The following is a 72089-nucleotide window of genomic DNA, read 5'->3' on the forward strand; positions in this document are numbered from 1 at the left end:
ACATTGTGTAACTTAGATACTGAGATACATTGTGTCACTGCATCACATTATGCTTGGTATCCCAGATGTTATACATCACTATGATTTCTATATGCTTGCTTCTACTACTTCTTGCAAATCAGATCCAATTAAAATGAATTATTTCAAGTAGGCTGAGGTCTACCACATGCTAAGTAAAGGGTTTCCTAATTAAACCAGCCTACTAATACGTCATCATGACTGAGAGTCAAACATCCTACATACTTTTTAAAGAGAAGCCTTTCAGGCTGAGTGGTTCTAGATGGGTTGAACTACACAAGACTGAATTGCCTTCTTGGTGTGCTTGTTGAGAATTTCTCTACCCTATTTGCATAACAGAATCTGCTTATGGGATTTATACTTCTGATTCCACATCTCATAAATTCTGCAATATATACAACCTAAATGTGACTTAGATTTCACAATTGGAGTCCAAATGTGAACTAAGCACTTGTCTGTATTCATCACATGATGTCAAAAACAGTTTTATATTCTCCGAGAAAGAGACTTAAACCAAGTGGTTCAACTATTCTTTTTTTGATAAAAGTATTCTGGTAGTTTAATAGCAAACTGTAGCAGTTAATCTTTACTGATATTTCAATATGTAATATCTTCCAATAGATATTCAAATGCATACCCACTGGTGTATCATGCTTTGCTTTTTTTCTTCATAAAACATAAAATACATCTCCATATTATAATTTCAATTCTCTCTGATGTGATTGGGTACATTACTATAAAGCCATCATTAAAGTAGGGATAGCAAATTGCTGAACGTTTTTGAAACACAGTTTCATTCCTTTGATTCTTACATGCTTGCTTTGGACTTTTGCAAGGGGATTATGCTTTTTTCAGTTATTAAAATTGAAGTTGCTTTGACTTTTCTTAATTAGATTCCTCCATTGAGACCATTTCCCTGATCAATACTTAGTCTCCTCAAATGATTAAAAGCAGATGCCAGATAATCAAAGAGACTCTCTCTTTCTTACTAGATTATTTCCTTTTGGAATAATATTTAAAAGAGAGGCAAATTTGTGTTGTTCTATCTACTTAATTTTTATTGTTTTGCTTTTCACACAAAACATAACTGAATTATGAGAGACACAATAAGAAAGTTATTGCTGAAAAAAAACTAGTTACTAATTCATTACTTGAGTTTGATAATTTTTCCGAAGTCTTCTCCCCTTATTTTCTAAGCAGAGATCTTCTCACTGAATTATGAGTACTGAATATAACTTGAATATTTTCCTTTACATTAAATAACTTCACTGGAAGATAATCACTTACAAAATGTTTCCATAAAGCCTGCAAAATGCAATGACCATAAAATAATTACGTTACTCCTTCTTAACATGTTCCACCATTTGATACAGATTCACAGTTCATGGTTATGGAAAGGGGTAATTTGTTTAATAATATATTCACCCAGCTACACATAATGTAATTTAATCAGTACATTATATGCAGGCTTCAAATGTAAAATATCTAAAATGATAAAAATGAATTATTAATAGTTTACACTCACTGAGCAGTTATGGGGGAAGGGAGAGATGAGGAAAAACTACATCATCTTATAAATCTCTTGATCTCCCAATTTCATCTCAGAATAATACTCTGAAATCACCTGCCATATCAAACAAAAGAGTAAGAGCTCTACTTGCCATGGAAAAATCAAAGCTGTTCTTGTGGGTTGTCACTGGTTTGTTCATATTGTATATTCATGTCACTTGAAAATGATGTGCTAATTACTTTTTGTTCTTATTAAAATTCTCCTATCATAATCTGCACTAAATCTAACATGAATTTCTCAGTTTTACCTTCAGAATATCATCATAATTTGACCAATTTCATTGCTACCACCCTGATCCTGGATACTGCAATTTCTCATCCGGATTATTGATATAAATTCTTACTTTATATCTCTGCTTTTGTCCTTGTCTCAATTCAGAAGCTGTGGCTATGATAGTAAAATAAAATCCAATTTCTGATGTTCCATGGCTAAAAATTGTCTAAGAAACCCCCATTTTAAAAAGATTAAGTGCCAGAATCTTAATATGATCTCAAAAACCCCCTCATTTTGGGCCTATCATCTCATATTTCATAATCATCTTTCATTACTAATATTTTCTTAGTTCCTTCAGTACATCAGATAACTTGGTTCTAGGGTAACTATCTTGACCTCAAATATCCTAATAATGTTTACTTTATCTATTTCCTGAATTAAACACTGGTCCTTTTAAGAGACCCTCCTATCCAATGTTAAACACCTCGGATATTTCTATTGCATTTAGCTTTATCTTCTTTTTTTTTTTACAGCATTTACTGCATTACATAATAATCCGCCTTTATACTGAAAGTGTATATTTGCATCTGAGTATTTGGTGTTACATCTCTAGTATCTGGTATAGAATTCACAATTACTCAAATAGTGAAATACGCTGGACACAGTGACCACTTGCAATAATTTTCATCCTAACCTGTTGCTTAAATGGGCAAATATAGCCAATGTCTTTTGGCATGATGATAGTAGTGACAGAGTTGTTCTCACATTTGGATCATCAGTTAAGATTTCTGTCATTAATAATTAATACATAAGTTACTGATTAGTACATAAAAAATTATCACTAAAGCTCAGTAGTTCAAAACTTTTATTTGCAGGAATGTAGATTAGGTGGATGATTCTCTTAGTTTGGTGCTAGCTTAAGCTGATTTTCACTAATCTTCCTGAGTCTTTGACTTGCTGCCTGGTTGATGATGACTGAGCTAAGACAGCTTTAGCTTGTGTGAGTTGTTGTTGCCATCTTATGATTTCTCACCTGCCATCAGGTTAACCTAGACTTGGTAACATATTGGTTTCATGAGTTCAAATATGGGAGGGCTCAGTGCGATAGCCTACAGCTGAAGTCCTTGCCTTACATGCACCAGTATCCCGTATGAGTGCCAGATCGTTTCCTGGCCACTCCACTTCCCTTCCAGGCCCCGCTTTAGACGTGGGAAAGCAATTGAGGATGGCCCAAAGCCTAGAGACTCTGCACCTGCGTGGGAGACCCAGCAGAAGCTCCTGGCTCCTGGATTCACATCAGCTCAGCTCTGGTTGTTGTGGTCACTTGGGAATTGAACCAACAGATGCAAGATGTTTCAAACAACAATGAAACAAACAAAAAAACAAAAACAAATATGAGAGTGAAGCATGCAGTGTGACCTAGGTTCCTGATTGACACATCTTCTTTTCATTTATATTTTATTAGCTACTGCAGTTCACAAGGAAGCCCAGATGAATGGAGTGTTAAAGATATAGGTTCCATCATTAATGAAGACCTGCAAAGTCACATTGCAAGGAGCATCTGTATTATATATACATTAATACATTCATGATCACAACGAATAATCATATCAGCTTGAGAAGATTAAGATGTGATCCCTGAGGATGTTACATTATCAAGTTCCAGTCATTTCGTCAATTAACTGAATATGTCATTTGTAAGCAATGCTTAATTGTGACTAATATCTGATTATAATCCACTTTTTTGGTTCAAAAATTTTCTGCTCAATTGTCACACTCTTAATTGCATTAGTGTAGTTTAACCTTTTCTTAAAGAGGCAAATGCTTTCTCTCTTTTGATTATTAATATGGAGCTTATGTTAAAAGACATACTGTCTACGAGTGTCACAGAATCTTTGCCAAAAGACATTGGATCAAGCATTCACCAACATTATATTAGAGAAAATAATATTTTTCAGTACTGTTTATAAACTAAGCTATTTTAATGGAGCATAATTTTCCTGGAAAACAGATGTAATCTGTGTACCTTAGGCAAGCACTGGATATAAATACAAGCATGTCCATCCTGTTTTTTTTATTAACATTTAACATATGTATTCTGGCTTTTTTGTTTTTCCCCTACTGTTTTTCTCTTTCTTGATTACTGTTTTCATGTTTAGTCATTCTGCCTTTTCTGGTGAACAGGTACAACTCTTTTGTTTTTCCATTTGACTGAACGTGATGTTAGACTGTTCTGCTTTCTGTCACATTCCTTTGTTTAGTTGACACTAGAATCTAAACAGTAAGTAGAATCTTGTCTTATTATCTGTATAGTTAAGCTCCTCTGTAATGCTTCCTGTTTGTGCTCAAAACGCAACAGAAATATTGAAACCCTGTGGGGTAAACTGAATTTTGAATCCAATGCATAAATTTAAGCATGTTTTTTATAATGAGACTGATATTTTCAATATAGTTTCTGAAATGCTTTATCTCAGTTCTAAATCATTCATTTGAAGCAAGATAAATAGATCTTTTTTTTAAGATTTATTTATTTTCACTGTAAAGTCAGATATATAGAGAGAAGGAGAGACAGAGAGGAAGATCTTCCGTCCAATGATTCACTCCCCAAGTGAGCCCAACGGCTGGTGCTGTGCCGATCTGAAGCCAGGAGCCAGGAACTTCTTCCTGGTCTCCCACATGGGTGCAGGATCCCAAAGCATTGGGCTGTCCTCAACTGCTTTCCCAGGCCACAAGCAGGGAGCTGGATGGGAAGTGGAGGTGCTGTGATTAGAACCAGCTCCCATATGGGATCCTGGCGTGTTCAAGGCGAGGACTTTAACTGCTAGGCCACGCCACCAGGCCTGATAAATAGATCTTAATCCTAATGTCACATTTTTGAATGAAGTAAATTTTCAAAAGAACCACAAGTAATGCTTATACATAATTTTGATTATAACTAGTTTTAGAATAGTCTTAGAATTTTGTTTGAAAACACATAAAACCTCGTGACAATATAAATATAAATTCCTATAATGTAAGACCGTTATATTGAGCTGGCTTTTTCTGTATGTCAATAATCACTCTTACGCATTGTACAAAATATTTGCCATCGTGTTCACAAAGACTTGATTAAATTTGCTTTAGTGGTGCTGAAATCACCAAAATATGTATTATTATATTATATGTATTATATATTTGACTGCATCTTGAGTGAATCGCAGTCTATTGTTAATAAGTCCCCTAAGTTTTGTAGGACTCCTTTTCTGAAAATAAATGCATATTACTATAATGAATATAATAACTTGCACAGCTGTGGAAATGTCTTCTAATAAAAAATCTCCATTCTACATTTGTGAGAGGTTGCCATTTATTGTTTGTGCTAATAAACTACAGGGATTGGAAAGCTCCTCTCAAATTAGATAATAGGATTTGATAGGACGTAATGATTGCAGTGGTGGAGAGGTGAGAGAATGAGTCAGAACTCCTCCACCTGGAGCAGCTTCCCATGTGTGATTAAAATAATTTCAGTTTGTGGTTGAAAAACCTGAGAAAATAAAGAGCTGATAAAAGATTTTTAAAATGTTTTATATGAATACTGCAAAATCTGTTTTGAGTGATACACAGAGGAACTGGTCTCTATCTTTTAGGTTCCTTATACTTTGATCATTGTTTATAAGTTTTGTGTTGATGATACATAATTATCATTGTGACCTCCAGTTACAGAACATTATATAAATGTGACAATTACTTTAACAATTTTGAACCATTCCCTATTTGCTAAACTCCAGTTTAGGTGCCGATGGACTACCAAAATTTCAAAACAGCTCTCAATAAAATTGAGTATTTGGGAATTATAGTAACTGAAAATCAAGAAAAAAGTAATTCAAATTTTCATCCCAAATCCAGTTCACTTCAATTACACTTGCAGAGTCCAGAGCTGTATGGGAATCATACAATGTAAAATATTTCAGGAAGCCTTCACTTTATAGGATTGTAGAAAATGAGAACAGTTCACTCTGTATACTCTTGCTACACTAACTTCTGTTACATCATTCCTAGAGATTTAGAAGATTACCATGTTGACAGACATTGTGGGGGAAGTAATACGTAGGATGTGAAGTGTCTTTTAATTTGCTTTCCTTGAAATCCAGAATTATTCAGAGAGAAGGAGAGAGAAACTTCCATCTGCTGGTTTACTCCCAAATAGCCACTAAGGCTAGAGTTATCTTGGTCCAAAGCTGGAAACCAAGAGCATCTTCCTGATCTCTCACACGGATGCAGTCTCAAGACCTTGGACCATCCTCCACTGGTTTCAAAGGACATCACCAGGAAGCTGGGTCATAATGTAGAACAACCAGGACAGGAACCAATGCCCACATGGGATATCGGTGCCATTGCATAAGGATCAGCCTTCCACACTTGACCCTATCCTTTTAACCCTCTCCTTATGCTATTTCATGCATTGTATAAGTTTGCAGGATTTGTGTTCTCTATCAAGTGAGAATGCTCATCTTTCCTTCATGGTTCCTTGGTACTTTGGTAAAAGAACAGTCCCAGAAATCCCCCACCACAAAATTTTCCTTTGAAATCTGAATGAGCAAGACCTTCTTTTTAATCCTATGGATTCCAACCTTCAGAAGTTTCCTCTGACCTCTCAAAGGTGATTCTGATGATGCTAGTACTACCAGTGTCTGGCAATAGTCCTCTATCTGTCACCATTGTGTAAAGCGGAGGACTACAAACAATTTCCCTTCCTGGACAGATCACCTAGTGTCGCTGTCCCGCAGCGATGGACTTGGTGCACGAAGCCGATAATAACACACATGGACCCTGACTGATGGTCAAAGCCGAAGTTTATTAGGGGCCTCAGACTTTAATACACTGAGAGTTCATACTGTTTCCCTCTCTTGATTGGAATTCCTTTTGTTTTGTATATTATACCAGGCGTTCTCATTTACATGCTGTTTATACCAAAGGTAGCCATTTGGTTGTTGTCATGCAAATACTGTCCAATGAACTGCAAACCTGTGCTCCCTGACCTTCCAGGCTCACAATGTCCTCCTACAACCTAGTCTAGCACAGAGAACAAGAAAACATGACCCCTATTCACCAGCCTCAATTCTGCAGGTACATTTAAGTCAATATAAAATAAACCATACGCAATAGGAACAGACTGGCACTTTTTTGGATTGTTGTTTGAAAATTCATATATTTCTTTTCCTTTTTATGCATTGGTTCTCACGGTTAAAGAGAAAAGGCATTTCATCTGAATCCCAGGCTGACAATTCTAGGAAGGTTAGGAATTTTTCCATCTTAGGATTCTTAACCAAGACAACTCTGTGTGCTTTGCTACATTTCCCTACTCCCAACTTCCCTAGTTCCTTTGTTTTCTCTTTTCCTTTCCTTTCCTCTTTATCATTTTCTATTCATTACCTTCTTCTTCCTACCTCTTTCTCTTTATAATTTTCCTCCATATCTTAACTTTCTACATTCTCCCTGGTCTTCTTGGTCTCCCTTGTTCTGTTCCCTTTTAAAAATCTCTTTATTGTTACATGAATCTCTTCATCACTTTCCTTTCCTTTGCTCCATGCCTCCCCCTTATTAGCTTCCTATTTCTCCAGAAAAAAATCACATATTATGACCTTGCTAAACTCTCATGTTAACTCTGTAATTTGACATCTGTCTTAAAAAAGAAAAAAAGAAAATAACAATTTGTGCCTATAAAACAGATAATACCTTATGCTGGTTTCAATCAGTAAAATTTACCATAAGTTACTACTAATGCATTTAGGGTATCAATGTGTGTGGCATTATGTTTTCATATGATCAAATTCTGAGCATTTATTAGATGTGAAGCATGACTCAAAATTCCATCCAATTTAGTAAAGCAGTAGAAATGAATAAGAATTGCACTTTTAACTGACAGAATTAAGAAAACACTGAAGAATACTAAGTTTACGCTGGGCTGTATTTTCACAAATGTATGCCCTGTAATGCATTTTATTAAACTATAAACATGTTCACGTATGAATTTGTTATTGTTCTCAAAAACATTCACTGCTAATATTGACTAAGCATAATTGCAAAACATATTGTTTCAACTAGGCTTTTTCTCCCTAAGATACAGTATTTATGACCTTAGGAAAGAAAACTGGAAATAGAAGTTTTAAGAAAGTCAACAGTGAAATATTACATTTGCCAAGAATTTAGGCTCTCTTCTATTCTAATGCTAATTACTCAGATTTGTTTGGGACTGCAAACTTGTACAGCCTCTATGGAAATCAGTATGGAGAATACTCAAAAAACTGAAAATCAGCATACCATATGACCCAGCAACAGCACTCCTAGGAATATATCCAAAACACCTGTTTCACGAGAAACCAACATGCACCCCTGTTTATAGCAGCACAATCAATAATCACAAAAACTTGGAAGCAACCGAAATGCCCATCAACAGAAGACTGGATAAGAAAGCTATGCTTCATCTACTCCATGAAATACTATTCAGCCATTAAAAAAAACAAAACAAAACAAAACAAAAAAACAAAATGCAGCTCTTTGTAGCCAAATGGGCCCAACTGGAATCCATTATGCTAAGAAAAATGAGTCAATCCCAAAAAGTTAAATACCACATGTTTGCCTTAATTTGAGATGAAAAGATGTCAATCTGGAAAATAGTACCTGTATATTGTAATATTATTGCAATCTCTGACAGCCTGTCAGCAAAACCATGCTTCAACACTATAAACAGTTAAATACTAAAATGAAAATAGACACGAGACAGCTGAATAGTAATCTATAGCCATTACGAAGTGTGTAGAACCCGGTTGAATATAAACCAAAATTGAAATGTCTATGAAGAACTTGTATTTTCCTATTAGCATATTGGTTAATCAATACCATGTCAATTAATGCCATAATGCTGTAAATTGTTGTTGATGTTATGTTAGGGCTTTCCATTGATTGAGATGAAACTTTGCCGGCTTTACCTTCAGACCAGGGATGGTCTTCCCAAGAAACCATTGAGCTTATCTGGACAATAATATGCTGGACTCTATGCTTGGTAGATGCTTGCAATGAAAGAATCTCAACTGAACTTGAACTGTGGTAAGGCAGCAAGGTGGAGAAATCCACCATGGGGAGAGGGTTTGGGGAGGGGTGGGGGAATCCCAGTGCCTTTAACATTGTGTCATATAATGCAATAAAATTAATTTGAAAAAAGTGCATGTCTTGGTTATTTTCATAACAGAATTATGTGATAAAAGTGAAGCCCCTGAATTGAACAAAATCTACAGTTACTATTTTTATAAAGTATTGAACCTGAAAAAAATTGTGATGTCTTCAATAACTCAGAGTTCCCACATGATACAGGGCTCCAAAATCCCATAATATTAAACCAAACACATCATTAGCTAACGACCAGTCCCCGGGGAACTAAAACACTTAGCAATCTTCACGGTTTTCCTTTGAGACTTTAAGGCTCTTCTGCTTTTTAGTAGGTTATCATTCATATTTACAAACATGTATTCAAGAAAGAACAAAGAGACAGTATAGGAAGAGCTTTCATTTAAACACATCTAACTGCTTGATTCTGAGCAGGGTTTGTGCTGCAGGAGGAGTTGGTATTAGTGTGTATTAGTCTCTGTGAGGAAATGAGTAGCGGTTTTTTTTATCTAACAGCAGAAACATACATCAAGACAAATAAGTTTTCATTGTGGATAGAGCTGTGAAAGTACCACATTTTCTTATAAAGTATCATTGGACAACTTAGGCTATTGATTTCATTTTACGGTGCTTTGAAAATGTGTTAGAAATTTTCTGAAACTCGTTGTCAAAAATGTAGATCTTTAAATATCTCCACTCTACTTTTTCAATTAACATTTTACTAATTTGATTTTATTAGGAATTCAATATGAGTGTAATATCAACTAATTTATTGATATTTTTTAAAAAATTAGCGTTTGCTAAACCTCAATGAATTTAAACTCTGATGTATTATCAATATGCATTATTATCAATATTTCAAACTTTGAAAAAACACATTCTACTAGAATCCCCATAGTTGGCCCAATCTTTATTGTTTCAGGTTTCAGTATATGGCAGTGAAGGTTCTATATTTCAGGGAATCTTGCTAAATATTTACATTCATGTTATGTAATTCCCATAGCAATCTCATGACATAGACACCAATCTTTCCACTTACAGCTGGAAACTCTGTGGCACCATGAAGTTAACTAACTCTATCAAATTCAAACCGCATCACTTGATTCTGATTTAATGTGACTGAAATCTGCCCCTTTGCTCCCTAATTTTATATTAGAGTAAAATGGCAATGGCTTAAATGTGTTTATTATTCCTATATCGATCAATTATTGTAATTGTCTTAGACCGCTTGTTACCAAGGAGCATTTTTGCCTCCAGAATTATGTTTTCCAAATTTGATTAGGAAACTCTAGTTGTCACAGTTGGATCTAGCTGGAGAATCAGGGGTGAAGGAACTCTTTCTATCTAGAGGTTGGAAAACAGAAGTGTTGCTAAGCATCCTGCAATGCACACCACAGACCTCGGAATTTTCTCGACCATAATGTTAATGACAATGCTTTTGAACAGCATTGCCTAATTTCAGTAATTGTCTTATGATTTGCCTCTCATCACTAACATCTACTGACTCTGTCTACCATAATACACCCAGTTGAGAAGATTACACAAAAAAAACATGGCCATCTGCTCCCCCTCCTCTGCCTGTTGTTGAGTTGTCACGACCTTTTTAGTGAAGGTTTCCTGTAGGTTGTTCTGCTTTCCCTTCAGTTATGCCTATTCTGTTCTCTCTGATGAAGGTCATCATCTCCTCTCATGCACCTCAATCACTTCAAATTCTTCACTTCAGAATTTTTGGTGCAACAGTAATCTCAGCCAAAGCTCAACACATTCAAATTCCTGCCACCAGGAAACTGTGGGAACCTGTGGTTCCTTGATTTTTTCTAGAAATTATTAAAACAATCAAGAAAGGAGTGATTTAAACTTTTCAAGTCAAGCTGAATATATTAATTAACCACACTTGTTTTTGCATTTGTTTGAGATCATAAAAAGCACAAGAACCATTTTATATCTACTACTACTTAGGAAGGTGAATTTCAAGGAATTTTTCATAAGAATAGAATCCATAATAATAAATTCAGTTCTTGTCTTTGAACATAATGCTCCCTTTAAAAAAGTGTACTTTGTCATATCAATCAATATAAATGTCAAGTTTAAAATACCAGTGATGGTATAGGATACCATTGTGACATATCCGAGAATACTTGAAATATAAAGTACATATTGATGCCAAAATGTTTTATAATTGCACTTAATGGAAAATGTAATGCATATATTTAAAAATAGGTATTAAAATTCTTAAATGCCCTCAGTATAAAGTCATTTCTATTGCCCCCAAGTTTTATATAGTTTCTAACAAGAGGGAAAATGTCAAAGTTTTAGAACACAGTTTCTTCAGAATTGAACATACTGAATGTCCATTGCAGATGCTATATTAGGAAAATATTCACATGTTTCAATAAGCTCTTTACTAACTCACCATTTTCCATTCCACTGATGCTATTTCTTCTATGTTATCGCATTTCTCTGGTAATTCCTGTCATTTAAAAGGCAAACATTAGTCAATAGCATGCAGTTGTCTAGGCTAAAGTGTACAGGCCTTTTAATGACGGGACTAATCGAATGTTTGTGATCACTTTGAGGTTATAAAATCAGGTAATCAAACTGATTTTCTCTTTTTGTTGTTTCCAATGTATTTTTTCTGTTTTTATTACTTTTTCTATGAAACAGAGTTCAATGCAGTGTATTCTTTGGTAAACTCTCATACCCACACTGTTTTTTCAGTATCTGTGTCAATATTTAAGGCATGTATAACTGTATATGTGTTGTGTATCACAAATCTGAATTATTTTGTTGATATAAAAACAAGACTAATAATAATATTGATAAAATGATCCCATGATCTCTTAACAATCCTTTGTCTTAGGGTAAGACAAAACCACCTTAAGAAAAACCACAATTCAAAATATCCATATATGTAGTTATAACATGCATCAATCAGAAAAAACAAGAACTGTAACTATGAAACACAAACTAATATTACAAAAAAATAGTTTTGTTTGGATCATTGCCATAAATCAGACGTGTTGAAACTGTTGAATGATAACTCTTAGGATCTGACTTCCACTGACTTCACATCAATACTGCTGTAAAATACAGAATCAGTAGTTTAAGGAATTTCATTATCCTAGTAGCATCAGATCCAGGATTGAATCAGCTACACATTTGTAACTATTTGTGGGATTATCCAAAGCATGTAGTAGATTGCTTATTTTAACTACTAAGAAATTTTATTTTTATGAAATGTAATTAACTTGTGTTATTTCCAAGAAATATAATATAATAAATAGTTTTCTTAAGTTTTTTTTACTGGAAAGACAGAAAGCTCTTTTATCTGCTGGTTTCCCAAATGGCTATAATAATCAGAGCTGAACCAATTAGGTCAGAAGCTAGGAACTTCCTCTAAGTCTCTCACATAGGTTCAGAATCCCAGGGCTTTGAACAATTCTGCACTGCTTTTCCAGGACACAAGCAGAGAGCTGGATGGGAAGTGTAGCAGCCAGGACACAAATCACTAGCCATATGCTTGCAAGGTGAGGATTCAGACACTGAGCCATTATGCCAGACTCTAATTTAACAAATACTTTACAAAAAGCACTCCTGATTCAATTTTTCCCTTACTTCATTAATGAAATTTTAGCTTTTAAATGGGCCATAGATCTAAAATATATATATATAGTAAAATAGTATTATTTGGGGATTTTATTTTTTTAATGATTTATTTATTGGAAAGTCAGAGTTATGGGGATATAGGTTAGGGAAGAGGGAGATTGCACACAACAGCAAGAAATGTTACTCAGAAATAAAACAAAAAAAAAATCATATTACAGACCTTCAGCAACAGTCAAGTCCAACATTCTATTTAGAAAAATCTGTTACCATATTGTCAAGGTATACTTAAATTTCCATTGGGAGTCCTTTTATACAGGTAGCAGATATTCATACTGCAACATATCTTCATTCCCTGATATGTGACTATTGCTACTACATTACTATATTGTTTTAATAACATGGGGGATTGGGAGGGGACAGAAAACAGGAAGGAGTACGGGAGGACAGGAGGAGGAGAAGAGGGGAGGGGAATCCCTATGCCTAATAAAAGCACTAAAAATACATTAAAAAACACATGCATTCCTGATTATGTGGATATATCACATGATTTTTTTTTGTTATTATTTTTTTAAAGAAACAAACCATTGAGCATAGTTGCCTGGATTGATCTGAAAGACACTATGTACGAAATGGCAACAGCCGATATGGAAAGACCAAACAAAGTATTACAAAATATATACAATAATTGGGAAATGACAATGTTATACAGAAGGAGAACTCATTAGGGATTGTCAGAAATTAGGAAGAGGATAGAGATGAGGGTGTATGTGTGTCCATATGAAGCAAATAAACAGATCATTGTGGCGATAAGCTGTATTTTCTAAATCAATGTTAATATCCTGTATGATTGTTCCAAAATTTTGCAGGATGCTGCTTTCTGGAGAGAGACATGGGGTACAAAGTATGAATCAGTTTCAATGCATATTTCTTACAATGTTCCTTGAATGTAAAAACAGTGTAAATATGTATGGCTGCTATGCAAAGTTTTAATGAATGTGTAAGTCATGTATTGTCCAATCATGCCAAACATATCTGTCTGCGTACACATTAAACACTTCTTAATGATTAAAACATCCAAAATGGGGTCTTTCATGAGGAGATACACAGAATATCTGTGTTATCAGTAATCATGCTGTCATGCAACAGCACTTCCTTTATCAACCATTTCCTTTTCCCAACCATCCTCCACCCCTCCCCAGTATAAAGAAAGCACATGGTATTTTTATCTTCTAAGAGAATTTTTTCTAAAAATCCTATAATGAGTTTCATTATGTGATACTTTCTGCATTTTTTTAAAATTTTGCTTAATGTAGTGATGTTCACTTCCATAAATGATGATGTTGCAAATAACAAGATTTCATTTTTTTTCATCATTAGCAATTGTAAAGTTGTTTCAATTTCTTTTCTACTTATAAATAGTGCTCCAATAAACCTCAATATGAGTACACATATCTCTTTGACAGACTGATTTAATTTCATTTGATACATAGCTAGTAATGGCGGTTTTGAATCGAAAGGTATATCTGCTTTTAGCTTTTGGGGGGATCGCTATCCCATTTTCTATAATAGCTGTACTAATATACATTAGTACATTCCTTTTTCTCTCCAACACTTGCTATCTTTGACTTTCTTAGAATAGTGAATTTAACTGAATTGAAGTGATAATTCATTGCGGTTTTAAATTGCATTCCTCTGATAATTAGTGATGACTAGCAATTATTTTAAAGATTTATTTATTTATATTGGAAACTCAGAGTTACAGAGAGAAGGAGAGACAGAGAGGAAGATTTTCCATCCCTTGGTTCACTCTCCAACTGGCCACAATAGCCAAAAGCTGAGCCAATCTGAACCCAGGAGCATGGAATTGCTTCTGGGTCTCCCACGTGGGTGCAGGGTCCCAAGGCTACGGGCCACAAGCAGGGAGCTGGATGGGAAGCAGGGCTGCTGGGATTAGAACAGGCACCCAGACTTTAGCCACTAGGATACTGCGCTGGGTCCAATAACTAGCAATTTTTTACATTCCTGTTTGGACAATTGTATGCCTTTTTTCCAAGAACATATTTTTAAATACACCGTCTTTGTTTTTATGGATCCTTGAAAGTTTTATTTAATTGTAAGAATACACACACACACATTCTAGTTCAAAAAAATGCTTAGCAAATGCATTTTTCTTTAAGATTTATTTGAAACACAGCCAAAAAGAGAGAGGGAGAGAGAGACAAAGAGACAGAGAGACAGAGACAGAATGTATGCATGTGAAAAAGAATCTTTCATCCACTGGTTCAGTCCCCAAATGGCTAGAATAGTGAAGGCTGAGCCAGGTCAAAAACAGCAGCCTGGAAGCACATCTGGATTTCCTGCATGGTTGGCCAAGGGCTCAAGCACTTTAGTGCCCTTCCACTCTTTCAGGTGTGTTATTTCTGGAGCAGCCAGGACTCAAACAGTGCTTTGATATGGGTGCTGAACCCATTCTGTCACAAGCCTGTCACGCAGACATATTACTTGCAAATATGTGTTTCCATTTCTTCACTTGCCCATGATGCTGAAAGCTTTCCTTGATGCTCAGAATCTGTTAAGTTCAGTGAAATCTCATTTATCTCTATTTACTACTGTATTCTGTACTTTTAGAGCCTGCGCCATGAAAATCCTTATTCACCCAAATATTCTAAAATGTTGCCCTTGCATTTTTTCCAGTTATTTCAATGTTTTGGGGTTTTAATTTATTTGAATCAGTTTTTCTTGTAGTGAGAGATAAAGGTTTAGTTCTATTTTCCGACCATAATTTGTTGAAAAGACTGTTCTACTTTTAATGAATAATTTTTTGCGACCTTTTCTTTTTTTTTAAAGATTTATTTTACTTTTATTACAAAGTCAGATATACAGAGAGAAGGAGAGACAGAGAGGAAGATCTTCCGTCCGATGATTCACTCCCCAAGTGACCAGAACAGCCGGTGCTGTGCTGTTCCATAGCCAGGAGCCTGGAACTTTCTCCAGGTCTCCCACATGGGTGCAGGGTCCCAAAGCACTGGGCCGTCCTCCACTGCTTTCCCAGGCCACAAGCAGGGAGCTTGATGGGAAGTGGAGCTGCCGGAGTTAGAACCAGCGCCCATATGGGTTCCAGGGTGCTTTCAAGGCGAGGACTTTAGCCACTAGGCCATGCCGCCAGGCCCTTCGCAACCTTTTCAAAATGAGTTTGCAATAGACGTGTGAATTTACTTCTCAGAACTCTACTCTGTTAATTGTTCTCTGTTTTTATTTCAACACAGTGCTGTCTCAATTAGTGTATTTTGTGATACTTTGTAAAGCCAGGTAATGTAACAGCTTTTGTTTTTTTCCTTTTTGCTCAAGATTGCATTGGCTTTCCTCAGAGGGCTTCCATGTTCCATACAAATATACCAGTGTCTTTTATTCTAGTTTCAGTTACTGTGCACTACTTACAACAAGCACGCTTTATTTGTATGATCTTCCTTTTATAACTTTATGTAAATATTATCTGTATAACTAAATTTTGTTTTATTTGTGTATAAACCTATTAATTCTAATACATATACATAGCTCTGTGTATACAAATATATGTAAGCCATAGATCTTTTCTGTTATTGTTATTACCATGAACCCTTTCAAGGTAACTGCTCTGTATTACCCTAGGATGCTGGGAATCTTGTCTGCCTTCTAAGCACACAATATACTAACAGATCTTTTAATAAATTGGATGGTATATATTTTTGTGCCTGGATTGGTTTGGCAATCATAGTATTTTGAAAATTCATTTCTGGGATTTTGTGTTACATTCCTTTGTATGCATAAGCCATAACGCATGTATCCATTCAGCTGTTGATGGCCTTGGGGGATGTTTCCACTTTTTTCACTATTATGAACTCAGTGTAGACATGTGTTTTGATTTCATTTTGAGCAGATGCGTGTGAGTATAATTACTGCACTGGATGGTAACATTAGAAGGCATTGCCAAAGTGTTCCCCAAAGCGTTTTTACATAGTGCAACACTTCTCACAATACATCATTTGTTTCTGAAAGTTGACTTAATTTTCTTATTGTCATAAATTTAATATTAAAGATATGTTCTCCATTCTGATCTTATTAAAATGCCTTCCCAACTGTCTAATTTCTATTGGTTTTAAACAATTTAGATTGGATACTGGTCAATTTTTTTTAATTATATGTTTTAATTTTATGTGCTTCATAGCCAATCCCCCCATGAACTTACTAGAAACTACCTTCTCAAAATCCAATCAACAACTACTCTACAATTCTTATGCTCCTCAATATTTGCTGATTGGATTTAGTGTGATTAAAGAATTTATTTTGTATTTGACGTGTCCCTTGCTTTGAATTTAGAAAGTGCTTTTGAATCTTAAAGTTTTCACATTCCATATTAGAATAAAAGAGATTTTAGGGGAAAAAAAACCCCTAAGTAAATTAGAACTTTTAAGGAAGCAGATTTTGATTCGATTAAAGTACTTTAAACTATGGCTCATTAGGGTTGGGTTGCTATAAAAATAGCTTAAATAAATAAATAACTAGCTTAAATAAATAAATAAGATGTTAACAGTAGTTAAGTTTATGACCTCACAGGTGATTTTGGGGGGTGCAGTTCAAGGTGTAGAAATGTTTAATTCTCTAATATCTCATCTAAATTTAACTTTTGCCCTTAAGATTCCTGGTTCTCAAGGCTGCAGGGAATGATAATATGCACCATAAATACCACTTGTTTTATTCATGTTATTTGTGGAATAATGTTAAAATAACAGTGTTGCTATTACTAACAGCATAAATACTGAGGCTGTTTAAAATTATTCTGTTACATATGCTCTCCTTGAATTTGTGAACTTTGGAGCCTAAGAACACCCAGGATCAGAGTGCTAATCGATTTTTTCATGATAAAAGCTCTTTTCCTGGTTCTCAGATAGCAATTAAAAAAAAAAAAACCCTATATTTCTTTTGGAAGGCAGATTTTGGGCCTGGAGCGATAGCCTAATGGTTAAATCCTTGCCTGATATGCTCTGACTTTCTATATGTTTGCCATTTCCTCTCCTGGATGCTCCACTTCCCTTCCAGCTCCCTGCTTGTGGCCTGGGAAAGCAGCTGAGGATGGCCCAAAGCCTTGGGACCCTGCAGCTGCATGGGAGACCCAGATCTTCTTGTCTCCTGGGTTTGGATCAGCTCAGCCCCAGCTGTTGCTACCAGTGGAAACCTGATTTCTCTCTGTTTCTCCTTATCTCTGTAAATATGCCTTTCCAATAAAAATAAATAACTTTTTGAAACAAAACAAACAAACAAAAAGGCAGATTTCACTGAGAGAAGAGACAGAAATAGATTGTCCATCTGATGGATTACTGTCCACATGCTTACAGCTATCAGAGCTGAGCTGATCCAAAGCTAGGTGCTTCATCCAGGTTTCCCACATGGATTCGGGGCCCAAGGACTTGGGCCATCCTGCGTTGCTTTCACAGGCCATAAGCACAGAACTGTATGAGAGGCAGAGTGGTACTGTGGCTTCACTTCTTGAAATGCTAGTCTCCATTACATATATACATGCAAACACATGTATATGTATATACATGTCTGCATCCTCACTACTGAACAAATGATGGATACTCAATCACATTGGTAATGATATCTTGACAATACGATTTTGGAATCTCTACAATTTTCTATACCTAAATATCATGAAATACTCAAATAGAGTAATGATGGACCCATCATTACTAATAGCTAAATGGACCCAATAGCCTAATAGCTAAATCCTTGCCTTTTATGTGCCAAGACCCTATATGGTCACATGTTTGTGTTCAGGATGCTCCACTTCCCATGCAGCTTCCTGCTTGTGGCCTGGGAAAGAAGTAGAGGATGGCTCAAAGCCTCGGGGCCCTGCACCCATATGGGAGACCTAGAAGTGATTCTATACTCCTGGCTTTGGACTGGCTCAGCTCTAGCCATTGCAACCACATGGGGAGTGAATCAACAAAGGTAATGTCTTTCTGTCTCTCCTTCTCTGCATATCTTCCTTTGAGATAAAAGTAAAAAATAAATCTTAAAACAAAAAAGAATGCTGGACTTGTCATTGCTGCTGAAAGACTTGTTGTAATAATATGGGGCAGAACAGTGGTCTGGGAGGGTAAATGAAGGGAGTGGTAGGGAAATTCTTGTGCACAAAAACCCCGGGTCCATACAGAATGCCAGCAATGCAAGTAGAGGATTATATGTGCTATGTCACTATGTGCCCTCAATGATGATTTTCTTGAAATGCCTTCACTTGATGTGAAGAGAAATTGACTGCTTTCCAGTTTGTTCTTATTAAAGCGTCAAGCCCTCTCTTACAGCTTTTACATTAAGTTACCTCTGACATTCATTGTTTCCAAGTAGCATCACATTAGAAGGCAGGTTCCAAATGAGAATTTTCACGGGGGAGTACACCATTTGGTTGACAACACAATGGACTTACGGTGGCTTATTAATTTTCGATATAGCATGATAAGCATTTCTGAGAATTTTCATAAACTAAGGCAGTTGAAAGAAATCCTTTGCTTTAGTCCTTACACCAAGAAAAATAATGAAGCAGCAGTATTCCTCCAGGAATGCTTTTCTACTTTAAAAAAGATTACTTAATACTTATTACATGCTTTAATAATCCAAAATGAGTTATGATGAGAAGCTGAATAAGGTAGAAGTGCCTCTCCTAAGTCCTCTACAGTAGAGGGTATGGGAAACTACAGCTTGTAATTTGAGTCAGAAACAGATATGTATTCTCAGTCTTTAACCATTGGCTCTTGTGTATAGCTTGGTTAATAGTAACATTTTCACTTTTTGATGTTAAACTATATTAACATTTTGTGAGTGCAATCAAGGGTTTTCATTGGAAACACCATTGTAATGCTTACACCTCTGGATAAGGTTTTTCATTATTTCACAGTGGAAATGTTTGTTTTCAGGAAACGGTAATAGGCATGCACTGCCAAGAAAACAAATACACTCTTGGAAAAAATTATCCAATTCAGACAAAGAAATTTGAGAATAAAGTTGAGCAGAGAAAGCTTTTAAATGTGTGAATAATATGTAAAAGCACACCCTCAATTGAATGAAGAGTTGTCAAGAGACAGTGTAGTTGAGTGCCCCTCCTACAAGTTTGGGAATCAGATGAGATCAGGCGCATTCAGGGTGGTATGGCCGTAGACCAAGGTTGGGACTCAGATCCCACCGGTGAAGGTGCATTGATAGCCTGCTGAATCATAGAAAAACACACTGAGAAGTCAATACCTAGGCCATGAGGAAACACTCTTCTGTAATGTAGGTTGACCAAAGTTGGCAAGCCAGCATGTGGAGGGAGTTAGCACACTGAAAGCATATTAGCCATATATGACAAAGCAAGAAAAAAAATGGGTAAATTTGGAAGTAAGAGACAAGAAATTTAAAACTGTCATAAAATTGAAATGTGGTTGTCTTTTTTTAGGCATATAACTATTGGTTTTATGAGGATGTTACAAAAAAAGGAAATAACATAGATTTTAAAAAGTGACTCACAATGTGCATACATTTTGTTTTATATGCCTTTAACTAGATACTGGAAAAGCAATGACTCACAAATCAGCATAACATATGAAAATAGATATAAACTAAAAAAACAAAACCCACAAATAGGCACTCAATTTCAATGATAAAAAAAATTAATCATCTTGCATAGTCAAGCATAGTCTCTCCCCGATTAATGGCTTATAGTAGTCTTAAGGATTTAATACTAGAAAAAAAATCAGTATAATTGACCATATTACCAAATTTACAAGAAAAACAATGTAATCCTATCTATAACACACAAAAATGTTTGCTAAAGCCACTGCTATTATTTCATTTTAAAAAGCCATTAGCAAACTAACAGGGAAGGATACTTCATAGCTACAATAAAAAGCACCTACAAAAAAGTTCGATTTCATACCACATTTAGTGACAAAAGACTCAATTCTGGAACAGAGCATAAGAAAGCATGCCTGTTCTAACACCTTTTATTGAACATTGAATCAGGGTGTGCTAGAAAGTGCAATGAAACACCTAAAAAAAGAAGAGAAACAGCATACTGTGGAATAAAAGTAATATTTTTCTTATTGGAAGATGACAGAATCTGCTACATAAAAAAAAACATTAAAATTCCCCCTAGAAAAGCAAATAGAACTACAAAGTGAATTTTATCAGTGTGATGGAGTACAACAAAATAATAACACTCAATTACATATTTGTAGGTTAGAAACAGTTGGAAACTGTTAGAAACAATTTAATTTACAAGAACATTAAATTGTACCATCAAAGTGACCTACAGCTTCATTTATAACAGCAAAAACTGGAAAGAATCCAGTATCTATTAACAATGGAATGAATAAACAGTGGTATGCTTGTACAGTGAACACAATTCAACAATGAAAGAAGAATGAATGTGACATGATTGAATCTGAAAATAATTATGGTGAGTTAAGGAAGCCAAAATGAAATAGAGCATATATTTTATGATTTGTGCATATTGTAAAAATGGAAATTAACATTTTTATCATATCATCCGTAAGTGGATGTCTGGGGATGTGAATGAATTTAGGAAGAATGACATTATAAAGAGCCACAGGACAACTTTTGGAGAGATAGATATGTTCATCATCTAGAGAGATGCCATGAGCTGACAAATGTAAACACTTAGCAAAGTTATCAAATTATATGTACATTAAATATAAATATCATGATATATGCCAGTTATACCTTATTCAAACTGTTAAGGAAGAATGCTTGTTCTTCCCAGAAACTTTCCTTTCTTCCCAACCTTCAATTCAATTTATCCTTACCTGCTGTGAGAATCCTTTAATAAATTTTCCCAGTTAAATAAATTCTTTTGTCTCTGGTGTTACAGCGACTTCTCTTTCTGGAGTACTGCCACAGCTTCTACACTGATCTCTGAAAAGCCACTTTTCTTTCCCAACAGTATTGTTTCTTGGAACACCCAGAGTGATATCATAACATACTGTACTCCTCTCTTTCTAAAATGGCAATGGCTTTCCTTATGTAATGACTTAGACTGAAATCAAATTCATTAGCATCATCTGTAAGAATCGGAACCCTAAGCCTCTGCCTTCCTTTCTGAGCACATCCCTTTTCCTTGCAGTGCTTTAAGGTAAAACTTCTTTTTGGTTCTTCGAAAGTAGAAGGTTTATATTGCTTGTATTGCATTTAATGAATAGCTCCATGAAGTACTAGGAATGGATGAATTATGATAGAAATTCTTATTAGTACAGAAATTCTTCTTCTTACTTGATAATTTGTTTTTCTCTCAGATTCTAAATGCCTAAGGATATTCTTTTCATCTTTGCACCATCATTCTCAAGAGTGTGTATGTTCTAATGATACTCCTGATGAAAGCTTATATGAATAAATATATTATTATTAATGTTTAAACTGTCCCTTTTTATTCTCAGAACTCTCCAGCATCTTGAAGATTATATTATTGCAAGGATGATTACATGATATCCAAATGCATATCCAAGTTGTTATCTTTATTATTTGGTAACTTTTGAATTCTTCACAATTTCCTAAAAATGAAACCATTTCTTCTGAATTGATAACTTTACTGCCTAATAACTGTCACGTTTTCTTCTTCATTATGATTCTGTATGTGTACTGTCTTCATTTTATACTTTTAGTTACATATTTCAATTTTAACAGCATATTTCATCTCTTCCAATGCAGTAACTTCTCAACTACTTCAAGACTATCATAAATATTTTCTATTTTGTATTCCATTATGGTATCTGATACCCTGAAAAAATAAAGCTTCCTTATTATTTCACTTTTTTGAAAACAACCTAAGTTCTATTTTGTATTTGTTTTTCTCCAAGTTGCACCACATTTCTAGTTTCACTGTGTTTTCCTAAGTTTTCCTTCTTCTCAAAAGAAGTCTGAGATTTTTGGTTGACTATTTTTCTAAATTTATTTTAATTATTATTTTTTATTTGAAGGTCAAATATTCAAAGAGAAGGTGATACAGAGAGAAAAATCTTCCATCCACTGGTTCACTCCCCAAGTGGCCAGAACTGAGCAAATCCAATCTGGATCCAGGAACCAGGAGCTTCTTCTGGTCTCCTATACAAGTACAGGGACCCAAGACTGTGCCATCCGCCACTGTTTCTCAGGATACAAGCAGGGAGTTGAGTGCAAGTGGAGCAGCTGGGGGAGAAACCAGAGCCCATATGGGATCCCAGCAGTCATTTTAGCCAGTAGACTCTCATGCCATGCTCCTGAACAGCTTTCTAAATTCATATTTGAAGGAGTTATTTTTCTGTGATGTTTTCAGTATGTAAACTGCCCTACTGGAAAATATATTTTCCTTTCTGTGTTATTCAGAACCTATTGCTAACTTTCAATATCTAGGGATTAGAAAATAGGAAATGTAACTCGGGCCAGGCGCGGTGGCGCAGTGGTTAAGGTCCTCGCCTTGCACGCCCGGGATCCCATATGGGTGCCGGTTCTAACCCGGCAGCTCCGCTTCCCATCCACCTCCCTGCCTGTGGCCTGGGAAAGCAGTGGAGGACGGCCCAAAGCTTTGGGACCCTGCACCAGCTTCGGATCGGCATAGCATCGGTTGTGCTCACTTAGGGAGTGAATCTTCGGCCGTTGTGCTCACTTAGGGAGTGAATCATGGGACGGAAGATCTTCCTCTCTGTCTCTCCTCTCTGTATATCCGCCTTTCCAATAAAAAAATAATAAAAATAAATCTTTAAAAAAAATAGTAAATGTAACTGAACTCACATATGTGTGCTTTTTAATATTTTTAAAGCTCATTGTAATTAATGACTTTTCTTAGAGACCTAGATCAGTCTAGATCTGTGTTTTTCTTTTCTTTTAGTTTATTTTCCAACAAATCTGTATCTGTAGTTTATGTATCAACAAATCTGCACACTTAAATATTAACAACCTTCATTTAATGTTTATAAAATATCTATACAAATAAGTGAAATTTATGCAATAAACATTAAATTTTCCAAAACATTTAAATGTTTACTTCAAAATTAATATACTTCTAAATCATTAATTAAGATCCCTTTGAGTATATCAAAATGACAAACATTGTAAAGATTTTGTGTGTTTGTTGTAGTTTTAAATTGGTATTATAGGCTCCATGATACAGTTTTGTAGTATAGGGATCCCCCCATCTACCTAGCCTTCCTTCCTCCTAATTCCCACTACCCCCACCAACCCCCCCATTTTATCATGATAGCACTTGGTTTTTTCACAATACTTTCTGATGATTAATCTGTAGGTATTTTCCCCATGTAGGTGTAGATTTCCAGGGCTTTGGACCATCCTCTTCTGCTTTTCCAGGCCACAAGCAGAGAGTTGCATGGGAAGCGGAGCAGCCGGGATATGCACGCATGCCAGTATGGGTTCATGATGAGTGCAAGGCTAAGATTTAGCTATTGAGTCAGTTATTAAGTCTGCCTACTCATGAGTTAATCTTAATTGCCTAACAACAATTCCCTTCATTTTTAAAAAGTGCATTTTTTAAAACTTGAAACACATAATGTTAAAGGGAAAAAAGGAGAGCTCAAACTCTTACATTTGCTTCTTTACATGGGATTGCCTACAGCAGTACACTGGGCAGGGCCAAAGCCAGCAGCTTGAATCCTCCATTCAGGTTTCCTACATTGGAGATAGAGGCACAAGTACTTAGACCGTTACTGCTCCTTTTCCCAGAATGCAGTAGCAGAAAGTTGGTTGGAAACAAAGTAGCTGAAAGTCAAACTGGCATTTCAGATAGGAGATTGAAGCATTGAAAATATGGTTTAAACTGCTGCATCACAGTGACTAGCTCAGTAATTTTCACTGCTGGATAAACAGTATTTTATTTAACTGTTGATCCATGATCTGGTAATATCAACAGAGTTAAAGTCTAACATGAGGACTTTTATTGTCCAAAATAATTTCCAAACAAAAAAATTGCCAATGTAGATGGGAGTTTTTGGGTTAATCATTCAGATTTGCCTATTGAAAAAATCTTAAAGCATGACACCCAGAGGCTTACTTCTGCACAGTAAAGCAATTCAGATTTAGAAAATCTTATTCACTAGTAGGAAAGAGATGAAATAATAACCTACATGATGAAATGTTCAGATGATAATAGACATTTCATACAATTAATGATGTTCTTTTCAATTTACATCTTATTACACAAAGACACAAGGAAAACCATAGAGCTCATAGCTAATCAGAAATATGGACAAATAATTTGTAGGTGATAGTGAACCTCTCAATTACCCTTAGTATAGTATTTCAAATATAAAATGAAAGTTGCTACTGATATGAATACAAGATAATCAAAAGTAGTTTCCTACACAATAATACTTTAATAATCCCATGATTTGGCAGGCACAAAAAATAAAAGTTCTCTGGCTCAAGATAGACATATGAGGTTAGAGTTTTTTAATCTTTAAGTTTAAAAAAGTAATGGAATTCCCAGCGGTGTGGCCTAGCAGCTAAAGTCCTCACCTTGAACGCCCCAGGATCCCATATGGGTGCTGGTTCTAATCCTGGCAGCTCCACTTCCCCTCCAGCTCCCTGCTTGTGGACTGGGAGAGCAGTCGAGGATGGCTCAAAGCCTTGGGATCTTGCACCCGTGTGGGAGACCTAGAGAAAGTTCCTGTTTCCTGGCTTCAGATCGGCACAGCACTGGCTGTTGCGGTCACTTGGGGAGTGAATCATCAGACGGAAGATCTTCCTCTCTGTCTCTCCTCCTCTCTGTATATCTGACTTTCCAATAAATAAATAAATAAATCTTAAGAAAAAAAGTAATGGAATTATTTTAAATGCAATTTATCCATAAGAAAAAGTAAATGGGAGCAAAGTCATAGGTTATTTAGTAGACATTTGAATACTGAAGTGAATAATGTAATATTGGCAGGTGAAATAAAAGCAACCAACTCAACTCTGGACTTGGAATCTTCTGACGTATTGAAAAGCATAATGTAGAAGCTGTGCTGGAAATGGGAGCTCAGCAGCTGAACCCAGGCAAAGAAGTGCCCATCCAGCTGATTTGTTTGATTTGACCAGTAGTAGAGACAGAGCAGCAGATCCCAAACAGGCTGTGCAGAAACCAGGTTGATCTCACACTCCCGACCCCAGGTAGAGCCACATCAGGTGCCATTTTGCATAGGGAGGCAAAGGCTGTGGGACAGAATTGGACATGTACTAAGCTGGCAGTGAACTTATTTCAGGCTCAGTGCATTGCACTGACATGGTGTCCTACAGTTGCACCCAACATTGGTTTGGGTAGCCCCCAGACCTAATGGCCAGCAAATCTAGAACTCTACCAGTGGCACATCAGGTACCATTTTGTACAGAGTAGCAAAGGCTATGAAACTGGAGGGACAACATTGAGCTAAACACCTGCTGAGCTGGGAATAAAGTCATTTCCACTTCAGTGCACTGAACTGCTACCACAGGGATTATAACACTGACTTTGACATTCTATCAGTCAGGCCTTCAGACCTATTAACCAGCAGCTTCAGGCATGATCAGCACCACAAAAAATGCAGTTATTTAGTGCACCAATGTCTCTGTAATTTTTGGAACTTCTTAAAGCAGAAGTGGGGGAAAGATTGTACAGACAAAGGTGCTGCCACAGCAGGGAATCACATGAAGTGGCAAGTAGTGACCCAGGAGCTGGGATTATAGTAACTGTGGAGAAAGTCTAATATAAGAGCCCAGGCCAGAAATTCACCAGAGGGAATGGTACAAGTGACTGTAAACAAGAAACTATACAGCAACCACAATTAGTAAAATCTAAATGTAGACAGCTTAGAAAATTGCCTTAAGGAGAACAATCTACTATCCAGAAGTACAATAAGAAACAGCAAAAGAAGAGTCAGAGGCACAACGAATATTACTGAACATTCCACTGCAAAGAAGCAAAAGCTCTTGCCAACCTGAGTTAACTAAGGTATACATCAAAGAAACGGGTGCTACAGACTTCAGAAAGCTCATTATAAAGCTTATCAACAATGAGAAACATATACTGGAGTTCAAGGAAGTTAAAGAATATGTTACACAGGAAATAGCAACACTGAAACAAAATCAAGCAGATTTATTGGAAATAAAGGAAATAACAGAGCAAATTAAAATTTTAGTGGAAACCCTCAACATTAAAATGAATGAAGCAGAAGAAATACTCTCGGAATTGGACGATATTACTAATCACAATGGGAAAACAATCAAAAAGCTGGAAGCAGAGCTGTGTCAAGTTAAAAAACGTTTTCAAGAATTAAGATACATTATTAAGAGGTAAAACATGAGAACTATAGGAGTTCTAAAGGCACAGAAAGAGAAGCTGGGTTTAATGACATATTCAATGAGATATTAAATAAAAACTTCCCTAATATTGATAAATAATTGGAAAACAGAACACAGGAGAGTCACAGAACTGCCAATAGGATTGGCCAAAAGTGATCTTCACCATGACACAGTAATCAAGCTCTTTTCAGTCAAACATAAGGAAAGGATTCTTCAATGTGCACATGGAAAAAAATCAATTGATGTATAAAGGAATGGCACTCAGAGTCACAACTGATCTCTCACAAAAACTGTATAGGCCTGAAGGGAAGGCAGAGACATATTCCAGATTCTAAAAGAAAAAAAAAAAAAAAACTGTCAGTCCAGGATAACGTACCCAGCAAAGTTTTTCTTTTGTCTTTGAAAGTGAAATAAAATGATTCCACAGTAAATAAAAACTCAAAGATATACCTGTTCCAGACCTGCCCTACAAATATTTAAAACTTTTCTCTTGACAGAGAAAAGAAATAACACCTACCAAAACCAAAAACAAATATGAACAATATCTCAGTACAATAACAACAGAAGATTAACTCAAAGAAGAACCCATTGCTAAAATGACAGGATTGAACTTCCACTTATCATATTAACCCTGAATGTAAATTGCTTAAACCCATCAATTAAGTGTCATAGATTAGTACATTGGATTAAAAAACAGAACCTATCTATTGCCTACAGGAGACATATCTCACCAACAAAGATGAGCAGAAACTATATCTCACGAGTTTTGATGTTTTTATTTTTATTTCTTCAAAGCAGCTTTTTTTATCATATTAAAAATTTCATCAACTCATAGGACATACAGTAGTGTCTAGTTCTTCAAGAAGATTATTTTTATATCTTCAATGGCACACTATTCACTCAGTAGCATGTTATTTAATTTCATGGTGTTGCAAATTTCTATTTTTCTTCCTGTTGCTGACTTTGTTTTGTGGCTCTTCATTTAAAGGGATGTGTAGTAACTGTGTAATGGAGACTATCATATCCAGATGTGAGGATACAATGCAATGTGCACGTCTACTTCCAAATCAAAGGTGAACTTCGAATGAAGCTGTTTAATTTATTTTGACAATAGGATGCTGGGCTGTCTTCCATAATCCATGCACACAATGATGGAAATAGCATTGTTTATGAAGCAGTATACTATTGTAATAATATTGGGGAAAGTTATTTGGGGGGTGAGAGATTTGGGGAGGAGCGTAAAGGAAATCCCAAAGCCTATAGGACTATAACATAAAATAATGACAACAAAAAAAGTAACAAAATACAGAAAAAAATGATTCTTTGTATCTCAAAAAATTTCTATGAACACTGCAGAACAAAAATGTAGAAAAAAAAAAGTACATAGAGACTTCTGGCAGCCAAAAACCTACTCCACTTGTCTATTATAAGAAGCCCAGGCACTCAAAAGTATCACTGAGCTTGGATCTTTCACTCAATGGATGCTGCTGCTGGGAAAGCTGATGATGACTATTCCAGAGGGAATTCTTCATTTTCTGATTCTTTGCATTACTGACTATGAAGTCATAACTCCTGAAAGTGTAGCCATTCTGTGACCAATAGTGTTACAGAGACAGTAGGACCTGCTTTCAGTAGAGCAAAGCAGCTTCTGTCATTATTTCTTCAATGAGTCTCAAGACTGGAAAATTAAAGGAACATAAAGCCTAAATGCTAGAAACAAAACAAAACAAAAAAACCAGCATTAATGACTAAATTTTGGAAAAAAGGAAACAACAATGTATGTATATATAAATATATTTGCCACTGTATCAAACAGACAGGGAGGTAATGGGTGACCTCTGTTCAGAACAGTTTTTTCCTAGTTGACTTCACTTTTTATCACATCTCTGTTTAAGAGATGATTAAAATAACCATGATACATTAGATCCAGGAACAAATTTATACAGAATTAAGTGCATCTGAATTAAAACTTCTAAGATTTTGATTATGGGAATTCATAATTTCTTGGTTTTAAGATTCCAAATTAAAAGCACAGAATCTGTGGTGGTTTCTGGCAGGCCACAAAGTTTTGAATATATTGCTTAAAGTATGAGAATACACTGCAAATAGAAGCATGTGTTTTTTTAAAATTCTCATAAAATTGGCAAGACCTACTGGATACTGTGTTATTGGAAATAAGACTCAACACCCCCATTTGTCTTAGCTCACACAGATGAAGACAATCTTCCAGATGAAATTTCCTCTAGTCCTCCCATTGACTATGATTCCCACAGGACATTCCAGAACTGTGCTTTTTGCTTATAGCAGCAGACTCTTGCTGAGATTCTTCTTGGAAAGTTCCGTGGTAAAATGGGGCTTCTCTAATTCTGTTGAGGCACATATTCCTGTTTTGTCTTGAGTATGATGCCATAAAGAATCTCCAATTTCTAATGGTTTAACTTTCAACTGCTGATCTTTGTGATTTTTCAACTGCAATATACATTACATATAAACCATAATTTGACTTTTTATCTTTCACAAGCCAGTGATAAACAGCAGGATATGCAGTCATGATAGTGAACAGCATTAATCTGCTCAGTTTCCAGTTAGTAACACTAGCATGAGGATGAATAAGAAACACTTCATGGTTCATTGTGATGATAAGCTGTGATACTGATTAGATCAAGTGTATCAATGATATTCCATTTTTTAATGTACTTAATACTATGTTGGAATCTCAGGGATACAGTATATGCATGAAAATTATTAGAATACAAACTTCATCAATTCTCATGTTAATGTGATATTAGTACAAAGGGAACAGATTTAATATTGTTCATAGTTATTATTCTAGGGATGTAATGATATATACTTTAAATTTTGAGATAAGCTATTTTTATTTTACATTATGGTCAAAACCTTAATGCAACAACAAATATAGTTCAACAAGTAAAATATAGAAAATACCATAGTTGTGCATGAATATAGGCAAGTGTCATAAACAACAATCATAGGAAAAGATGTTCATTTTACTCTTAAGGTTTTAATGTAGCCACAACATTAAAATTGAAATAACAGTATATACATGCAGATTAATTATCACAAATAAGAGAAAGTAAGTGATAGCTTTTCATTTCTATTCTGGCTTATTTCACTTAAGATAATGATGTCTAGTAATGTCTATTTTATTGTAGATGTCAATATATCATTCCATTCCATGATGTAGTGATGGTCCTCCATGTGTATGTGAAATGCAGTTTTTAATCTTTTATCTAGTCGACTCATGGACATTTATTTTGTTTGCTTATATATGCTATTGTGAATTGAACTTGTATTATCAAGGGAGTAGAGCAACTCTTTCATATGCTGATTGCATTTCTTTTGGATATATTCCCAGAAGTGGGATAGTTGGGTTCATATGATACATCTATTTTTAGTTTTCTAAATAATCTCTATGTTGTTTTCCATAATAGTTCTATGATAGATTTATCAGAAAGTAACCCAATCATAATTTGAAGCATATTTGCAATCCAATAATTATTCAGAAGAATATGGATAAATGGGACACTTTTAAGCTGCTGATGAGAATACAAAGAGGTATAACAACTTTACAAAAGAGTATAAAAGTTTCCCAAACTGTTGAATAGAGCTACATTAAGATTCAGATATTCCACTTCTTGCTATATATACTGAAAAAAATCAAAGCAGCACAAAAACTACAATAATAGCCATTAAAGCATATTCACAATGGTTAAAAGTGGAAAATACCCAAATGCCCACCAGCTGAGTAAGAGACAAGTAAATTATGGTCTGCTCATATAACTAATATGCATGGACCTTACAATAAATTAAATACTTGTCTGTGTCAAAATATGCATAAAGTTAGGGTACATTACACTAAATAATTGAAGGCAATCATAGAAGACTATTGCCAGATTATTTTTAAGATTAGATGTCTAGAATTTATAAAGCAAAAAACAGATTCTTTCTTAAGGCTTGGAATGTGGGAGGTATTAGGTGACATGGAGGCATAGGAGGTATAACTTTACAAAGGCATTAAAAATCTTTTAGGCATAAAAAATATTATAAAGCTAACAGTGGTGAAAGTTGTCATATCTGTAAATACTGTAATTATTGTTGAATTAACAATCATGTATGTGAACCACATAGCATAAGAATTATATCTTGAAAAGGCTGCTCTTTACCACACCCCAGATAACTCAGAAGACATGACTCCTGTGAAGAGACAAGAGTAGAGGAATCTGCAGAGTGTTATTGTATAGATGGGAGTCAAACTTGGGAGAATAAAAATATAATTAATTATTTCTCTTAATTAAAGGAGCTGATTTTTAAGTTCACAAGAAAAAAAATAACTAAGAATAGCTAGGACAAAAAAAGTACATAATAATGAAGTGTTATTATTATTAGATGTTGCAATTATTTTAAAAGTATAAGAGTTAAGACAGTATGGTATTATCTTATGAATTCATAGGTTTATTCAGCTAAAGAGAAAAATCTAAGATATACACAATATACATGAACATCTAGTTTTATAGAAATCATATCTAATTAATAGAGAAACCATTATCTAATCAATAAACAATAGACAATTAGGTAGTCATCTTGGAACAAAAACTTAACTTTTACAGTTTGAGTTTGATTCAAAAGCTGAAATGTGACAAATCACTTTAAAACAGAAGATGATATAGTAAAACACATTTTATTATGCTAAAGTTGAGAGGATCTTTCTAAATATGACAATAAGCATTCCATTATTTCTTACCCTGGATTTATGCTATTTTCCTGCTTGCTTTTACAAATGTAATACTATTTCTGGGAAAGAAGAGGGGGTGGGTAAAGTGTTGTGAGAACTAATCAAAGGTGACTTTTGGACACAAAGTATCTCATAGCTAACGACAGCAGTATGGTGTTGTGTCACTATACATGTTTGTCAAAGGTGCTGGTGAACTTCAGGCTGGACTCAAGCTAGCAATCCTTCTCTTGCCAGCTTCCATTTAAGATTTGTTCAGCAGGTTAGCTCTTTGATAAGATTAAGGTTAAATGTCTAGGTGTATAGTGCTAGATTGACTATTAACAATTTGACCTTGGGGAAATGAGTAACCTATTGTACCCTGCTTATTGTTTCCTCTTTCACAAAAGGTACTAAGAAGTTTCCCAAAACAGTTAATTACGTTCAGGAATTCAGCATGTTCAGAGTAATGTTTGTATAATAAGGAATATATAGCTATTAGCCATTTATATAAATAAAATGAAGCAGCACAATAGAAGCAAGTCTCAAATGCAGATTGAGGGGGTAGCATTCTAGACTTGGAGTTAAAATTAGATGTTTGCCATCTTGACAGGTGTTAGGGAACTTTAAAGAGTGTGTTCTTGGAGTCAGGCCAGTTTGGCTCTGCTGTGGTCTGAAATGTATCAGCTATGAGTTTTTCATCAATTAACAAGCATTAATTTAGCAGTTCCTGAATTTCTAATGCAATAAAAGTTTTGGCACTAGAGAAATGAACAAAGGTGATAAAAATACAAGTGCCTCGCAACTTTATATTACAGGTGAGGACTCTGTGTGATCCAGGAAAATAATGAGCTCTTGGATTGATTTTTGTAGTTTTAGATCCACAACCCTCCATCTCCAGAAATAATTAAAAATGCTGACAAGTCTACATGTAAATAAAATGTTCAATATTTCTTCTCATGGAAGGAGCTATGTGCTTATCACAGTGAGGTATAAAAAATATGAAATAACAGAAAAAAAGAATCAGAACTTGAGATTAGAATATACTCATTTGATGGCCTGCAAGAAAAGACAAAGAGCCTATGTAATTTGAAATATATTACCAAAATAATACATCCTTCACTTAATATGTTTGGAGAGCTGACATAGAGAGAAATGGGCAAAACAGAGTCTGTGTCTCAGGGAGCTCAGAAATGTGAACTGATCTTATGACATGGACAAAACAAAATTGCATAGGTGTACAAAGTCAGGAAATTTTCCTTTTTGCGGGGGAAGGCAGATGGACATAACATAGAAAGTTACATGTGGGGAGAATTGGAACAGAAGGTTAGGGATTTTCAAGCAAAGGTATGCAAAGAGCCTTGCAAATAGTTACATGTGCAAAGCATTATTCACAAATGGCTGGTTAGTCTTAAAATTATGAGAATTGTCAGTAACCCACACTAACTTTTACAAAGCACTTGACCCTGTACAACTTTAGCTGTTTATAGCCTCATCAAAGGTGAATTAGATTTGGGGGAATCATAAGAGTGTGTGGTAGAAAATAAACTGTTGAGTCTGGATGTTACAGCCAGATTGAATTGTAACACATGCCACTCTTAAGTACATAGATCTTGTGTTTTATATAACAACAACAAAAAACAACAGCAACAACAACAACAACAACAACAAAACCCATAGAAGGTACAATTAGCACAACTGGTTATTACATTGGCTAGGAAGTCCACCTCCCACTTCAGATAGATTTCGCTTCTTCCACTCAGTTACATTCCCTTGGCTCCCGGCTCCAGCATACTCTTACTGTAGAAATTGGAAGGCAACAGTGCTGGCTCAGATCATTGGATTCCTCTCTCTCTCTCTTGCTATGTGTCTGTCTTTCTCTTTCCTCTCTCTTGTGCAGGCTTTTTTTTTACCTTTTTCCGTTTTTTTATTATATTTCTGACAATCTTTACATACTTAATTAGGGTAAAAGGGTTCAAGGGTTGCAGAAAAGTTGGTAAGACTGTTATTTCCACATTGTTTCCTTCATATATCTGAAGTAAAGGGGGATATTAAAGGAGAAGCCCCACCCAGTCTCCCACCCATCCTAGGTCCTTGATGTGGGGCATGCTCCGAGGGTCTTGCTCAAGTGATTTTGATAGTTCAACAGTTATGAATTGCTGCCAATCTTGCCACTCCAAGCAAGATTAAGTCGTTGAAGAATCCACTGACTGACATAGCACATCTTAGAGTCTCCATTTGCCCAGTTTTTCACTGCCAACGTATGGCTAAGGTGGTTAATTGACTTGTTCGGTCTTCTGTCTTTTCTTGGTTAGGGTTCTGAGTCTGGCAGTTCGATTGGGGAAATACCCAAAGAAACTTTGCCTGAGGTGTTCCCAGACCAGATTCTTCCATCACCCCAATCAGCTGGTTGTTGCAATTGCTGGATTGGACCTGTTTCCAGTACTGACTTCCATTGGAACCAATGGGTGTTGCAGTCCAGTCTGATTCTGCCCAGTACACACTTGGCCCTCACATAAACCAATGGGAGCTGCAGCCTAGTTGGAGCAAACCACAATAACCCCCACCAGGCTCGCCCCCTATCCTGGTTTGCCAGTATATGAAGCCAACTAGTCTAGTCTGCTAGTCTGTCTCACATCACATTAGGCTCTCATACATGTCAATCGGTATGAAACCCTATTTCCATCTAACCAGCTCCACTATCCAGCCCACACAGATGTTGTTGGGTGCCTTTATGTCTTGCCACCCCAGCCCCTGTCCTAGTTTTCATGCCCTCCAGTGGGAGTGGTAACTCATGAGGTAGGAGCCCACTATTTCCCTCCCAGGCCACTCCCACTCCCAGATTATGCACTCTCCAGGTGGTTCTGTGGTTTAACTTGACAGAATAAGCCTCCAGTGCCAGCTTCTGCCAGCTAATGCTGCAGCTAATCCGAACCAACCCTCACCCACTCTAATTTTAGTTTGCACCAGTCGGAACAATCAGCCCAGCCTGGCTTTCCCCGATCTATTTCACATGAGGTGGGGCACGGGCTTTTTTTACACAGAAGAATGGAAGAAATATTAGTGACAAAAGACAGAGTGCACCGAAGTTATTGAAGATGTGTGACTAGGGCAGTTTCACAAAGAAATGGGATTTAAACTGTGATGGAAATGAAATAATTTGAAAGCTACAGATGGAAATTATGTTTACTGAATAGTAGACCAACGTGAACAAAATATATAAAAAAGGAGGAATAGTTGCATATCTGAAGCAAGAAAAAGAAAGGGTTCTGGGGGCAGATAGAGAAAATAGAGAGAAGCAGCTAAAAATGAAAATAAGAGGTTAATTGTTAAGGCGATGTTAAATTTTTGTCATAAATCATGAAATAGTTTGCTCTGTTGGTTCTTAATCAAACAAGTCCCTGACAGATGTACCCACAATTACCCTCTGTCCCAGTCATAGCTTATTTTTCTATGTCCTGGATAAAATTGAATTACACATGGTCATCCTGAAAAATCTGGGGCACACAATTATTGTTTACTGTATATAAGAAATTCAAGTGTAAGTAGATATCTTATGTTTTGATCTACTTGATCTGTTAACTCTTTCTACAACTTCAAAATACATTGGACAATATGCAGTTCTATTACTGCAAAATAACAAATGCAAATTGAGTATTTATAGCAGCCTTCCTTACACTCAATCTAGGTTTGCCATAACATAGGTGTGACAGGGGTAATTATTTTTAACCATTAGTTAGCATTTTATAATAACCTATGCATAGTTTTGTCATCCTGCAAAGTCAAGGTGAAACATTGAAAACATTATACAACTCATTTATTTCATGGAAAAATGATTCAGAAATTATTAGAATCAGCCCAACTGATATTTTCTTTCTTGGAACATGAAGGGGTTAAGCCTCAATGCTTTCTTCAGCTTTTTGCCCTGGGACACCTATTTACTTTAATGGAAATCACTTTTCCAAAGCACCATGCAGAGATTTGAAACATGGGGTTAAAGGTCATCCAGCAACTCTAAGAATAATAAATTTGCAATTTGTACTTTCCTGACCTCGAGAAATATTTTTAGGTGTTTGAGGCCAAAGAAAACAAAGCAGGCTTTGAAAGGACTGGGGAGCTATCAATTGATCAATTTAGGTGGGATTATCTGATAATTGGGTAAATACATTGTTATTGATGTGCTAAAGGAAGAAGATGTGCCAAGAAAACTCTAATGCCTGGGCCTAGATTTATCAGCTAATCCTTGAAGGAGGTAGTTTACTGAGGACATGAGTAATTGCTCTGGTAACAGATTTATTCTTCATTTAGGCCCCATTTGAGGTTTAAATCCTCCTCCATCTCCTTCCAGCAGTTCAAACTGTGGCCTGAATCCAGCTGCCCCGTGGTGTTAGATGCTGAAGCCCCTCCCAGTCATGCTCAGATTCCAATTTCTTTGATTTAACATGCACTGTTGTAGCCACACACTGATGTTCTAGCCAGATGTGCTTTGTGTGAGTGAACTTTGAAGGAGTCTTTGACTGGGCTACCTGAAGAAACTTGTCTCTTTTCTGCAGCCACATTTTTACTCACATTATTTTAATAGTCCCAAGGACAACATAAATTGTCATAAATTGTTGGAAGATTGCAAGACAGGAAACCAAGAATCCAAGGTTATAGTCTTTTGATCTACAGTACTACTTAAATGCATTTTGTAGCCTTGCTCATTATTATTATTATATTATTTAACGGATTTGGTCTCTGACTGCTCATTTGTGAGGGAAACTGAAATTGCTTCTATGTCATATAACAAGGTAAGGATATTTTACATTGTCTATATTTTACATTGAATGTGTAGATGCAGCCACAAGACTTTTTATGAGTCTTCGCTCTGTTTTTCTGGATTAACCATACGTTGTCTTAACCACCTCAAAATGTCTTGCAATTTCCACTAGAAGAAATAGAAAAATTGTAGAGAACAAGAAAATATTTATAGGAAAATTCTATATGTATTTTCCAGTGACTAATAACATATTTTGAAACCTTATTTCACTACATCATTTCACAAGTCATTGTAGCAAAATTATTCTCAAATACAAATCACTGCACGTGTGTGGATTATCTCATGTAATCACTGATGCTAACAGTGACCTTCTTGATTAGAGAGTAAAATTCTCTAAATGATGACCCTGTGTTCTCACAGATGTCCTATTCTGCTTTTGCAGAGTTCATGCCTTAACTCCGAAGCTGACCCATGCAGAAACATGGCCAACACAATCAAACTCAAACTCTCCCTTTTTGTCTGCCTAACCTCATGTCTATCTGTCGACATATCTATTCTATCTTTTTGCGACTCCTATCTATCTATGAGTTGAGTTCTATTTGATAAACCAATTTAATCCACAGTGTCAGCTCCAAATTTCACATTGAGTGATACTTTCTTCAGCATATATCTTACTTCTGGGGCCCGGCGTGGGGCCTAGAGGCTAAAGTCCTCGCCTTGAACACACTGGGATCCCATATGGGAGCCCACAGACCTGCTTCCCAACAGTTCTCTGCTTCTGGCCTGGGAAAGCAGTCAAGCATGTCCCAAGGCCTTCAGATCCTGCACCTGCATGGAAGACCCAGAGGAGGCTCCAAGTTCCTGACTTTGGATCAGCGTAGCTCCGGCCATTGTGGTCACTTGGGGAGTGAATTATATGACAGAAGATCTTCTTCTCTTTCCTCCTCTCTGTATATCTGACTTTGCAATAAAAATAAATAAATTAAAAAAAATCTTACTTCTGAATAAGGGATCTACCATGACTCATTATTATTGCAAGAAATTTCTATATACAGACAATCTGTAAAAGGTAAAAATAATTATCCTGACCTCATGTAAATTACAAGAACTTTTTTCCAGTAACTAGGTTGCTCAAAAGACAAGTACTTAATGAAAATGCTTGGCTACAGAGAATAACTGAAGGGAAGGAAACTTGGTAGAAGTTAAGACTGAACCCATCATTAAAATGGAGTCACTGTTGCAGGAGGTCTTCTAAGGCCTATGCTTTTTGTCATTTGTTTAGTCTTGTTCCCCTATGTTTACGAGCCTATCCATCTTACCCATATCTGGCTTTTACTTGGCCCCACATGTCTCAGATGAAAAAGGTAGACTAGTGCCATCCTGATACAAAAGAGACTCCAAAGAATCACTTGTCATTTCTGTTCAAATCTCTTTGTCAGAAGTTTAAATGGAAGAAACATGGGAGAATGACACTATCGGAATGTGGTACACTGAGGTCAAAGGTTCTACTGGAGAAATAGAGACTGAATATGGGGCCTAAGGGAATTGCTACTACACAGATGTGTCATGGTATCATATTTCAGATTGATCCCTTTATCACGGACATAACTTTTTATAATCATTTCTTACGAGATGTTTGGTCATCACAGAATTTTTGTGATACTGATGGTTTTTAAAAATTAGTTATTATTAGTTAATGAAAGCACTAGCTAAGAATGAATATTTACTTTGAGTTTTTTTGCCAACATAAACACCTACAAACTATAAAAGATTGCTTGTAGCATATTCTCCCACGTTAATTATTTCAAATGTAATTCTATTTGGTAACCTGAGGTTGATACACTCTGCCATAACTATGGGTGTTTAAGATATCTTAAAGATTGTCATGTTATTGAACCTTAGAACAGGAAAATATATAACTACAGGAACAAATTAATGATCTATTGTTGCATTCCTGTTTCATTCTATGTGCCTGTTCCATTCACCTTCAGCTCTTTCGAAGCAATCTGTGCACATTATAATCCAAAGCAGTCAAGTTTATATTAATAGTTTCTGTTCAAAAGAACCCTTTTCTAGTAGCCATCTTATAATAAACTGATTGAACCTAGGTCAGGTGTAACTTCCAAAACAATTCAATTCCACACTTGCTGTATAACAACCAATGCCAACATATCTAAACAGGTGGATATTTGAAGAGCATTATAAATTGCAAGGGGAAATTGGTTATTTCAAATGTTGACAAGTGAAATGAATACTACATTTTATCCAAGTGACTACTGGCTTTACAACACGTTACTTGTTTTATATATTAGCAAGCAAGAAAAAAATGATCCTGTATAAGATCTTTGATTCAGTGTAAAAGGAGTGCGTCAAACTGATAGACACAGAAAAAGCTTACTGAGAATAACAGAGTAACTATCAACTCTCCAGCACTTGCAATGTGACAGTGACTTTTGTGTCATTTGGTGTATCAAATAGCTTGACTATCAGAATAGGCACTTGGCCTAGCAGTTAAGATAGTGCATAATGTATCTGCATCCACTATTGGATCATCTAGCCTCATGTACCATTTTTTTAAAAAGTTTTATTTTTATTAATTTTTATTGGAAAGACAGATATACAGAGAGAAGAAACAGAGAGGAAGATCTTCCGTCCGATGATTCACTCCCCAAGTGAGCGCAATGGCCAATACTATGCCAATCCGAAGCCAGGAGCCTCTTCCGGGTCTCCCACGCGGGTGCAGGGTCCCAAAGCTTTGGGCTGTCCTTACCTGCTTTCCCAGGCCACAGGCAGGGAGCTGGATGGGAAGCAGGGCTGCCGGGATTAGAACCGGCGCCCATATGGGATCCTGGGCGTGCAAGGCGAGGACCTTAACCACTTGCGCCACCGCGCCGGGCCCTCATGTACCATTTTTGCTCCAGATTCCTTTTATTACATATTCTGAAAGGCAGCAGGTGATGGCTCAAGTATTTGGGTGTTTGACCCAACTTGAGAAACCTAAATTGAATTTCCAATACCCATATTTGACTTGCTCTCAGCCCAGTTACTGTGGAACATCAAGGCATTCAAACAATCTCTTTTTCCCTTTCCCTCTTAAAAATAAATAAATAAATAATTTAAAATATCATAAAGAGCACAAGAAGATGCATATATGTATATATACATACACTTCTACATATGTATTAATCCATAGTGTACATGCATGTATTATACATAAGGCAGAAATATCACTATTACATTTCTGACTGTTAAGCATTTATGCTTCAAAAACATTTAAAAGTAAAGCAGCATAATATCTCACATGCCTCATTTTTGAGGGCTCAAATTATTATTAGACAGGTTTTTTTTCTCTTGAGTTGAAGAAAGAGCCTCTTTAACATCCTCTCAGTGGTACTATTTTATTTCTTTTCCTTTCAACTGAAGTCTCCAAGGTAAAATACATAAAATCTGCCATCATGTCACATTAGGGCTCTCTTGGTGCTAATCCCTCTTAGGTCCTCCAACCCATTGTCACTGTCGAATGCTCAGAGCATCTCAAATGTATTATAATTCATTTCTGTGTCTAGGTTCTCCAAAATTGCCTTTCAGATTTTCAGTCCCACTCCAGGGAAAGATGCAAACAGCAGTCCATCTCAACTAGCTGAGATCTCACTACCAGAGCAAAGCCTATGCAATTCTGTCAAGAAGTATACAAAGGTGACCCTTTGCTTTGTTTAATACTTAAATCACCATCCCAAGAGGACTTCAATCTTATTCCCGAGACATAAAACTTAGACGATTTTTTTCTGAATTGTACCTTTGTATGATGGTGCATGCCTTATGCTAAACGTGATGAAAGGAATTTCCCCCTCTACATGTTACATATTTTCCCCTTTCCATATTACATATTTCCTGTAAAAAAAGATGCCTATTTTCTTATCCTCAGGAATGTACAACTTTGGGAATTATTTCTTGTGACCTTCCAATTTTCTGTAAATAAATTGTGTCACAACCTTTCTGCTGCATTCCTCATTACTCACTAAGAAACAGAGCAACAATTCTGCATTGGTAATAACTTCTCAAAGCCCACAGCAGACAGACTTGTGATTCCAGTTACCTTCCTGAAAATAGCATGCGCTAAAATCTCCAGCTAATATCTATGGTTAGGTCCACTCTTCTGCTATCTGTGACTACTGACTTTAGGCACATCTTGGGGATTCTTCCAGGAAGTGTCACCTTACTCTGTCACAAGAACACAATACATATCCCTCATGACAAATGGAATTAACTTTTCAGTAACTCAGTTGCTCCAGGTGTAAAGGTTAGAAGATTTATCTCTAGTACATCAATCACCTTGATAAATATATTTCTAACCCATATCAACTGATCTAAAAATGGGTAAGTGGTTATTACCTCTGAATGTCCATCCTCTAGTCAAGTAAAGATACACACACACACACACACACACACACACACACACACACACACAGGATCCAGAGGACTATTGGCTAAGATGCTTTTTGAAATAACTTTTGAATTAATTTCTGCAACTTTATTTAGGTAGCAAGAGGCTTAAAAAATTCCCTCCAAGTTCTCCTGAATTAAGATATTTCATGATAAAGGGGGCAAAACCACTTATGTCTCAGAGCATCTGAAAATGAGAACACAAAGTTACCAGAATCAGGATCTGTGAATTTGTTTTACCTATTATCTGCACACAACTTATTGTGTCTTTTTCTCAAATCAATCTTCCTCCTTTATAGTCAGTGAAATAATGGCGGCTCACAACCCATGGCTAGCGGCTTATTAAAATTTTATCCTTTGGGATACATATTATTGAACCTGGTCTCCTCATGGGACTATTTCACTGATTATAGGAGTACACAGAAAATGCTTAATCACCCACTTTATTATCTCCTTATTAATAATAAATACCAGAGAAAGACATGTATAATTATGTTGTTACTTTAACAATGACATATGACTTAAACACTGTTATCTTGAGAAACTAATTTCAACAGCACTGAATTGGAGAATGAAACAACAGATGTGGGGAAGTATCAGAGACTTTATATCCCCACATTTAAAGCAGTGACAATATTAACAAATTAACGGTGTTTAAATGAGTTACAGGTCCTTTTCACTGAGTTTTGATATCACCTTAGTGATATCATTTCCTTAAATAAACTCTTTCACAATCCTCTCAAATCTCCGAAGTCCTTCATCATTTGAGAGTTCTAGTGTTAGAGAAACTCATTTTTCTCAGATATTAGGGGCAGAAACAAGTATTATCATATTACATACATATGAACCGGTGCCCATATGGCATCCTGGCATATGCAAAGCAAGGATTTAGCCATTGAGCCATCACACCAGGTTTATAATCTGGTTTTTGTTAACTCACAGATTGACAAAACTACACTTGCAACAATACTGATACACACAAGCCTTTCTTCCACTCACCTCCCCAGATTTTTTTTCTTTTTAAACATTATCTTTTAAATATCAGAGAAAACAGTATTTAAGTCTATGTCTGGCTTATTTCATTCTGTACGATTAATTGTATTCTGAAGACACACTTTAAAAAAGTAAATATTTTGGGTCTGGCATGGTAGCCTAGGGGCTAAAGTCCTCAGCATACATGTGCTAGGATCCTATATGGGTGCCATTTCATGTCCCAGATGCTCCACTTCCCATCCAGCTCACTCCTTGTGACCTGGGAAAGTGGTTGAGCACAATCTCAAAGTCTTGGGATCCTGAACCCACATGGGAGGCCTGGAAGAAGCTCCTGGCTCCTGGCTTCAGATAAGCTCAGCTCTGGCCATTGAGGCTACTTGGGAAGTGAATGAGTGAATGGAAGATCTTTCTCTCTGTCTCTCCTCCCCTCTGTGTATCTGACTTTTCAATAAAAGTATATAAATCTTTAAAACATAGTAAGTATTTTAAAACAAAAAAAAAAAGTAATGATGCCCTTTACGGTAATCTATTTGGTTGTAAATGGTAGAATTTGATTTCTTCACAGCTGAATAAATATTCCACTGTATGCATATTATATTTTCTTTATCTATTCGTCTGTAGAAGGATACCTTGACTGATAAGATTTTTAAGCTATTGTGAATAATGCTGCTAAAAACATGGTGGTGGAGATAATTCTTTTGAAATAATTTGTTCACAACTTTTGGTATATGTCCAGGATTAGGACTACTGGTTTATACAACTACAAACCTATCTAGTTTTCGAAGAAATTTTCATATTGCTTTCAGATACTACCCATAAAACTTTATTTGCCTCCACAGTGTTTTCTTTAAGATTTTTTTTAATTTTTATTGCAAATTCAGGTATTCCATTCAGTGTTGTCTACATTCTTGCCACCTTTTCTTGCTCCCTGTGGCTTGGATTTTAAACATTCCAATATAAACATGCTTGAGAGCATATCCCAATGAGGTTTGACTCGTATTTCCCTGACGATTATTAATTTTGAGTTTTTTTCATATAGTTGTTGTCCGTTTGTATTTTTTATTTTGAGGACAATTTATTCAGATCCTTTGTCCATTTCTTAAGTAGATTGGTTGTCCTGTTGTTCTTGAGATTTTATGTTGCTGATATATCCTGGAAATTATTGTTTTGTAAAACAGATGAACTTGTAAATTTTTGCAAGTCCCTTGACTATCCTGTCACTCTGTTAACCATTTCTTTCGCTGTAAGGGAGTTTCTAAGTTTAATATTATATCATTTGTCTTATTTTGATTTTGTTGTGTGTGCCTTGAACGATCTTGTCAAAATGACATCCTGCTTACCAATAATTTGAAATGATTTACCTACATTTCCTCCCACCGGTTTCATAGTGTGAAGACTTAAATGTAGATATTTGATTCATCTTGAGCTCAGCTTTCTATATGCTGAGGGACATGAATCTAATTTCTTTCTTCTACAGATATTTAGTTTTTTCACCACCATTTGAAAAGATTATCCTTACCTCATACATTCTGAGAATTTCTCTCAAAAATCACTTGGCAGAATGCACCTAAGAATTGTGGAAGTACTAATTTCTGCAGTCTGTGTTCTTTCTGTTGATTTATGTGCTCACTTTGATGCCAACATCAAGCTGTTTTAACTAGTATAGATTTATACTATGGGTGGATGCCAGCTTGAGTTTTTGTTCATTTGTTTTTCTCAGAATAACTTTTGCTATTCCAGGCTTTCATATTTCCATATGAATTTAGCATTTTTTTTTGTTATTTTATAAAGAATGTCATTGGAATTTTAAAACTTATTACATTGAGTGTGTGGATTTCTATATAAGCATATATTTTTTATCTATGTATGGATGTTTATATAAACATTTAAAATATATTGTAATCCATGAGCAAGGAATATCTTCATTTTTTGCTTGTTTATTTCAATATCAAGTCATAATCTTAATTATAGAGATTTTCAGTTCTTCACCTAAATATTTGATTTTTGTGTTGTGTGTGCCAATTGTGAAAATAATTTATTTCCTCTTCATTGAGTTCTTCATTAATACTTCAAAATGTTATTAGTTTTGTACATTTGTTTTATTCTCTGCAACTGTTTTGAATTATTGGGTATAACAGACGTTTGTAGGAGCATTTAAATTTTTCAACATAATTATTATGTCATCTGTAAGCATGGATATTTTCCAATTCTTATGTCTTTTTATTTTTCCACCATAATTTCTCTTGAAAATCTTCCAAAACTGTACTTAATATCAGTGATGAAAGTAGGTATCTTTGTTTTCTTCCAAATGTAAAGTAAAATGATTACAGCATTACCATATTCACTGTGATATTAGATATTGATTTTACCTAAAAAGTCCTTACAATTTTGAGGTATATTCCTTCTATATCAAATTATAAAAGGGTTTTATTATGAATAAGTGTTGAAACTTATCAAATTCTTTGAGAAGCAACTGAAATGACCATATTATTTTTGTTCTTCACTCTTTTATGTTGATTTATGTTGTTGATTGATTTGTAAATATCAAACTACCGTGACATCTCTAGCATAAACTCTGGTTAATCATGATGGATAGTCTTTTTGATATGGTTTTGGATTTGATTTGCTAGTAATTTGCTAAGAACCTTTGCATTCATGTCCAAAAAGATATAGGTTGTTAGTTTATTTTTACATTGTGTTTTTAATTTTCCTACCAAAATTATGCTGGCCTCATAAAAAAAGAGCGTGCAAAATTAAATTCTATTCAATATTTTGGAAGAATTTAAAAAGTGGCAACCAATAGAAAGGGAGAAAATCTTAACACACTGCACAACCATTGGTGGACTTACAAAGAGTTTCAGACACTGAGCAACAGCAAAACAAACAAAACTGTAAGGAAAGAGGTGAAGCAAATAAACAAATAAACAGAAATTTTTCAAGAGAAAAGATTCAAATGGCTATTAGACATATCAAAAAACTTCTCAGGCTCCCTAGTGGTCATGGAAAATCAATGAGGTCCAATCTAACTCTGATGAGATTGGGCTACATTCAGAACTGTATTAACAACATCTGCTGTCATGGATATAGAAAGAAAATTACTCTCCTTCACTGTTTGTGGGAGTGTAGGCTAGTACAACCATTGTAGAATTCAGTATGAAGAGTGCTAAGAAAACTGAAAATCTTGCCTGCCACAGTGGCCTAGTGTATAATGTCCTTGTCTTGAACATGCTGGGATCGCATATGGGCTTGGGTTCTAATCCTGGCAGCCCTGCTTCCCATCCAGCTCCCTGCTTGTTGCCTTTGAGTCTAAGTTTATCTTTATGAAGTCAATTTATAAGAGGCAGCATATAGTGAGGTCTTGATTTTTTTATGCATTAATCCAATCTAAGCCTTTTTTAAAAAGAATTCTTTATTTTTACTTGAAAGGCAGAATTACAGAGAAACAGATTATCAAATTACAGAGAAACAGAGAAGGACGTTATATCTGTTGGTTAACTCCTCAAATGGATGCAATGGCTGGAGTGGGAGCAGTGTGAAGACTTGAGATTCTGGAGGGTTTACATATCTTTTCCAACACCTGAGAAGCTGTTGAGTATCATTTCATTCAGCAACTCCTTAATGTGTTTTTCCAACCTTCTCCTTCAAGCATTGTTTTCTTTTAAGACTTATTTATTTTTATTGGAAAGTTACATTTACAGAGAGAAGGAATGACAGAAATATCTTCCATCTTCTGATTCACACCCCAAGTGGACACAATCCCTGGAGCTGAGCTGATCCAAATCCAGGAGTCAAGAGCTTCTTCCAGGTCTCCCAAATAGCTACAGGATTCCAAGGCCTTGGGCCATCCCCCACTGCTTTCCCAGGCACAAACCAGGAGCTGGTTTGTGACTTTAGCCACTATATTATTACATGGCCCCAAGCACATTTTGTCATTTAATAGTATTCCACATTTTGGATAGACTTTCTTTATTCTTTTTACATATTTTTTTAAAAAGAATGTGTATGATTGTTTTATATCAAAAGTCTTTTTTCATGGACAGAATTTTTCTCTGCATTTCTGGCTTTTCATTGTTATTGCTCTTAATTTTATTTTTCTCCCACTAGCTATACTTCATCTCTAAGATTTCTGTTTGGTTGATTTTAATTATTTTTACATTCTTAGAACAGTCATTCATCTCCCTCATTCACTTCCTTGTTTCATGTTTTTATTTGTCGCTGTTTTCTTTTTCTTTTTTTTTTTCATTTCTTTGTTATTATCATTTTATGATACAGTTCCATAGGCTCTGGGATTTCCCTCCTCCACTGTCCAAGTCCCCTCTTCCCCACTGAGCTCCATATGTTATTACTATAGCATAGTTCTTCATACACAGTCATATGTACATCATTGCGGCCATGGACAATGGCAGAGAGTCCAGCATCCATTTGTGAAGATATAGTAAACAGTTTCAGTGGGAGTCCATCTTTAATTTGGAAGTGGAGAAGCATACTGCATTGTATCCTCATACCCGGATGTGATAGTCTCCATTATAGTTACTATACATCCCCATAAATGAAAAGCCACAATACAAAATCAACGATAGGAAGAAAAATAGAAATTTACAATGCCATAAAGTTAGATAGCATGCTATTGGATATCACAGTCGCCATTACAGCTACTATAAATCCCCTTAAATGAAAAGCCACAAAACAAAATTAACAACAGGAATAAAAAAAAATTAACAATGCCATGAAGTTAAATTACATGCTACTGAATGACTAATGTGTCAGTGAAGAAATGAAAAAGAAAATCAAGATGGGAAAATCCTATTTCAGATTGTTTCATTCTGTCTGAGCATGCTATATCTTGCCATGGCAATGATCATTAATGTTCTAGCATTTTTAAAATCATTTGTTTGACATCCCCAAAAAATCATTTATCACAATATGTTAAATCCATTAGTTTACTTTCAAGGCTTTTACCAATTCCTACTGTTATTCATTGGATTCATTCTAAGAGATTAGCACACATTTGTCTGATAACAGTTTTACAGTGGCACTAGTAAGTACTTAGAATATCAGTTATTTCTATGAATTGATCACTTTATGTCACACTTTTAGCTCAAAGTTTTTGATACACTAAGGAAAAACAAACAACATTGATTTTGACTTAAATCTTATAAAAATTTCAATAATAGAAAAAAATTGGGAAACTTTGATAAAGATAGACATAAACTTTTGACATTGCACAGTAACATGGCAAAAATGCTTTGTCAAATTATAAAAATTTTGAAGCAAATTGCCAAATACTCAAATATTTTCGGATCTTTATATTTTATAACTGAATTTAAAATTCAATTAGCCCTGTATTATAAAGCAGAAACCACAGCTTCCACTGTTAAATATTTTAATATATACACAGTTTATATGTATATGCAATTTTTGCTACTATACTATGTCTATTAAATACATTCCACAGCATGACTAATCATTTATTTTTCTCTTCTGTTGCCTAATTAGGTATTGAAAATGCTTGAGAATTTAGAAATTACATTTATGACTAGTTTTAATAGCATTTAGATATAAACTAGTGAGTTTTTTTACAGTCCTTTTAGGTACAAGATAGCAAGAAAACAATTTTAATGTTGCACTGGTCCAGTCACAAATAGTCTCATCCACCACTGACATGTCAATTTGCATTTCTGATTTTTTTTAATCATTTTTACTTATTTTAAAGGAAGAAAAACAGTGACAGATACACAGAAGAGGGAGAGATGTCTTCTATCCAATGGTTCACTCCAAAAATACCCACAACAGCAGAGGACAGCCCAGACTAAAAGCAAGAATTAGAAACTTCATCAGAGTCTCCCATGTGAGTGGCATGAATACAATTAATGGAGTTAGCATCCGCTGCCTCCCAGTGTACACATTAGCAGCCAACTGGAATGGAAAGTGGGAAGAGTACTGAGGCCCAGGAATTCCAACATGGAATGTGTGCTGAAAGTGGTGGCCCAACCAATGCATCAAATGTCCACATGTACCTGTTACTTTTAATGAGTGTATGTTAATATAGCTTTGCCACTCAAAGTTCACAACTTACATTAGCATTTGATTTATTAAATACATTGTATGGGTTTTGAAAAATGTATAATGTCATGTAGGCATCACTCTAATATGCAAAATACTTACACTGTCCTAAAAAACATTTGTTCTCTGCTTATTCCTCCCTTCTACATTTCTGAATCCTGGCCACTAATGTTTTAATTGCTTCAGTGCATTTTCCCTTATGGAACAGCATATAATTGGATTCAAAGAGTGTGTAGCCTTTCCAAATTAGTTTCTCCAGCATGGTAATAAACATGTAAGTGTCCCCTGTGTGTCTCATAGCTTGAAAACTCATTGTCTTCAGGTGCAGAATAACATTACAAGATCTAGATGCACACGATTTACTCAATCACTCGCCTGCTGGAAAATATCTTGATTGCTATTAAGTGTGGTAATTATATATAACATTGTCATAGATATCATGTGACAATTTTTATGCAATGATTTTTGTGCAGATATAAAACTTCTATTTTTGAAATACTATAGTTCAATTGCTTTATTTCATGGTTGAAGCATGTTTATGTTTAAATCTGTACTAAATTACCAAACTGGCATCCAGAGTGAATATATCATCTTGCACTTCAGCCAGCAATAAATGAGAATTCTAGGCGCTGCGTATCTTCAGCAACACTTCAATAACATTGGGATGCAGAGAACCCTTTCATACGATGGCTTCACTAACTTAGGATATAATTCCAGGACTGGGAAAGCTGAATCCTACGGTAGATCTATTTTCAGATTTCTCTGGAAAGAAGCGTCTTACAGCTATTTTCTCCCCATCTTTGGCTCTTCTCTCTCCTTTAACATTGTTTGCACAGAGTGGATTTTTTTAAGTCTAGTTTATCAATTTATTTTTCGTGCATTATGCCCTTATTGTTGCATAAAAAATATTGTCAGCATATATGAAGTCATTTAATCGTTTCCTTAAATTGTATTCTTTAAATTTTCCTGCATTTTGGTTTATATCTGTGTCTAGGAATCATATTGACATGTACACCTTTTTGTGAAGCTCTAGGCTTAATTCAGCTTTTTAAAACTTTTTTTGATCTCCAGTTGTTTCCTCACCAATCCTTGAAAATACTATCACTGCTCGATTTATTGACTGTTCATTTTTCAGAGACACGCTGGCCACAATATTGCAAACCTGGATATTATTTCATTTTTACTTTGTGCCTATTATCTCAGAATTACAATGTCCAAATTACTGCACTTTATACAATTCTTGGAAATATATGGTTAGTGTTCTGATGTCAGTCTTATTGTCTAGGATATTCTCAGCTTTTCCCTAAAATCACTTTCTCAAAATAATCTCAAAATTTATTTGTCTTGTAGCCAAAGTTAGTTTGAAATGTTAAATTAAATATTCAACCTGTGTGCTGATAGAAAATTATACTAGCAACAATAGAAAAACATTAAATGACAAAAGTTTAAAAGTGAAAATATTTCACTTTAATAATTTAAGTATATTACATTTCAATTTGTTGAAAGTATTTTGATAAAAGTTCTAACTTTATATTGGAAAATGTATGTTCTGTTGCATAATCTGTGAAATTAAAAAATATATAAAATAAATAACAAGAAGCTTCCACAAGTATTATAGGCAACAGAAACTACTCCAATGGAGACAAAAGGTAGGTCTGTCAGAGTAATTGGGAAATAATATCTATTCATTTGAATATAAAAACTGAATTAAGTAGTATTAGTTATAAAATAATTTAATATATCATCAAATCAAGCTGTAAGATAAGTCTTTTCTCAGTTAAAAACATCATGTTATATAGTAGACACACTAAAAATTTGAATGCTAATTTGAGTTTGGAAACTGAAAATAATTAATTTAGATATCTCTATGTAAAACAGATTTCATCTTATGTTAGTCTATTCCATCATATTTTCAGAGAATTTAGGGGGGGAAATAACTCTTTTTAGTTTCTTTTTGCCCAAAAAACACTTTCTTTGCAAGCAATGAATCTCAACTGAACTTGAACTATGGTTATGCAACAAGGTGGAGGAATCCACCATGGGGGGAGGGGTATGGGAGGGGTGGGGGGAAATCCCCAGCGCCTATAAAACTGTACTACATAATACAATGTAAGCAACAATAAAAAAAAAAAAAGAGAGAATATGGAGTATAGGTATAAGATTACCTGTAAGTACATTATATGCAATTATCTTGAAAAATCCAATTGAGAACATTCATGGAAATGATTTTAAAAGAACTTTAGGATCGTGAATATGAAGGCTAGAAGGGAAGATGTAGAATATCAGTGTAGAAAGTTGGCAATCTGACCAGAAATGTGAATATGTGTAATAAGCAGGACCAACGCTCTTCGTCTATGGAACATCAGTATCTAAATTTTGAGTCTTACAATCTAACCTGGCTTGAAGAACAAGTGTCAGTGGAGACAGCAATAGTTGAAGTAGGGCACAACGTGTCAGAATGTTTAAATGTTGGAATGTAATGTCTGACAGAAATGTTTATGTAAGGGTTAGCAGTCATAAACCATAAAAAATAGAGTAAATTATATAATCTCTATTTGATGTAGTATCCTCATATGCTAAGCGAGAAAATAATCTTTATACAGTGTGTAATTTGATATAAAACACTCAAGATGAAAGGGCTTTCCTGGACACATGGCAACTATTTAGTACATGGTAATATCACTAGAGAGGATAGAATATGTTGAGATGTGGATGGTATTTAAAGACCTACATGAAAGACTGACCTATCTATGACTTGATAATACCTTATCTGGTGCACCTTTATGAGTGATAGCATTGAATTATAAAAACTTTCAAAAGATGTTCATGGTGCTCCTGATAGATGTACTCCTGGTGCTTCTAAAATAGAATTAAACAGAAATTGTAATTGTTATTTAAATATAGCTCATCTTTCATTATTTTGTCTTCTACTAATTGCCCTCTGGTATGTGTAAATTATTGTGAGTCTCAAGAGTTCCAGTGACGTGGATGTTATTTGGACTCATATGGTTTCTGAAATATATATCTGAGTAGGTGCATAAATCAAACTCTGTTTACCTAGACTACTCAGGGAATACAAGGTTCTGGTTGACTGCATATTTAGGTTAACAGGTCATTATAATATATACATATCATGAGCTATTTGCACACTTTCAGCACTTCATACTAAAAACAAAAAATGAAAAATTAATCTTTTTGAATGTTTATTGGTCATTCAAAGATGTGTTCTATTTTTCATATACACTCATACTTTATCTTATTTGGACCTTTCTGAAACTGAACCAACATGTCAATAGAGAATATATTCTAAAATAGAGTTGCTTGGCACAGGTATGGAAAATAAGCATACCCTGAAGAATATATTTCACTTAAATATCTATAATATTTAATTATAGATAATGATTATTTTAACTTAGCATTTTGAAAATATTTTCATTGTCTGATAAGGACAGACTTTTCCCTCATTTCCTCAATTTGTTTTCCTCATGATGTCTAGTTATCTCAAGTCTGCTTCAGCTTTCTTCCATTGGGAAAGTGCTCTTGCATTTTTTTTATTTAAAGAGGAGGCAGAGCTTATACGACATGCACAATCAACACCACCTACCTTCACCTGAACATTTATCTCCACATGCCTTAAGTCTTCACAGACATCTCAGAGGGAGTAATAATTACTCCTTCCTATTTACCTCATAAATCACTTTCAGGAAGTATATTTCTGCATACTTGTGTGTGGACTTAATCAGACAAGACAGCAGCTTATGAGTTCAGAATCATAAACATTGCAGGTATTGTCTAAAATTTTTGTTCTAATACATTCAGGCTTCAGTTTCCTATATTTTCTAATTGTCTTCTTTCTACTATATATGTGTCCCTGTAATACTTAGAAAAATATGAAAAATCACATTTTCAATTTTTCCCTTTGTTATCTAAAGTCTCAGAGTGACACTATGTAATGCATATTGGGAATGAATAAGTTATTATTGCATTTATACTAGCAAGGCAATATAAACAATAGATTCCATTACATATATTGGAAGTAAAATATGTCAAGATGTGGGTATTCATAACAGCTATTTTTTAATTAATTACATTGCATTATGTGACACAGTTTTGTAGGTACTGGGATTCACCCCACCCTGCCCCATACCCTCCCCCCAAGGTGGATTCCTCCACTTTGCTGCATTATCACAGTTCAAGTTCAGTTGAGATTCTTTCATTGCAAGCATCTACCAAGCATAGAGTCCAGCATCTTATTGTCCAGATAAGTTCAACAGCTTCTTGGGGAGACCATCTCTGGTCTGAAGGTAGAGCTGGTACAATCTCATCCCGATCAATTAAAAGCCACAACATAACATCAGCAACAATTTATAATGTTATGGATTAACTGACGTATTATTAGTAACCAATATGTTTAAAAAAAAATGAAACTTCTTAACCACATCATGTGACTTCTTCAGTGACATTTCAATTTTAGTTTATATACACCCGGCTTCTACACACCTTTAAATGTCTATGGATTACTTTTCAGCTGTCTTGTGTCTATTTTCATTTTAGTATTTAGCATTTTATAGCGTTGAAGCATAATTTTGCTGAACCTGGCTGTTTTTTGGGTAGTCTAGACCAGCTTATAACTCTAACAAGACATATGTCAACAGTTTAGGTGCAGAACAGTTTTAGGAGGGGTGTGCAGAGAAATCTTCAATGCCCTAGTAAGGAGTAACTAATCTTTGTGTCCCACCTAGTAAGATATAAGTGAGTCCACGCTGACCATTTCCTGTCTGATTCTAGGCTTTCCTTGTTGTTCTCCATCTATTATAGATGTTTATGTTTGTTTATTGTTTGTTTGTTTGTTTGTTTTGAGGGGTTTCTGGAGCGATCCTGATGGTCATTGCCAGAGAGGGTGGAGACCCAAAGTTGGAACCAAGTGAGGACCAGAGAGAGCTCTCCTCCCTATTCCTGAAGGAAGTTTACTGTTCTTCTGCTTCTGCACATAACAATTATTCTTAACCCTGTGTTTTTTTTCTTGTTGAAAGAACATTGAATAAGCTACATGTGTGTTTAAAGAAAAAGAGTGATAAAAGAGAAAAAACAATGACAAAAAAAAATGCTTTTTCTCATAGCTACATCTTTTTGTAGTTACAAAACCTGTCTTCCTTGTCCTTGGTTCATTAGCAAATTAGTAAAACACTTTCTATGCTTTCAATTGGATGACGTTCTGTGAAAAGTATTTTAAAAGAAAAATTTTCTAAAAAAATTGTAACATAAATGCTATTTCAAAAACATATTTGTATAAAGCTAAACACAATTTTGCTCAAAGAAATGTTTCTCAAAGTTTTACAATAATATTCATGTCAATGAGTCATACTGTAATAATAGTAAGTTGAGGGTGGGGCTGGTGTCTCATGATGTAATCTGATGCTTAGGATATCTGCATCTCATTTTAGTGTCTAGCATCCAGGTCCTTCAGCACTTCATATTTAGCTTCCCAATAGTGCATCTGGGAAGTGCTAAATAATGACCCTGCACACATAGGTCCCTGCCAAATAAGTGGATGAACTGGATAGATTTTCTGGATCCTGGTTTTGGCTGGGACCAGCACTGGCTATAGTGAACATTAAAAGAATGAACAAACAGATGGAAAACTCTATCTTCTTTTCTATCCCCTTGATTTTAAAACTAATACATAAATCTTTTCTGTTAAATAGTGGCAACTACTCCTTTTAAAATTCATTAAATACTCATTTAAGCCTAACAAAATGTACATGACAAGTGAATACATTAAATACATTAAAATCTAGGAGAGGAATTAATGGAATATCTAGTGTTGTTTAACCCAAAGAAGTTCATAAGTCTAATTTGGATGGTTAGTAGTTAAAAATTCTGGCAAGGCTTTAAAAAAAAAATTTGTAACAGATTAGGCTCATGATTTATGGAAATGTTGAAAGAACATAGCAAATAAATTATGTTACTGAGATAAATAACTGTTAAAACTGATAAGGCTATTATAAATGGTTTATTCAGATGCTTATTTCCATAACTATTTACATAGGGAAATATATTGAACATTATGAACTAGGAATTCCATTTTATTTTGTATAATACGCACAAAATATTTCATTCTAACAAACAAGTTCTGTTTGAATTTACATGGAGAAGCTTTTGACTTTTAAATTTTATCCCAGAGAGCAGACATATTAAAAGATCTTTATTATTTTATGTCCTGGGATAGCTCCAAGATAGACTAACCTTTGTTGCCTTCATTTTCTTTATATTTTTGAAACAATGAGGTGAAAATATTTTGATTTCTTATTAAGTGTCATATTAAATTCTTTAAAACCTAATGCTCCACATTCCTCATACATAAACATGAAAAAGATAATATTGTGCAAACTTATTTCTGAATTTTCACTATGACTGTCTTATGGTAGGTACTGGGTAGAGTTACACAAGCACAACTAAAGCACTGAGACACTCTGTCTTTCAGCTGTCCTGGGTGCTGCCTGTTGATGCCTCGGCCCTGGATTCCTCACTGGGAAAGCTAACAACTGATTCATGGGACATAGAAAGGCTGGACTTTTGCTTTGCTGTGGGACAGCTCTGTATGGTCAAAGCTCCTCACATGATTGATTGATGTCTCTTTTATAAAAGTATGTAGATTGGCTCTTCCCTCTTCCCAGTACTATTAGGTTCACTTTGTCAAATGGTTATTCAAGACCTCACACCAGTAATCCTGATAATCCTGATAATCTTGCTGTGTGTAAATTTCCATGAGAATACAACGTGTGACATTTGATGTCCTAGGAATATGTAAGGTTTTTTGTTTGTTGCTTTTGTTTTTAGACAAACTGGAATTTCTTCAAACTGGAGCAAGGAGTTATTAATAGCAACAGATTTCCAAGAGAATCTGAAATCTAGATCCTTGAAATAAAATGCACTAATGTTAGAGACATGTTTGGGAAGTAGTGATCCTCAGATATTAAGCTGTGGCATACAGGTTGATGGATTTGAAAAGATCTTAAACCTTCAATGATCACTTGCTCCCTCTGATATTGAAGTTGCTCACTTTTCTTGCTACTTCAGGAAAATCAAACCCTGTGGTATTCCAATAAATGTTTTACAGCCATCTGAGAAGAAATTCAACAAATGCACAGTCTTGAATTGCAATATTCACTGATTTTCAAAGTTGAAATTCATACTGACAACCAGGTTGATTTCAGGCTATCAACAGCTTGACAATTGGCTCATGAAATTCTTGCAATGTTTAATGATTATCTTTTATAAGGTTGTTACAAACCAGCTCTAGTACTCCAAATGGTCAGAGATCTGAGCTCCCTTCAAACTCTTCTCCAAGCCAAGAGGAAAATAAGCTACATCACAACACCAATTTGAGTCATCAAATAACCTGGATGACCAAATACCTAGCTTAAAGAGGAAATGAACTTCATCTCAATGAGTTGCATGATCTTGGCAATAATGCAGTCAAGTCTAGAGACTGGTTCTATTGAACACATTAACTATCTACTTAATAAAGGTTATGAAGTACTAGAACGTAAGGAGATGTACCAGAACATAAAGTTGGCTAAAAGAGAGCATATAATATGGGAGTTCTATGATACTTAATTTAATATTCTGACAATATTTTATCTTTGAAACATAATGGCAAATTTTTTCTGGCATGGAATTAAGAGTTTACAGAATGAAAAAGTCAGTATATATTCAACGCAATTCCAATCAAATTGCCCAAAACATTCTTCACGGAACTGGATACAATGATTCAAAAGTTCATCTGGAAACACAAAAAACCACGAATAGCTAGAACCATCCTGAAGAATAAGAAGTTAGCAGGGGGAATCACAATCCCGGACCTCTGGACATACTATAGAGCAGTGGTTATCAAAACAGCCTGGTACTGGCACAAAGACAGGAAGGAAGATCAATGGAATAGAATAGAAGCACCAAAAGGGAACCCACACAGATACAGCCAATTAATCTTTGACAAAAAGACCAATGACAGTCCAAGCAAGTGGGAAGGCCTCTTTAGTAAATGTTGTTGGGACAACTGGCTGATAGCCTGTAGAAACAAAAAGATAGACCCACATCTATCACCATACACTAAGATCCAATCTACATGGATAAAAGACCTAAACCTACATCCAGAAACCTTCAAACTCTTGCAAGAAAATGTAGGAAATACCCTGCAAGACCTAGGAGTAGGTCCCGACTTTCTAAGAAGGACACCAAAAGCAATAGCAGTTGAGAACAGAATAAACAAATGGGACCTCATCAAACTAAGAAGTTTCTGCACAGCAAGGGAAACAACAAAGTAAAAAAGCAACCCACAGAGTGGGAGAAGATCTTTGCACACTAAATAGTCGATAGGGGGCTAATTTCCAGGATATACAAAGAACTTCAAAACAACCAAAAAACCAAAACAAACAAGCCACTCAAGAAATGGGCATGGGAAATGGGCAAACATTTCACAAAGGAACAAGTCCAAATGGCAAACAAACATATGAAAAAATGTTCCAGCTCCCTGGCAATAAGGGAAATCCAAATTAAAACATCGATGAGGTACCACCTAACACCAGTTAGATTGGCCCACATAAACAAGAACACCAACGACACTTGCTGGCGAGGATGCGGGGAAAGGGAACCCTACTCCACTGCTGGTGGAGCTGCAAATTGGTTCAGCCTTTATGGAAATCAGTCTGGAGAACACTCAAACAACTCAAAATCTGCATACCATATGACCCAGCAATAGCACTCCTAGGAAAATATCCAAAACACCTGTTTTACGACAAACCAACATGCATCCCTATGTTCATTGCAGCACAATCAGTAATTGCAAAAACATGGAAGCAACCGAAATGCCCATCAACAGAAGATTGGATAAGAAAGCTTTGGTTCATCTACTCCATGGAATACTACTCAGCTATTAAAAAAAACAAAATGCAGTTCTTTGTGGCTAAATGGGCCCAACTGGAAACTATAATGCTAAGGGAAATGAGCGAATCCCAAAAGGTTAGATACCACATGTTTGCCTTGATTTAACTTGTAATTTTTGTTTGGTTGTTGGTTATTTTTTGAACCTGTCATTGACACTGTCTCAACCCAGATGTTTCGAAGAATGGAACTTGCATTATTTTTAACATATTGTTTACCCAATACTATGTCAATTAATTCCATAATGTTGTATATTGATACTGAGGTTTTGTTGGGGCTTTTAACTGACCGGATCTTTACTCTGTTAGCCCTACCTTCAGACCACAGAAGGTCTCCCCAAGAGGCCACTGAACTTATCTGGACAATAAGACGCTGGACTTTATGCTAGATATGTGTTTGCAAGCAACGAATCTCAACTGAACTTGAACTGTGGTTATGCAACAAGGTGGAGGAATCCACCATGGAGGGAGGGGTATGTGAGGGGTGGGGGGAATCCCCAGTGCCTATAAAACTGTATCACATAATACAATGTTAACAACAATAAAAAAGTCAGTATATAGTTAAAAACAAATTTTAAAACTCTCATGTAAGCTGGTGGAAAATTATCAAAGGATTCTGAGATGTAAATACCCTACAAACATTATTCTGTATACAACACCAAGGGATTACAGTTGGAGAAAGGTTTCAAATGACAATGCAGTTACAAAGGATGGTGTACATCAGTGAGACAGGAATGAATATTTTTAGAGACTGATCATTGACTATACTTTGGAACACATTTCAAATTATAGGAAATACTGTTACAAGTCTAGGAACCCCAAAAGGAATGAGGACTACAGAATTTCAAAATAACACAAGTTACTGATACATTTGATTGAAAGAAGCAAGAACAATACAATTATCAAAAGAAATGGCAAGGGCAATGTTGTTATCAAACTGTGGTGTGAGAAAGTCTACCCTCATGGACAATATGACTTGGTCTGCTATGTAGGATTTAAGCCATCTGTTGCAGGAAAAGGTCTTGTGAAATTTAGGGCAAGTTTCAATAAAATAAAGCACCATGTTAACATTGTGGGAATGATACAATCTATAAGAGGCAATTATACATTATTCAGCAAATAGCTGGTGGGATTGAATGGACTAAGTATAAAAGAAATACCTAACCACGGGATATCAAAAAATCAAATAGTCAGAATGTGCACAATGGCATGGTTGTGTCAAACCCACCAAATCATAAAGCCAATAGAATTTACCATAGAATGAAAATGGTACACTAGATCCCAAAGCTAAACATACCGAGAGAACACTATTAAGATGCATGAATAAGCAGCTCAAATTTTAACGTCAATCACCACAAGTACAACTAGGACTTTCCTTCCAGTAACTCACATGGCTATTTTGGAACTTGACATCTTCATGAAAAGCTTAAGGTAAAATGCTGGGTATGAATCATAAAGTCAACTCATTTATTGGAAGTTGTAAAGATGAGCACGGCTACTGCATTTCAACGTTGTTCAGGGATGGCCTTGAAAATAATAGCAAGAGAATATCTTCTAATAAGCAAGTATCGGGTGTATAGAAAGAGAAATTCTCCAAGAATAGACACAAAACCATATATTGTACTCAATGACTTGACTCAAGGCTTAGAAGAAGAAATTTTCCTTCTTTTTTTAATAGTTTTTTTTTTATTTTATTTTGACAATCTTTATATAACTAATTAGGGTAAAAAGGTTCAAGGGCTATAGGAAAGTGGGTTAGACTATTATTTCCATGTTGTTTCAGAAGAAGAAATTTTCAAAGTAGAGGACAAAGAAGCATGTGTACACGTGTTTGGGAGTAGGCAGAAAACAGGAGAACCTCTACTATGGAGAAGGCATTTCACATCCAAGTCACTAAATGTGTACCAATTGATATCAGCCAACTCAGATTCACCATGGGAGTGTCAAAAATGGCCACTTTGTGCTTAGCACATTGGATGCAGTTCCTTTTATCAAAGTTGTTCTAGCAACTGTGCTGTGGGATATCCACTGAATCCCTGAGATGACACTATTTCTTCAGGATACAAACAACTGTGTCAAGACAAGTTGATTAGGATAACCCCTTTTTGTCCTAAAGTGTCAGCAGTTTATACGGGTTTGTTTCTACGTTCCCTATCTCTGAGCTCTCAAGCAGCAGCATCTGTAACATCAACCATCTCTGATCCATAGCACATGAAATTATATAATTTTATATCAGACTTAAGGGATCCATCCTATAGTAAAAGAGGTATACCATTGAGTATACTACAAGACTATCCACCAATTATGTCTATAATAGTCCAACTGGAATCAACTAATCTGATAGTAACAGGCAAAGCTTTTGTAGGTACAACTGAGGTACTAGCGCAGAAAAAAATATCTTAATAAATGGGGAGTTACTTTCCAGAAGATATATAATAAAACCTAAGCTAATTTTTTGCACAGTGTTGCATCTCTGATATAAAGTATCCATATTTAGGAAACAAATATAAAGAAGTACAAAATAGTCTCACTGATCATCATTCCCAGTAATTCATTGGTTATCTGCTTCATTCCTCTGCATTCTAGACTCTTTCATTTTACTTAAAACATATTTATTTTTATTGGAAAAGCAGATCCACAGAGAAAAGGAAAGACAGAAACATCTTTGATGTTGGTTTACTCCCCATATGGCTGCAACTGCCGCAGTTGAGCTGAATCAAAGCCAAGAGCCAAGAAATTCTTCTGCGTCTCCCACACAGGTGCAGGGAGACCTTGGGCCATCCTCCACTGCTTTTCCAGGCCACACGCAGGGAGCTGGATGGGAAGTAGAGAAGCTGTGGCATGCAGCAGTGCACACATATGATCACGGGCATGTAAAGTGAGGATTTAGCTGCTAGGCCATCATACCAGGCACTCTAGGTTCTTTAAACAGAAAGAATTATTCTCGTTCTGTGCAAATGCTTGAGTCCTATTAATATACAATCTGTGTAATTCATATAGCCACTACAGATTTCTTAGACAGAAGCATGCAAAAGGAAGAGTAGTTTAGACATTACTTTTGTGGCATGAATTATCTAGTTGAGCCTACAGAATTTTATCATAAATTAAATTAAGAAAAGGAATGAATGGTAGTTTGTGACAGTATCACATAGAAAGAAGAACCAGGGCATCAATATTGAAAGATTTGCTGGAAGGAACTGGCTTATGTATCTGTGAAGGTGGCTAGGAAACACCAAAATTTATAGGTAGATTGTCAGAAAAGGCAGGAAGAAAGTCTTGGGGCTGATTTAAATGGCAATCCACAGGTGGAATGTTTCTTATTGAAGCCTCAGTTAGGCCTTTAAGGTGCTTCAATTATTTAACTCAGGCAAATCCACTTTACTGAGGATAATCACTTCTACTTGAAATCAATTATTTATGTTTTTAATCACACCTAAAAATGGCCTCACTTGGAGTGATGTTTGATTGACTGATTCAGGGCACTGGATGAAACTGCCAGGACTTAAACCAGAGCCCATAAAGGATGCCAGCATGGCAGGCAGTGGCTTAACGTGTCTAGTGGCTAGCTTATATATGAACTAACACATTGAATACTAGGACAAATAATTTTATTTGAATATTTTTACTGTATGAAAGAGAAAATATTATTTCTGAGCACAGCAGTTTATTTGCTTTATGATCTTTAGGGAACCCATTTAGTAAGTTTCATAGCTTTATGAAAATATATTTTGTGGACTTTATATTAGATCAGATCATATACATGGTAAAATGTGATTATGGAAATAGCTTCTAATTTCATTAAATATATATTGTGTGGCAATTAGATTAAACTGTCTGAAAAGGTGCTGAATATGGTACAGATTCAGGCAAAAGTACAGAGCATATGTAGAAAACTGATTTTAGAGGTTATTTTGAGAACAAAACAGTTGGCTTTTCATATAAACTGTCTGACTTTGATGAGATTACCAAACCTGTGCAAGAACAAAGCTTCTGATGTTTTTTAAATTAACTCAGCTCTTACAGAATCTGCACCAGTAAATTCTTAGAAATTAGTACCTGGCTAAATAATGGATAAGGATTGTGATGTTACAACTGAAATCAGATAGTGTTTTAAAACTCTTATCGTAATTCTCAAGTTGCAGCTGCAAGTTAAGACACAGATTAATTATTCAGTAAATATATACAAAGTAAGGCAGACGGGCCATGGAGTAAGAGCCCCACAGAATCATTTCCCTAGCAACAGTCTATATAAGCATTTTCCTCTCCTTCCTAATTTTTGTTGAAAAAGATTGGGAGAGAGAGAGAACATTCTATTCTTTCTATCTAGAAGTTAACAGACTCTAATCTGAGCTTCTTTCATCATAACAGACAGTTGGTGGTATAAACATCAGGGAAGATTCTGTACTTGTTCAGACAAGTCTTCATGCAACCACACTCAAATGCCTCTCACTGGGTTGGTCTGTCCATGCACTGAGGACTGAAACATGTGTGTCTCTCTCCAATAAGCTCAAAAAAAGGCTTTCATACAACTCATGAAAAAAGGTAAGCACTCATATAATTTCCATCACCCAGTTCACTTCATGAGTCCTTTCTAAACAGAGTAGTTTTTATGATATTCTTGGAAAATTATCAACCCATTCCATGAATTATATATACATTTCCCTATATGTTGTTGCAGAAAGCGAGAGATCGTGCTGGATTCCAAGTGTAGATGTAAGGGAGAGTCTGTATTAGCTAAGCTTGGAAACGGCAGCTCCTGCTACACTAAGGGAACCACCACCCAGCACGACTAAGGTCAGGATTTTTTAAGCTCTTACAGACATGTATCAGCCAGGAATTTCTAATCAATTCAGGTGGTGCATACTGCAAATCAATCAACTTACACATTAGGCCATTCAGGGGCAGAAGCAGATAGCTGTGGTTAGCCACTTTCAAAATCTGGTTCTATGCCACTGCGCTGGTGCCTTTCTGTCCTCTTAAAATATCACACATGCTTATTGTTTTGGGGTTCCAACAGCCAACTGCACCCCACTACACATACACCATGCCCCTTTATTCCAAAAATTAAATGTTATATTTTGCAGACTGAATCAGAATGATAATTCTGATTTAAAACTCACTATTAGGAATCAATCAATCCATTTGAATATTTTACATGTCTTAAGGCTTTTTGCCTTGCTTAACTCTTCTTTCTTATCCTCAAATCAACAAATATCTTCAGGCTTCATGTGTAACCATTTGTATTCATATTGCATAACAGAGCCATTAGTAAAGTAAGGTGTTTTCTTGGCTGTATGTATGAGGAAATAATCCATATTGTCAAGAAGAGTTATAGACTTTCATAAAAAAGATACAGAATTGAAGGCAGTATATGGGATGGAATGATCACATCCCAAATGGAGTCCCAGAATTTCTCCCAGACCTTCCTGTGTCTCCTCTGACCTCTTGGTTATTTTATTTATTATTTTGTCAAGAATACATGACCTCAATCTTCAAGTTAGCCAATGGCCAATGCTTTTGCAAAAACTCCAAGGTTTAGTAAAAATAATTTCTGTAAATCTTCACCATTTCCAAAAATGCCACATCTGTATTTGATATGTATTCTGTTGAAAAAAAAAACAGTACTAGGATCTCAGGTCTTACATATAATACCAGTTATTCTGATTTTAAGAGTAGATCTCAGTTGTGAGTGTGTATGTGTGAATGTGTATGTGTTGTCAATCTGGATGTGTGGACAGGAAGTGCCTGACTCTGTGCTGTTGGTAGATGACGCACTCCATTTCAGAAGCTCAGATTTCCATTTAAATGCAGTTGTTGTGGCAGTGCATTTGTGTCCAGTGAACAGATAGATAGCCCTCATTGTATTCTCACCTTAGTTGGAATCAAATTGAATTTAAACCTAAGAATCAACTGTTCCTATGAATAAATTTAGCTGCAATTCTCAAAAAGATAAATTGTTATGTGACCTGCATGTTATATATATATATATATATAGTTTTCCTCTTATATGTAAGAATTCAAATTTTAAAAACTAGTGTTTTGCCTATGTTCCTAAATTTTATGTGTTTTTATGTGCTTTTCTATTTCCTCCAATAACTTCATCACAGACTGATCTCCATTGAATTGTTTAAAACTTATTGTGAATCTACCTGGTAAAATATTTTCTATCTGTTCAAACAGGTGGTTAGTAAGCCTCCACAGTAATCTCCCATGTGTTTATATTATAATCAATGGAATATATGTACAGGAATGATAACGTCCCTATTAGGTGATTGTGAGAGAGAGACTTTTACTTCAGGCAGAATTTTGCAAACCAGGGGAAACAGTCTAACACACCAGTACCTGCAGAAGACAGCCCAATACCACTTCCACATGGAGCGGTGACCATGGAGAGGGAAATGGCAGCCCAGAGTTAGAGTGCCTTGCCTTCATACAACTTAGGCATGGTGTTGGGAGACGGCAGCAGCTTTTCAGTTTGCACATGCATGTAGCATGTAGCATGGAACACTCCTGGGGGTGGTGGATCAGCCTTTTGAGCAGAGACATGGTCGGGGTGGTACAGCATTTCAAACATTCCAGCTTGGGCAGGTCCATTTGACTTCAAAGGGTGATGGAATCATTTCTGCTCTGCCCAAACTAACAATCCCCAATTACAGCTATTCAAAGGAAATGTTTGGGAAAAGATTTAGGAAAAAAATCTTACAGAATAGTGAAAAATATTTGACATAATAGATATTTGATTTTTAATGTCTTAATGTTAGAATATTTATCATGGCATATTAGCTTCTACATTTAGAAAAACTATGCTAAAGTATATGATATTTCTTACTGTGAAAATGGACCAATTATTAAGACTCCAAATATTTGTATAATAAGATATGACATAATAACTTCAGTATACAAAAAGTACAAAGGCTCCACAAAAGTAGCTTCAAATATAGGCAACTTTGTAGAAGCTTTGAAAAATGTAAAATGTTAGTAGCTCTTCCAACTACAAAGCCTCCATTCTACAATGCCGTCTGCTACTAAATTAACTCCTTGGCTATATTATAAGGATTGCACTAAGAATTTATATTCCTTTCTTTTTTTAAATACTTATGTGAGAGTTGGGGTAGACAGGGACAGGGAGAGAAAGAAAACCTTCCATAAGCTGTTTCAATTGCCAAATGACCTCGAAACCTCAGGCTGTACCAGTCTGAAATCAAAGCCAAGAACTCCATCCAGATCTCAGACCTGGGTGGCAGGAATCAAAATAATTAAGTAGTCGTTTGCTGTTCCCAAGGTGCATTAACAAGGAGCTGGATTGGGCATACAATATCCAGGACTGGACTGTTCCAGTATGTAGTCATACTGTAGCATGACTCTGCTGGAGATCATCCAAGAAAGAATAGTTTGAGAAAGGAATGAGAAAGGCCTGAACTGAGGAGTCTGGAAACAAACTGTCAGGGCATTCAACAGTAAGGCAACAGCTGGCCAAACTCTCAGAAGCAGGTGTTCTTAAGGAGCTCAAAAAACTTGTGTATTCAGAGAGGAGTGTGCTGTTCCTCCTTCTGGTCATAGGATACTTTTCTGTCTCACAGACTAGTTAGCAGTGGGTGTAACTTTACACTGTTAGAAACGTGATGCCCTGAGACAACAACTGCTAGGAAGAGCTCAGCAATGTTTCTGTCCCTTTCAAGAGAGGATTCCCTCCCAATACTCTACCTCCACCCTGAACACTTTATCATCTTTACTTGTGCCTCTGATTCTTTCTCTAATTCCCTCCTCACCCTGGTTCGTGCTGTATAGGCCATATCAGAAAAGTACTGACATAACTTGCTGAGCCACAATCACCATCTACTATTATTTAAGTAAATCTCAAGACATAAGAATTTTGATGAAACACGATTTCAATCTGTGTCTAGTTTCAGAAATATGAAATTTGAGCCATCATATTATAATGATTACTTTTGAAATATGAATAGTGTGTTTGATATATTTAAATAAATTCTAGATTGCCTCTATGGCCAAATGACTGCTTGTGGATGCACAAAGTATCAAAAATGTGTATTTAAGGGAATTTAAAAAGTATATTAACTGCAGGGCTGGCACTGTGGCTCAACAGGCTAGTCCTTCACTCCTTGATGCCAGAATCGTGTATGAGCATCGGATCGTGTCCTGGATGCACTACATCTGATCCAGCTCTCTGCTTATGGATGGGAAGGCATCAGAGAATGATGCTGGTCCCAGGGTTCATGCACCCACATGGGAGATCCACAAGAGGCTCCTGACTCCTGCACTTTGATTTTGAATTTGCTCTTCTTTGACTGTCGTGGCCAGTGGGTGGTGAACCAACAGATGGAAGACCTCTGTCTCTGACTCTTTCTTTAAATGCACTTTTCAACTCAAAATAAGCAGGTATTTTTAAAAAGTATATTAACTGGGGCCCGGCGCGGTGGCACAAGTGGTTAAGGTCCTCGCCTTGCACGCCCGGGATCCCATATGGGCGCCGGTTCTAATACCGGCAGCCCCGCTTCCCTTCCAGCTCCCTGCCTGTGGCCCGGGAAAGCAGTCCAGGACAGCCCAAAGCTTTGGGACCCTGCACCCGCGTGGGAGACCCGGAAGAGGCTCCTGGCTTTGGATCGGCATAGCACTGGCCGTTGCGCTCACTTGGGGAGTGAATCATCGGATGGAAGATCTTCCTCTCTGTCTCTTCTCTCTGTATATCCGCCTTTCCAATGAAAAAATAATAAAAATAAATCTTTAAAAAAAAGTATATTAACTGTACTTAAAACACAAATAACAAATATAGGCCCAAATTGATAAACTAAGTATTCAAAATCTTAGTATCATTATTTCAGATGTTGTATTTTAAGTGACCAGTGCAAAATGTTATACAATAATTTCGCACAAAGGAAAAGGGATGTTTTTAAATTTAAGTATGGGATGTGTGTTGGTATGATACACAATTCTATCATGTAGTAATAGTATAACTTTTTTTGTTTTAATACTGGCTATGCTCCCATTCAACTACACTGTGTTTGCTTTTTAATTACAGAACTGCTTATTCAGTGAGATATTAAGCATTTGACTATAATGTAAAATAAAATTTATTTCAAACACTAGGAAAGAATGAAGGCAGGAAAATAGGAAAAAAAAGCAAGGAAAGAATGAAGGAAGGAAAAATGAAAGACACAGAGAGAACTAATATGGTGGAACAGGGTAAGAACAGATTTAAGCAGATGAAGAATTATTAGCCAGAGTGAAACAGAGATGGTTAATTCCAGGAAATAGGAGAGAACCATCTAATAGCAGAGAGGTAACTGGAGACCTGTGGTCATGGGAAAGCAGTGGAGACAAGGGAGTGAACCAATACCCCAGCGATGGTCAACAAACAGCAATCCAAGCTCACCAGCATCCACGTGGGAAGGGGAGTTTACCAGGTGCTCAGGAGTTGAACCCAGGCAAAGATCTGCCTGTCCTGCAATAACTTAAGGAATATTTCAGGCAGGAATTAGCAACACCGAAACAGAAACAAGCTGAATTATTAGAAAAGAAGGACACAATGGAGCAATTTAAAAATTCAGTGGAAAGTCTCAATAATAGAATGATTGAGGCATAAGAATTTCAAAATTAGAAAATATTTCTTGCACAATGGGAAACAATCAAAAAGCTGAAAGCATAACTGGGTTATGCCAAAAAAAATAATGAATTAAAAGGTCAAATATCAGACTCATGGGACTTCCAGAAAGCACAGAAAGAGATGCTGGGCATAAAGATATATTTAATGAAATATTAAATGGAAATTTCCTAATATGGAGAAAGAATTGGGAAAAAGAAGGAGCGGCACAGAATTCCCAATAGGATTGACCTAAAGTGAGCTTCGCCACAACACATGACAATCAAGCTATCTTCAGTTGAACACAAGGAAAAGATCCTGAAATATGCTTGTAAAAACATTGATTAACATCTACAGGAATGGCAGTCAAACTCACAGCTGACTATTCACAGAAAACTCTACAATCCAGAAGAGAAGGGAAAGAGAAAAAGAGAAAAGAGAGAAAATTCTCAAAGAGAAAAAATTATCAGCCCAGGATAATGTACCCCGCAAAGCTTTCTTTTGTCTTTGAAATTGAAATTAAATTCTTCTAAAGAAAAGATAAAAGAATTTGCATCTTCAAGTCCAGACATACAAATGATAAAGATGTTCTCTTGACAGAGAAGAGGATTAACAACACCAAAACCAAAAGCAAATGTGAAGAACACCCAGTAAAATGACCACAGAAGACTAAATTAAATAATGAATGACCCACTGGTAAAATGACAGGACCAAATGACCACCTATTCATATTTGCCCTGAATGTAAGTGACTTAAACACATCAATCAAGTCACAGATTAGTGGACTGGAAAAAAAACAAAACCCATCTATGTGTTGCCTACAAGAGATGCATCTCCTCAACAAAGATAAGCAGAAACTATTTCTCATGGATTTTGGTGTTTTTGTTTTTATTTTTTAAAACAGCTTTTTTTCTCATATTAAATTCTTCACTGACTCATAGATCATAAAGTAGCATCATTTTCTTCTTGGAGGTTTTTTATTTTCTTTTTAATTTCTTTCATGGCAGATTAGTCATTCAGTAGCCTGTTTTTTAACTTCATGGCATTGTAATTTTCGATTTTTCTAATTTTATTTTCTGACTTTTCATTTAAGGGGATGTATAGTAATTGTGTAATAGAAACTATCACATCTAGATGTGAAGACACAATACAGTATGCATCTCTACTTCCAGATCAAAGATGGACTCCCAATGAAACAGTGAAATACATCTCGACAATACAATGCTGGACACTCTTAAATAGCAGAATGATGGACTTATGGCTTTTGTGAAGAACTATAATGTTGTAATAATATAAGAAAAATCAGTTGGGGGAGGGAATGGATTTGGGGAGGGACTAGGGGACTGTTTATGAAGGACTAAACTGTTGTAATAATAGAGAAGAAATCAGAGGTTTTGGAAAGATGGGATTTACAGAGGATGTAAGGGAAACTCCAGAACCTATGAAACTGTCAAAATAATAATAAAATGAAGGCCGGGCACAGTAGCCTAGTGACTAAAGGCCTTGCCTTGCATGGGCCGGGACACCATATGGGTGCCAGTTCTAATCCTGGCAGCCTCACTTCGCATTCAACTTCCTTCTTGTGGCCTGGGAAAGCAGTCAATCAAGGTCCAAAGCCTTAGGACCCTGCACCCACGTGGGTGACCTGGATGAAACTCCGGGCTCCTGGATTCAGATCGGCCCAGATCCAGCCATTGCCGCCACTAGGAGAGTGAATGAACAGATGGAAGATCTTCTCTCTCTCTTTTCCCCTCTGTCTCCACTCCTCTCTATATATCTACCATTCAATAAAAATAAATAAATCTTTCAAAATAATAATAAAATGAAACAAAGAAAAAGAACAAGGAAGGAAGGAGAAAGAAAAAGAAGAAGGAAAGAAGGAAGAAAAGAACAAGAAAAAGAGAGAGAGAAGTATTATTAAATACTTAAAATTATACCGAGAGACATTGTTGAATCTGCTCTTTATAGTAACATTATATTAACATGAACAAAAGACATGTTGGTGATCTTAAGACATTGATTTATTTTTATTTAATTTACATTAATAAATGTGCATATTTTAAAGAAAATGTGTTAGCTGGATTTCAATAGTATCAAGAATATTTACATTTATCCTAAAGTATATTATTATAACTTCATATTTCCAGCTATATAGTTGAATATGGCCAAATATTCTTCATACATGTCAGTTACAACACTGAAATAAAATTAACAATGCAAAAACACATACAATAAGCTAGGTCTGTATTAAAGCAGACAATAGATGTTAATGAAAGTGAGAGACAATCACTTTTTTCTCATCATGTTCTATCAGGAAGCACTTGCTGTGAAAACACTGTCTATTTTAACCTTTAAGCTAATAGATTTATGTTAATGGCTCTATCAGATATTGGCAAGATACACAATTCACAGGCAGAATTCAATGCGAAGGTCACAACCAGATCATCATCTGTTTTTGCAAATAATGCTTTCTTCGAAACGCTGTTATGTTAGTGGCTGTTTTTGTCCTAAGGTCCAACCAGCTGTTACAGCCACTTGGAGAGTAAATCATCGGATGGAAGATCAACCTCTCTGTCTCTCTTCCTCTCTGTATATCTGACTTTGTAATAAAAAATAAATAAATCTTTAAAAAAAAATGTCTGTTTAAGAAATGTAACCTCATATTTTCCTTGGAATTCTCAAAAATTTTAAGATGCTAAAATGTCTTGAGACTGCATAGATTGAGAATCACTGCTCTATGCAATGAGGATAAATTTCATTTCCTGCAAATATTAAATAATTAATGATCATCTTTTTCTTTCCAAAATTATTTAGCAATTATTAGTTTGACTATTCTTTCACAAAAAGCCACCATTCCGGGCCCATCGCGATGGCGCAGTGGTTAAGGTCCTCGCCTTGCACGCCCGGGATCCCATATGGGCGCCGGTTCTATCCCGGCAGCCCCACTTCCCATCCAGCTCCCTGCCTGTGGCCCGGGAAAGCAGTCAAGGGCGGCCCAAGGCTTTGGGAACCTGCACCCGCGTGGGAGACCCGGAATAGGCTCCTGGCTTCGGATCGGCATAGTATCGGCCCGTTGCGCTCACTTGGGGAGTGAATCATCGGATGGAAGATCTTCCTCTCTGTCTCCTCTCTGTATATCCGCCTTTCCAATAAAAAGAAAATAAATCTTAAAAAAAAAAAAAAGCCACCATTCCACTTCAGGAAGCCCAATATAGCCATGCTTTCAGTTTCCAGAGTCCCAACCCTTCTGTCTTAGTGCAATGAGAGCCCTGCTGCTATCTCTCGTGATGTCTTGCTTTATCTCTAGGTTTTCCTCCTTCTGAAACCCATGGCTGGGTTAACTTTGAATGTAATAGATATTTCCTGATACTTGCAATTGATATTATACACATATACATGTATATGTATACATACATACAACCATAAAATGCACACTTTCTGTTTTCATCTTACAGAAATGGTAAATGGTACACGCAGAGGATAAACAACTATCTTCACTGAGTCAATATACGCATATCATTTTCTCGGTATTTTATGAAAGATAGTATCCCGGTGTCAACGTTGTATGTAATGGGTAACAGCATTACCTTAAATGCTGCCATCCTCAAGGAGTACCTCCAATCGAGTACAGGTTGCTCCACTTTCTATTAAGATGGTTTTATATGCACATGTGAAAGCAACAAAAGATGGCCCAAGCACGTGGGTCCCTGCGGCCATGTGGGAGATCCAAAAGAATCTCATGGCCCTGGGCTTTGGCCAGGTCTAGCCCAAGTCACTGCAGCCTTTTGAACCAGCTGATGGAAATTTCTTTTGAACCAGCTGATGGAAATAATAAATACTTATTGTCTCACCTTCTGCTGCAATTCTGTCTTTTAGATAAATAAAATTAATGTTTCAACAAAGATTCTATCACTACTGATTTAAGGCAAACAACAAATAATTCAAGGCAATCAGAAAAAATGTAGCCACTGATATAAAGTAATCAAAATCTTATTTATGCACCATCATATTGTAATCCTCAGGGATATATCATTAATCGGATTAACTTATAATTTAGTATCCATGATATATTTCAGCATCCTCATATTTTTTTCATTATACTGCATGCTGGGTATTACAGCTTTGCATTTCCCATCCAACATGTACTTATAGTAAAATACAGTAAGAAAAAGGACTGCTTATTAAAAATTCCAACATGAACTATGGCATGTGCAGTAACAGTATCTGTTTTATGGCCTATTAATTGGCATCAAAGTGAACTTTCTTACTTCATATATCATTGCAGCTTGCATCTATATTAAAGCATATTTCATCTCCTTACTGTGTTATTTTTATGAATGACTTTATTATTGCTCCACACAGTTCAAGAAAAGATGAACAATTTAGTGATATGCATAGAATAATGTCCTACTACATTGGCAAACAAAATGTTTTGTATTATACCACAAGCATGTATGTTCTGACAGGCAAGCTCATGAAGAAGTCTCTGCTTTCCTGACAATGTTATGACTGCTCTCTTTGCATTGCATTCTTAGTAACAATAATTTTAAAATTCCAATTCAAGTGAATACTGAAAATCCTACAAAAATGCTACGTTCATATCATCATTCTTCACATCCTCATTTTAACTCAGAACAATTTTAAACATAAAACTGGAAGGTTGACTTTCATACACTGCGATTTCAAGAGCCCTAAAATACATCTTTCCTCATTCCTCCCATACTTTTCACCTGTCAGACGTTTGAATACTTATACTTTAACCATAAGGCAAAGTTTTCCCTCCCACACCCCAAGCTAAAGCTAAAAAATGTAAACATTTAAGGAGAGGAACACTGTAAATTAAATTCATGCACACTTGTCAAGGACTGATACAAAACAATTTCTAGGGTTATTTCAATATTTCAGAAGTATTATTAAAAAGACTGAGAATGGAGAACATACAGCAAATACCAGAAGGCTCTTTGAGTGGCTGACTGGCGCCACCTCTGAATCTTGATATAGGATGAAGTTTTTAAATCATGCTCAGTGAAAAATGGATTAGAATAACTTTGCTGAGCTCTCAGGTTTCTGGCCTCCCACCAGAAATACTGAATCAAAACTTTCAAAGGAGAGCTGTCGGGTTGCATCCAAAATAGTATTTTTTTAATCTGCTGATTTTGGGAAGCACTGATATAGTGAGAATGTGAAATGATTTTGTTAGTTCCTATCAATGGGATTATTATCATGTGGCTTAAAGTCTTTGAGTACATTATATGTTCAAATTATTTATACTAATGCTTATGTATATAATTTCCATGGTAATTAACAGAAGTAACATAAGCTTTAAAAACTATCTGTGAATTGTTAAGCATCGAATGTCAGTCCCCTTCAATTTCTATAATAGTTTTATTACAAATTAGCATGTTTAGCAAAGCTGCACAGTTTTTCAAATTCCTCAAGGTTTAAGTACTCACAAGAGGCTTTCTAAGATATTACCAAAAATTTCCTTCATTATATTGCTGATTGAAAAGGATAGGTATTTAAGCACCACTATCTACATGGCCAAAACACGGTCCACAATCTTCAATTTATACCCTAACGATCCTATTTTGTAATATGAAGTAGCACAAATGAAGTTCATGTGTAATTTGCATTACAATTCATTAGCTCTTTCAGAATAGAATTAACCTATCGCCTCCTCT

Source organism: Ochotona curzoniae, unplaced genomic scaffold (assembly GCF_017591425.1).
Source record: "Ochotona curzoniae isolate NIBS_2020 unplaced genomic scaffold, NIBS_Ocur_1.0 contig_2723, whole genome shotgun sequence".
Classification (NCBI taxonomy): domain Eukaryota; kingdom Metazoa; phylum Chordata; class Mammalia; order Lagomorpha; family Ochotonidae; genus Ochotona; species Ochotona curzoniae.